We start from the raw sequence: 72,089 nt of genomic DNA, 5'->3' as shown, positions 1-72,089 counted from the left end.
ATTTTGACAGAAAGTGGGGAACTTTCCCAGGTTCAGGCTCGTTGCGGGACATGGTGTGTAGCAGGGGGCTCTTGGGAGTGTGTCCCTGGTAGGAGCTTTGCCATCCAGACTGTACAGCAAATGTAATGAACCCCCTTCCCGCTCCCCTTTCATAGGTGGAGGTGCCAGAAGCCCTTCGGTGAAAGCCTGGACGACAGGAGGAGCAGAGCGCTGCGGTGGTCGAGCGGAGACTACTCGTCTGGTCACTGCTGGTAACATAGACTGTCTAGCAAGCTGCTGCCAAAGTACATTCTTAGTTTCAAACAATTTCCCTTTTATTTCAAAGAAATAAACCAGCTAAATGCAAAAGAATGCTTTAAGGATACATTTACCTTGTAATCTGTAAATATGGAAATAATTTTCTTTTTTTATTTAATGAGATTTCTATTGAGAAATTGCTGCTTATTGAGATATTCTTTTCAATATCTGATTGCACATCACTGGACAAGTTCTTCACACTGAGATGTAATAGTTTACCAGCCTGTGGTTTCTTCTTATTTTTTTCCATGAATTTACAATAAATGTGGTTTGAAGCTTTCAAGCAGACACATAGTCCTGGGTTTCTGTGAGTAAAAACCTACCAGATTTTTGTGTCAAGTTAATGAGCATTAGGGAAGTCTCCTGGGAAAGAACCTGAGATCTTTCTCAGCTGCAGTTGTCAAGCCTGCATGGAGGATAGTACCTGAGCCCGTATGTTAGTGAAGTTTCATACTAACAAAGGAAAAAATGGTTCATAAGGCTATGTACAACTAAAATTAAGCTGTGGGCTGTGTCAGGTCACTGGTGTTGCATATCAGGTCCTAAACCTTGATCTAACAGAAGGGGACGTGGGTGATGAACAGAGCTGCAGTTCATGTTGACTTAAAGGTTAAAAATTAATGTGGATATTTTGAGGATGCAGCAGAATTATTCAACCGAGATCCATTCAGCACAAGTGCACACTGCTGTATCTAGGCAGAGCTAGCCCCAGTGCAGACATTCAGTCAGACAGAGAAACCCGAAGAGCAGTTTGGCATTCAGGTGGAAAAAGACTTTCATATGATATCAGTTGAACAACAAGCAGGGTGTGAACTGTCGATATGATATGGTGGAAGCAGAACCAATACCATTTGGAGCTGCGTGGCTGGAGGTATCACATCACAGGCGATGGCATGAATAGCCCTTCTTCGTGTAGTACCAGACATCTCCCTCTCGTCACAACAGCTGTGGTTCTGGGTGCTTCAGCTAGTGTGAAGGCAGTGACAACGTGAAGAAAACTGATCAGTGGCCAAAATGTTGAAAGGCAAGAGGAGACACATGTTTTGAAGCACTACTAAAAATGTTAGTTTGCTCATTCCAACAATAAAGAACAGAATTATTATTTCTTTTCCATAAAACACATCAAAGAGCAGTAATTACTTAAGGTTACCCAACGCTGCAGCGGTACTGAAAAAATACAGGTAAGCGTGTAGCTAGAAATGTTAATGAGACATATTTCCCTAGAAAGGGGAATGAATTACTAGAGGGAACTGAAGCGTGATGGAGAGGGGATCCATTAGTGAATTGTCAGGAATGTTACTGTTATGGCAAGTGAGTGGCGAAGATACTGTTTTTGCTTTTGTATTTTTTGACTAGAACTTACCAAAAGCAATTTATAACTAATGGAAACACTTTCCAACTTTTTTTCCTCTTGCCTCAGGATCCCAACAACTCACGAGTATTTCTAGGCCCAGTATCACAGGAAATGTGGTATGTACAATTAGTCTTTAGCTGATTTTATAATTGCATAGGCTCCCATAGCAGAAAAATCAATCTATGGTCAGTCTCCCATGACCAAATGGAAGCTGGAGCTTGGGATCTTCTGAGGATGGAAGTAATGCTGGAATGCAGACCACAGTCAAGAGACCTGTGACCTTTTCCCCAATAGCTTTGTGAAGGATGAGAAACAGCAAAATGTTTAATCAAATGCCAGAAGCAGCTGAGCAGTTACAAGGGAAAATGAAAGATACGGAGGGAACTCAAGGAAAGCACAATGGAGAGGATTTGGAGGAAGATAAGCAGATGTTTAAAAATACCAAAAGCAAGCCTTTAAGGAAAGAGAGAGAGTGAGAAATGAGGAAACTATCTGTATGGGAGGTGAAAAATTGATGTAGAAAGAGATGATACAGAAGAAAATGAATACTGAAAAGTGGCAGATGAGAGAAGAGGAGAATGTGGAAGAAGAAAACCTAGAAAAAGGAAAAAAGGAAGGTAAGATTCGTATTTCAGGTCAGTAGGAGTTTCTGGAGTTACTTTTTGCAGAAGGAGCAATGGGCACAGCCTTTGTGAAGGCTCTGCCTGAGCTGCTGACTGTGGTCGCTGACAAGTGGCTGATGGGTCCTTTCTGGTGCTGGCGCCCGCTCTGATGGTGGAGATTAGTATTTCAGCTAAAATGTAAGCCATGGAAGCAGTGGTCCTGTGTGGTTATTTAAGGTCCCGCGGCACACACGAAACGTCAGTCCTGCACCTTAGCCAAAGTCTAATCTGGGTAATTACCTTCTGCCTACATAAATTTCACAGCGGTTTCACTTGGAGACATTTCAAGGCCTGTCTCCTATTTGCTGAGCCACGAGGAAGAGTCCTAGGAAACACCTTGTCAAGGTTTTGATGCCGTGCTGAAGGGAAAGGCAGCCCCTTCCCTCCTCAGGTGGGGATCAGCCCTGCTGCCGACAGCACTGAGCTCCCTCCAGGATGCTTCTGAGGACCAATTCCTTTCCTCTCGAATAGGCAAGAAACCTCTGTATGACAACAATATGAAACCCCTCTGGGAGGTACTGTGCCACCTTCCCGAACTGGAGGATGGTTTAGCAGGAGCCAGGAGGTGCCCCAGGTTCCTAGCTGGGGAACGAAGACCAGCAACTGTGCATTTTCCCGGGGGCCCAGGGCCTGCCTGTAAGCTCAGTTCACTTTCCGTGCCCTTCCCTTGAGTCACAGGGAGGCAAAACACCTCTTTGGAAGGCCTGACTGCCTCTTGTTTGACCTGTAGGGAAGGTGGCCCCTGGCTCAGCTCCTGCACATCCAGTGCTATGCCCCCATCAGCGCCCGATGCGGAGTCTGGACAAGGGAGCCCGGGATGCAAGTGTGCACCTTGTTTGGACTCACCGGGCTCCCTGCAGTGGGTGGCCATCCACCTTCTCCCAAACACCAGTCAGAGAAACAAGCACACCAAAATCTGTCACAATGAATTGGTCAGCAACAAAAGAGCTGCTAAGGATAAGCCAGTGCTTGCTGTCACTGAAGAAGAAAATGGACAGGAGAGAGCAACAGGTTATAAGGTCTTTAGGAACAGCCTGTATGTCCTTAGAACATTATTTATTTCCTCACAAGTTGCAGAAATGACAAACCCATTGAAGAGCAGAAATACTGTATCTTCTCAAGGAAGAAAAACAGCAAAGCCTGCCTCCCTGTTTACACTCAGTCAACTCTCTCCCATGAGTGTTCCCCCAAATTCGGGCTGGGTGGGACAGAAAGCGGGGGCTACGTACTGTGCAGACCACACGAGCTTCACACCATGGTTGAGACTGACAGGGGGTCGTCCTGCCGCCCCCCAGCTGCCCTGCCCCGTGTACTGCTGCAGCCCTTCCCCATAACACGTATCCATGTGAACATCCATGCTGGATAACACAGCGTGGAAGAGCTGACCTACTGAAGCACCAGAAATATCGGAGTTTGTTACCTATAATTCCAGTATTTGGCCATTTAGTTTGTGCTTTGTCACCTACGGAAGTGTCTGAGCTTATAGAAAGAACAGGAGCTCATAAAAGCCCAATAGATTTTTATTTCCATGTGTTCTAGAAGTTTCCTACCACATGTTGAGCCCCCTGTTGGATGTTCTGGAGAGTGACCCACATTGCTCTGCAACTGGGGACTTAGCTGGCGCAGAGGTGCTGGTCTGGCAGCCCTGCAGTGGTGCTTCCTTCCCACCGAACAGGGCGGGTGGCCAACTTGGCTTCTTCCAGGTGAAGCCACATCCATTTCTGGAGGTCAGGTGTCCTGCACGCAGCCAGGAAGCCAGAGGAGCTGGTGCAGCTCGGTCCCAGCATGACGTGGTGGGATGAGGGATGTCCTGGGCCCTGGGAGGCTGTGACGCAAAGGGGAGCAGGAGGTTGTGGCCAAGGCCTCTCCTTGCCCACACACCAGCACAATACAGGCACAACCCTCCCAGCACAGAGGAGAAGCTGTGAGTTTTTAAGACTTCCACACCACTAGTCATTGTTTCCTCGGAAGTTCATCAGATATATGGAAGTAATGATTAAGCTCCGCAGCCAAAACAGAACTTGTCTGTAGGTTGTTTAGAGAGTAGCAGATAAAATTTAATGAAATATAACAAGAGAAAGTGTAGAGTCTTACATCTGGGCAGGAACAACCCCAGGTTCCAGTACAGGTTGGGGAATGACCTATTAGAGAGCAGTGTAGGGGAAAGGGACCTGGGGGTCCTGGTGGACAGCAGGATGACCATGAGCCAGCACTGTGCCCTTGTGGCCAAGAAGGCCAATGGCATCCTGGGGTGTATTAGAAGGGGGGTGGTTAGTAGGTCGAGAGAGGTTCTCCTCCCTCTCTACTCTGTCCTGGTGAGACCTCATCTGGAATATTGTATCCAGTTCTGGGCCCCTCAGTTCCAGAAGGACAGGGAACTGCCACAAAGATGATTAAGGGAGTGGAGCATCTCCCTTATGAGGAAAGGCTGAGGGAGCTGGGTCTCTTTAGCTTGGAGAAGAGGAGACTGAGGGGTGACCTCATTCATGTTTATAAATATATAAAGGGTGGGTGTCATGAGGATGGAGCCAGGCTCTTCTCGGTGACAACCAACAGTAAGACAGGGGCTAATGGGTTCAAGCTGGAACACAAGAGGTTCCACTTAAATTTGAGAAGAAACTTCTTCTCAGTGAGGGTGACGGAACACTGGAACAGGCTGCCCAGGGAGGTTGTGGAGTTTTCTTCTCTGGAGACATTCAAAACCCGCCTGGATGCCTTCCTGTGTAACCTCACCTAGGTGTTCCTGCTCCGGCAGGGGGATTGGACTAGATGATCTTTTGAGGTCCCTTCCAATCCCTAACATTCTGTGATTCTGTGTAACTACCATGAGGTAGCTATGAAAGGGGGTACCTGCAACGCTTGGATCCAAGGGAAGAGGTAGCACCGAGAACTGTTCCCAGGTGCAGGCCCAAGAGAAAGCATCTGGAAGAGTGTGTACAATTCTGGTAACTAACAGCCAGGAAAATTGTTTTGAGTTGGAAGAGGGGCAAAAAATGATGGAGATAACTGGACGACTGGAGAGGCTGCTCTAGGAGAGAGACAAGAGCAAGTGGTGGGATCAACCTAGCCAAACAAAATCACAAAAGGATTTCAGCTCGTGTCTATAAATACTTAAAAAAGGAAAGGGCCATTCAGCTACAGGACACTGTTAGCAGTAGTAAAAAAGAAAGGACAGAAACCATCCATTACCGCATTTGGATCAGAAATTAGAATAAATTTCCTAACTCATAGAACAAGAAGGTCCCCATTAAAAAGGAATGAGCAAGTTCACCAACTTACTGTTAAAAGAATGCAAGAATCTTATGAAAAGGATTGTATGGTGTAGAGCTTTCAGCAGCAGAAGTCTGAAACTGGTAACGCAGAAGCTCCTGCCATTGTTATGTTAATGGTCTTAGATGTGATAACTCCACAGGATCTGCAAGCCAGAATAGTATTGAAAGTTGTAAAAATCTCCTACAATTTGTAGTAAGATGCTTTATTTTCAAATCCATGCAAGTCAGATATAACTTTAGAAAAAGATTTGCATGGAAGCCAAAGTCTTCTACTAGATGATGGCTTAATACCATCTATGCTTGATACCAGCAGGAACCAAATACTTAAAAGAGTGAGCAGAATTTGGTTCACATCTTGATAAGCCCAGCATCTTACTACAAATTGTAGGAGATTTTTACAACTTCCAATACTATTCTGGCTTGCAGTTTCTAGTAAAAGCCAGAACATGTATCCCAGAGCCAAAACTGGAGGTTATGTCCTAAGCTGTGCTTCTGCTATTTGTGTACTTTCGGGTGAATGGCTTAATTTCTTGTGCCTCTGCTTTGCCTTGGAGATATCAGGACTGATCTGCCTCACAATACTGCAGGGCTACCTTCACATAGACTCAAATGTACTCTGAGATCCTCAGATAACAAGAGCTATTAGATGCACTTTTTTTTTTTTTTTTTTTTTTTTTTTTTAAGTTAAGCTAGCGGGAATGTTTTGCCTGGCTGAATAGCTGAGTGAATATGATGAGTGTCAGTGTATTTCTAAGTGGTAAGAGAAGCATAGCTCATGACCCAGTGCAGGAAATTTTGTAAATGCAGAAGCAGCAAGCCATGAGGGCAGGAACCCCAAGGCTGACTTGGCTGTGCAACGATGCCATCGAAAGGAAGACATGCCATTTCTGTCATGTAGTCACCTAAGAAACAAGCATTTAAGGAACTGAAAGGACACCTCATGCACACGGAGGAGGATAAATTTGGGCTGTTTCCCAGGAGAGGCCTAGGAGACAATTTCACAAGACTAACCAAGTACGACCTGTATCCATCAGACTGTTTTTCTTGTGTGGGAGATATCTGAAGTTTGAATTCCATAGTTAAGAAACTTGTCCCTTCTGCACCCTGTTATGCCTTTCTGCTGAGAGCCTTAGGTCAATTCACCCTTAAAGGGCTAAATATTACCTGAGCTTTTCTTTATAGGGCTTTTTCTGAGAAACATTCAGAGCCACAGCTTTATTTTTTTATTAACATACTCATGAATGTTCTCCAGGGCTGTCAATGAGCCTCAGTGGGAGCAGTGAATTTCACAGGCACCTGGAGGAAGTGTTTATGTGTACACAGAGGGGCCACTCCTTTCACTGGGTCTTAGCTTACTGCTCTTTCAACCAGCAACGCGTGAACGTGTTGCTGTGTTCCACAAACAAGCTGCAAGGCAACAGTGATCATGTTTCATGTGCTCTTGAACACTTAGGATGAATTCCAGCTCTTCACCACGACTGCCCTGTCTCCATTGTGTAGGGTGGGCAGGCACAGGCAAACTCTGCTGGTGTTGAGAGCTGGTGAGACGGGCACCAACGCTGGTCCCAGTGGTGTGTTGATGTCCAGGCAGCGCTCAAACAGGGCAAATATTCCTGCCTTTCATCCCAGTTTAGCACACAGATTTGGGTGCATCACTAGCCCCTGTTACATGACTTTTGACATCTCATGCCAGGCTTATCTTCTGTCTAGCCAGTTATGAGCTAAACTTTTCAGCCTCTGCTATAGTTTAGGGTGACCAAAACTAGTCAAAGTGAGATCCTATCGCTCCAAACATGCCAATAGCTAGATTTCAGGTGCAACACCAGCCAGAGCAGCTCCAGGATGATTTTGCAGCTCTGGAAGAGCACTGCTGTGGTCCCTATAGCCCCCTTCATACCTGCCTGTCTGCATGTTGCTGACCCCTCCCTTGCACCAAACCTGCAATCAGTCAGTTCAGGTTGGGGTAAACTAGCACCAAAAAAGAGAAAATAAAAATAAACCCAGCCAAACAAAAAGGAAGAGTGTTCTTGTTTGGTTCCCCAGATCTCTCACGGGAGCTGGGGAGGTGGTAGGAACCTCTGGCCAGGGGCAGAGGGAAGACAGCATCGAGCAGCATGGGTTTACCTTGGCTTAAATGGTTCTGTATCTGTACCCTAAGCTCTTCGTGACGACAGAACCGTGGATGTTGATAGCCTAGAACAGCTGAGCAGGCTGCATCACCCCTCCATGCCACTGGCTCCGGCTCTCACATTCCCACTGAGATGAATCCCACAGGTCACAAGGAGAACTGAGCTCACAGCTGGATGTCAGACAATCCTGAGCTCTAATCCTGCTCTGCCAGCTCTGTGCTATGAGACGTGGTGTGCCTCAAGGGCATTGAGTGAGTTTTCTTAGCTTCCTATCTCTGTAGAGCATAACAATTAATTATAGAAAACACTTCCAGAGTGGCCTTTGCTCCAAGAGAAGTTCAAACATAATTAAACCGGTCCTTAAAAATACATCATAGATGGAGCTCCTAGTCTCTCTAAACATCCATCCTCTGGAAAGTCTACCTTAGTGCTTTGTTGTCTCCTCAGGTGGAAAGTAAGCCGATTACTTTTTGTATCAACCACTCTGGACATGCAGGACCATTCACACTGGGTACTTTTCCCTTGGCTACCTCACAGTGGCGATGTGTAGCCTCATCTGTGAGCATGTTAATACTACAAAACGCTGTATCTCATTCTACCACTTAATTAAACACAGGGTGACCAGACCCGTTCGGTGCTAAGGGTACTGTGTCCTCTAATGGTCATCCATTTGAAAGCTAAGAGGACCCATAGCTCATTGCGCGTTATCTGTGATCCCACCAAAAGCATGGTAAATTCTGAAACAGTCACCTATTCCCCCTGCAGTGTACTGCTCTGCAGCTCCTCAGCTGTGTTCCCACCAGAAGAGACATGGAGGTGAGTAACTGGGAATATGGGGTTGTTATCACATTGGGGATCTGCATGACCCAATGTTGCTCTCACATCACTTGCTTTGCCTGTCGGTTTTCTGATGCTGTTTCATCATTGTGTTGACACTAGTAGTGCCACCTGGGAGAAACTGGCAATGGGGTGACAGAGGCAGAGGTTGTTCTTTCATCAGGGATGGGGCAATTGATCACTTCCAGGGTGGAATTGCTGATCAGAGTGAGAGAACCAGCCTGAGCCTCTGCGTCTCTAGTGCTGCTATTGTGGTGGGACTCACATGCCTGAGATCACTCAAAATGAAGACCTGAACTTCACTCCATCATATTCCAATGAATGCTTAAACACCTGCTTTCCACATCAGGCTCTTTCTGAGCTGATAAGTATTTATACCCACCTCCAAGCGGAGTGGTGGTCTCGAGAGAACTTCAGTTTGACTGTAGCTTTGTTTATAGGATATTACCATATTTGAAATTCAAAGTTAATGCATCTCTTGGGCAGATTCAGAGTGTGTGTCTCTCTCTCTCTCATTTGCTTTTCATTAAAAAGTCTGGAGAGTTCATTTCTTCCTGGGGCAAATGATGAAACCATTCAGTTCTTCAACAAGCCATGGAATGGAAAACCTCCACAGGACCACTCAGTCCTCTTGCTGGGGCTGGGAGAGTCTTTCTGCCAGCAAGAGATGCTGCCTGCTGCCCTGAGGTCACGGGAGGTCTCCAGGGGCATTGCTGACATTTGAAAGAAAGCAATGGACTTAGGTATGTTATTTCTGACACAGAACATCATACTTCAAAAGCAGCACATCTGATTTAGTTGAAACTGGCTGGGAATGACCTGAAGGTGGATCAGGAGTTACATAATTTATTACAGTCAGCTTTTAAGTGAAATTAAGGATTTAGTCTGGAAATGCTTTTGAAGCTGTAGCTCTATTCTGATTTCCTGCCTCTTAAAACAGACATTCTATAATGCTTCGGAATGCAAACACTGAGCTGACCAGCGGCAGAATGCCCTGTATGGCTGCCTGTGAGCAGGATCCACTGCAGCGCACAGGGGAAGGCTGCATAAAGATCTATGAGGAACTAAGGATGGTATATCCCTTTATGTGCCTTTCCATGGGCGGTGTGTGAGGGATCACCTTGCTGTGACATGGCGGTGGGCAATCAGACTTTTCACCCGAAGGGCTTTCTCACCAGCTTGGCCTCCACACTGCACAGCACCAAGAAAGGTTTAACTATGATCCGTTTTTCTTTTTCTTTCCATGTCTTTTCCCATTCCTCCAATTACCACTTCCAAAATTACGGATGAAGCATGCCCCATCACTTCTGTTTTCTTCTGCTCCCTTCATTTCAACGCTTTGCATAGAAGAGTCTTGCTTTTCTCCATGTTTGCTTTGGGACATTTGTCTGTCTAATAACTCCCTCAGAGATGTACTCAGTGTGACCCAAGTGTTATCAGCTTGGGGTCAGGGTGCTCCCATCAATGTCAATCCTTTCCTCACATCTTTGTGCTGGGTTCTACACTGTCATGCCAAAAGACACCTTGCAACATTTTCTTTCTCCTTTAATCGTCATCTGGCATTGCTCACGTCATGGGAGATGTAAGTACATCAGGTAAGGAAAAGCCAAGACTAAACCATGAAGACAGTATGAATCGAAGTTCCAGCAAGCTGCTTTTTCCTTCCCATTGGCTCCGAACAAGAACAACCAATGAAGAAAGTTCTTCCTAGCAGACAGCACGCAGGCTTTTAAATCTCTGAATGTGTTTCAGGTAGAGGGTCCTGTCCTGGTGGCTCTAAGTCTGATAAACATGAATCGAGAGGTTTGTCTGGTGGATAAAGAAAGATAAAACTGAAACTTACACTATGAATCTAAATTAATGTTGTTCAGCGTCAATTTTTCTAAACAAAAAAACCCAGAAAGCATTCTTAATATAGATTTGCTGCTCTTCTGTATTCTAAAAATATCTTTTACAGATTTTATTGGAAAGCAGCTACATAATCACCTGCACGACATATAAAATGTGTAATTACAACTTTGAGGAGAAAATAAGCTTGTTCTGGTATTAAAAACTCTTTATTGGAAGAATTTGCTAAATATAATGCAGTATGCAGAGTCAGCCTGATTTTTATTTTAAAAGCCTTCTCCACTACCAGAAGGGTACGTCCTTCATGTGGCTGCAGCCTCCAGACAGCCAAACAATTACCCTTGTTACAAAGGCAAGAGTTGCCAAAACTGTAATATGAACTTGTGGATCTCTTGATATATTTTTGTACAGACTGATGTCTTTCTGTGTGATGGGTCACTGCCTCAGATAGCCTAACAAATCCCATCTCGAGCCTGTAATTCCAGCCTTTGTTTCTGCCCTGTGAGTTCTGCCAAACCCTCACGTGCCCCAGAGAGAAGTCTGGGGGCTTTAATCACAAATACTGTGCAGATTGCTTCAGTTGCCCCCATCTCCAGTGTAACTTTAGATTTTCTATGTCAGCTACATTCTTCTCTGAAACAGCACATATTTAAGAGGAAGCAGCAATGCAATGCAGAGACAACCCCACACCATGTGTCCCCAGCAGGTAGCTAAGGTACAAGAGAGCAATTCAATGAACACAATAAAAACTAACCCTGTAGGGACTCACTCTCTACAAACTAATATCTCTGTTCCTCAGCACTCGTGTGGTTGAAGTATCACAACAAGTAGACACTATTCTTCTCCGAGACGGAGACTATTGGCAGTTAAGCAGTGCTGTACCCCGCGTTTGCTGTTGTAGAACTCCCAACCTGCCAATTTCCATAACATCCCAACAGCGTGACTGATTGAGTCCATACCGTGACTTCAATCCAGTTTAGTAGTTCTAAATGCAGCTTGGTGGAAAGCTTTCATGACTGGTTAAAATAAATGTAATACTGCTGGAAATAAGGAGACACTAGTAGAACATGTGCCTTTATCATGAACTTCTGCAAAAGCCTTGGTGCAATGAGCCTTCCCCATTTGCAACTTGAGCAGTAACATCTCATTGCCTGAACCCTTTACAGAACCTCTTACAGTCCAACCTGGTTAATGGTCGGGAAACGCTGAGAGGTCCTGAACAAAACACTGGCATACACATGAAGACAACAACCAATATTTAAACTGAATGAAAAAACTTTGGGGTTAGTATGTCTACGAGCTGCCATTTAGCAGGACCTTCAGTAGTTGCCCTGAGCAGAAACATTTTGCTGGTTTCAGTCCAGTTAGCAACACGAAAGACAAAGGTTTTGCTTCTTTTTTTTCCTTCTTTAATGCTGCAAAATAGATGTTGCTGAATTAGAATCCAACTGTCTTCACAGCAACAAAACAGGAGGTCAGATTTAAAGAGCTACATTTGCACACGTGTTTCTTGGAAGACCTCTCTGTCTCTAAGTTGACAGTGCAGCTGTTCACCGAAAATTATGCAGAAAAATTAATAAAATCTTAGTTGGGATCTTAAATTATATGGCAAGTCCAACAGTTTTAAGTAAGCATGGATCACATTGTTCAGCTGAAATAGGTGACACATTTTAATCCTGTGGCTGCAGTATTTATCAAGTGCAAATAGTAAAAAAAAGAAATTTAACAGAGGAAAATAAATCAATCTGACTTCATCTGTGTCCAGCCAACAATTCCTCCCCATGTCCCATGATGATCCGAGAGGCTGGGGGTTACAGAGCGTGACTGTGATCCCGCAGCAAAAATATTATCACACACTTCAAAGCTATTGGCTGCCTTTCCTCAAATAAAGTCAGAGCTTTAATGTGCACCCTGATGGACGCAGGATGGCCCCTTTCAAACCGAGATGACAGACACAGACGAGGCAGTAAGATGAAACCAGCAGCAGCCAGCCCTGACAGAGCAGCAGTAAATCCAAGCCATAAACAGAATGCCTCCTCTATGTACAATCTTCCAAGGCTCCTGAGCTTTCTGACAGTGTGGCAGCCGCACTGCTGCACCCCTTGGGCTTGCACACCTGCAGGGATTCAGAAGAGGCACCAGTTCCTGTGATCTTGTAATGATTTGCGCCCCTGAAACGCATGTTCTTTACATCTTCAGGGAGAAACGTGTGACGGTTCATGGTCAATCAGCAGGGAAGTCTGGTACGTTAAACGGGCAGAGCTGGGCGGCCATACGATAGGGCCGTACGTCGCTGCTGCCGCTCGTACAAGCGCTGCCCGCAGGAATCCCGCGCTGGGCTCGGGTGACTGCCCTGGCCAGGACTCCCTGTTCAGGATCAGCTAAGCTGCTGACACCGTCAGTCACAGTGAAGAGCTCCTGATGGGTGAGAGGGTGTGCTGCAAACCTGGCTTGTGAACCGCGAGATTAGCAACGGCTCTATAAGTCTCAAAACTCGTGTCTTTCGGATAGTTTATTAAAACTTTTTTCAGTTTATTAAAACTAAATCCATGAGGAACTGCATGATGTGGCTGGGTTTCCAGTGTTCTGGTCACACAGGAGATATTAAATTCAAAAGCACAGTCTAAGGCAACACTAGAGTATGACCCAATATTTGCATGCACAGAAAACTGAACTGCTCGGATTAACTCTGGTTTACAGACGTGATTCAGGTGGGTTTTGTTTTTCTTTCTGAGAGCTTAAAAATGGCCGCTGGTTCTGAAAACCAGGCCTAGTAGAAATAAAGAAGTCTTAATGTTTTTGTTCTGAGAATTGAGATAACAAAATTTTAACAAGTAAAATGGCATTTAAGAGTATTTTAAGTATCATGTCTGGACTGCAGTGTCACGGTCTATATGTATTTATGTGCATTACTTTTGATATGCTGTTCCCACCATTACGTAGATGGACAACTGAGGCACAAGGCAAGCTGGCATGAGAACTGGTTTCAGATAAGACACCTACATCTAAGTGTCTGAAGTATGGATACCTACCTGCCCAGTGGATGTCTACATTCTTGTGGTTTAATCCCAGCCTGCAACTAGGACCGTGGTAGCCACTCACTCACCCTCCCCACATGGGATGGGGGAGAGAATAGAAAATGAAGGGAGAAACTCATGGGTTAAGAACAGTTTAACAAGCCATAATAATCGTAATAACAAACAATCATTACTAACAGTTTTATATGTGTATATATGTATATAAAATAAGTGATACTCAATGCAATTGCTCATGAACTCCATTGGGCCAAACAGCCAGTTTTCACAGTAATAAAACAGGAGGTCAGATGTGAAGAGCTACATTTGCACATGTGTTTCTTGGAGACCTCTCTGTCTCTGACAATTCAATTGTTCACTGAAAATTATGCATGGAGGGTGTTATAGAACCATTTAGGTTGAAAAGACCTTTAAGATCATCAAGTCCAACTATTACCCAGCACGGCCAAGTCCACCGGTAAACCATGTCTCTAAGCACTACACCTATACCTTCTTCGACAAGGTGACTCGACTAGTAGTTGAGGGAAAGGCTGTGGACGTTGTGTACTTAGACTTCAGTAAAGCCTTTGACACTGTATCCCACAGCATTCTCCTGGGGAAGCTGGCAGCTCATGGCCTGGATGGGTAGACTCTGCGATGGATAAAGAACTGGCTGGATGGCTGGGCCCAAAGAGTTGTGGTGAACAGAGCCAAATCCAGTTGGTGGCCAGTCATGAGTGGTGTTCCCCAGGGCTCAGTATTGGGGCCAGTTCTGTTTAATCAATGATCTGGATGAGGGAACTGAGTGCACCTTTAGTAAGTTTGCAGATAACACCAAATTGGGTGGGAGTGTTGACCTGCTGGAGGGCAGGATGGCCATACAGAGGGATTCGGACCAGCTGGATCATTGGGCTGAGGCCAATTGTACGGGTTTTACCAAGGCCAAGTGCCAGGTCCCGCACTTGGGTCACAACAACCCCAGGCAGCGCTACAGGCTCAGGGAAGAGTGGCTGGAAAGCTGCCTGGTGGAAAAAGACCTGGCGTGTTGATTGACAGCCGGCTGAACATGAGCCAGCAGTGTGCCCAGGTGGCCAAAAAGGCCAAGAGCATCCTGGCTTGTATCAGGAATAGTGTGGCCAGCAGGACTAGAGAAGTGATTGCCCCCTGCACGCGGCACTGGTGAGGCCCCACCTTGAATACTGTGTTTGGTTTTGGGTCCCTCATCATAATGACATTGAGGTACTAGGGAGAGTGCAGAGGAGGGTGAGGGGTTGGTGAGGGGTCTGAAGCACAAGTCTGATGAGGAGCAGCTGAGGGATCTGGGGCTGTTTAGAAAGAGAAATGGAGGCTGAGGGGGGAACTTACCAGTCTCTACAACTACTTGAAAGGACATTGTAGCTAGGTGGGTGTTGGTCTCTTCTCCCAAGTAGCAAGTGACAGGACAAGAGGAAATGGCCTCAAGTTGCACCAGGAGAGGTTTAGATTGGATATTCGGAAAAAATTCTTCACCGAAAGGGTTGTCAGGCATTGGAACAGGCTGCCCAGGGAGGTGGTGGAGTCACCATCCCTGGAGATGTTTAAAAGGCATTTAGACGAGATTCTTAGGGACATGGTTTAGTGCTAGAGTTAGGTTAGGTTATGGTTGGACTCGATCCTGACCATCTCTTACAACCAACATGATTTTATGATTCTACACATTATAAATACCTATAGGGATGGTGACTCAACCACTTGCCTAAAAAGGATCCTTTAAACATTGCAGAATGATTTCATACAGTTTTTCTTTCATCTTGCTATACCGCACTCTTTTGGCCCTTCTGCAGACTTAAAATCAGGGTGTTTTAAGGTCTCTGAACACTCTTGGTATGTACTTGTCTCAATTTTGGCCACTAAAAACCCCTATTTGGGCTGTGCCCTCTCACCAGGCATCTTGCTGGCCAAGGTCTTAAATTTTGTTGGTAACTTTCCTTTTTCCTGGTCTGAGAAGAATTCTGCTTTATCTGATAGCTTGCATTAGAATCAGGGTAATTCATAAGGAGTATGCAGTAGGTTTTTAATAACTACTTTCTCCATAAGAGTAATGCACATGTGACAGGTTGCCTGGCTGAGGAGCACATTAGCAATGTAATGTGCTATATTCAAATGCTTTTCTAAGAACACAGAGTCTGCGGGGAGACCTCCTGCCAAGAAAATCAGTATTTCCCTCTCCAAACCACAGTATACCATTCAGACAGAAGTTTTGAAAAAGTCATCTAGAAATACTTCTAAAGAAGTATTATTTCTGTCTGGCAAATTGTAGACATGGTGAATAAACTAAAAGGTCTGGGTACCATCCCGCTGTGCTTTTCATCCAAAATTGCACTGACTCACAAATGAAAAGGGCAGCACAGAACTCAAGACAGAAGCCAGGTGGGATGCTGAAAACTCAGCAGCAGCATCCCCACTTCAAAAACAAACCCCCCAGTACCATGGTCTGCACCTTCCCTGTCGTGCTCTTGGCACCAACTTTGATACAAGGAGTTTTCTATTTGTTTTTGTTCCAGATAACCCACCATTGACATGGTCTAAAACATAAACCACAGGCCTGAGCACTGTTTAACACAACTGACAGCAGTGGGGCTCACCCGTTCTCCAGAGCTCTTCCTCTTACCTGTCTTGGGGACAGCAGGTAAGTTGCAGTAATGTATCCTTTAAGGATTAGGTGCTAAAGCTATTACTGGTGAAAACTTTTAATTCTTGATGTGGGACCTGGAAAGAGAATGCTACTAATACTACCTAGCAGATTTCTGCACTAGCCACTTGCTCTTCATGCTTACACACATTACCTTCAGGAGGCTAACCACAGAAACCATGTTTTAAGTTAACTGGGTCTAGACTGCTTTTTCCATTTCATTTTGAATTTAAATATAAAGACACGTTCTCTGCTAACAGTTGAAGAGTCATAACCCTGAGAAAGGACTACACGCTGAGGATCAGTTCTTCCCTTGGTCCAAAAGACTGTTTTAACCAGAAAAATGCTATAGTAGCATCTACCAAAAAACCAAACAACCGAACAAAAAAACCCCATCCAACAAAACCAAACCAAACCAAAACAACCCAACTAAACACACAAAACCAAACAAAAAACCCTACAATGGATGGAGATGCAGGTTTCTCAGCAGCTTGTCAGTCTGTGCACCCCGTATCCCGGGCATCAGGGAAAGCCCCATCTACCGACAAAGGCTTCCAGATCCAGCTCGGCTGCTCTGGCAGTTGCCTGTTTTTTGGTATCAACATCCAGAAGAGCTGATTGTTGATTTTGCATGCCTGCCAATGTCATTTAAGCAAATACTTTGTGTCTGATATATGACACAAGCATTATCATATTTCTAAAGCTTTAAACTCCGGATCGTATTGTGTCCCCTGGCTGGCACATACAAAAATATAATGCCAGTGATGGCTGTTTCCAAACTTGTTCTGTATTTTAAAGATTCTCTGAAGATTTTTTTCCCTCAGAAAACCTTGCACCCCTAATCTGATCCTCAAGTAACAAGTTTAAATTTCACACTGCTTGAGTAACAAAATTCAGAAAAGATGATTAAGCTTCAGGGAGGGAAAAAACCACACATGAAGTAACAGCTCAAGAATTTCACTCCAAAGAGACTCCAAAAACTCTTTAGAGCACTAGCAAAAAGGCCTTTTGAGTATGATTGTCAGTACTAATAGATAAAAACACAATAAATGTAAATATCAAGCTTCATAATTCCAAGTGGGTATTAAGCTGTTTCCAGATGGGTAACTCCTGGAGTTGTTACACAAAACTATGCTAGAGAAAAATTTGAATAGCTGATAAATTACTACTCTAGCTCATTTTAGCAGGTTACTCCACAAATACTGTAAAATTCAGCACGAAATAAAATCTGTCAGAAAACAACTTAATATTTTGATATTGATGCAATGATTCTACTTCTCAACATGTACCTGCATGAATTTCCAGTCTGTGATTTCAAACCACCAATGGTTTATTTTTTCAAGCAGAAAATAGCAGACATGCCATAGCGGCTCAGCGATTAGAAAGAAAAAGTCTCCTCCACAACTGTATAAACATCCTCAAACTTTCGAATGCTACCTTAGAGAGGAGTGTCAGGCTTAAACAAGGGCATCAAACCTCCACAGCTCACATTCTAGTTCATACTACCCTGCCCTTTCCTTCTCCTCGCCCACAAGAAGACTCCAGGCAGTAAACAAATCCATAGCAACAGGAGCCCCCACGGCAGTGCCAGAGGATAACACTGGTCCTTTGAGAGATAGAGCTTTAGTATCTTCTAAGCTTCCCTAAACCATTTTCACTTTTCTATAAATAACGCTGCTTATCACTGTACTTGAGCTTCAGGAACTTTAATTAGACTAGGAATTCCTCTAGTGATTAGATAAAGGCTGTTGCAATGGATTGGTAACAGCCTTAAAAATAAGAGGCTCTCTCCTGCTTTTTCCATTTTACATGCATCTTACTTGAGAAAGCAATCGTTGTTAGATAAAGACAGACAAGCCTGCTTTCAAAAGCATGTGTCAGGCTTCTGCTAAGTGGACAGGAAATAATTACATACCTCAGCACACCCTGCAAGTAACAGTTGCAACTTGCCTTGAACTTAAGGCCTAATAATCACAGGAACACTAAAATCCAAAAGAAAGTGTACACCAGATACAAATTTGAAATGCTGGACTCTTCAGCTGCTTTAGAGGAGGAAAGCGGACATCTGAAGTGTCCAGAGCTCAAACATTACAACATGCAAGACAAATATTTGCATCTGTAAAAACCTCCTAGGTTACAGCCTTCATCAACAAGAGTTAACTATTCAGGACTCCTCCTGCAGGAGCGCTGAAGAGCGAAGCCGTGTTTGTCTGACCTTGAGCTGTTTGGATCACCGCGCTGCCTGCAGCAGTAGCTGTTTCCAGAGGAGCTGCTGAGCAGCTGTGACATCTGCCAGAGGACGGGGTGTCACATTCTTACTCATTGTGTTTATTCAGCAGCACAATCCAACTTTCCAGAGACATGAAAACTACTGCGATTTGACGGCTTTGTGAACTTGGCTACGCGACCAACGTTACTTTTAAAGAGTGCAACCAATATGCAGATCTATTTGAAAAGCTGTGCCACAATTAGCACTTAAAAACCACACAGTTTTACACTAGTTGGGTCAAATTAATTTTATTATGCTCCATGATGAATTGCCACCAGTGCAACATCCTATTCACTGTACATTTCAAAAATTCACATACTAAAAATTTCAGTTCGATAAATGGAAAACTGAATGATTGAGAAGTTCTTACGGATTTCATACGTACAAGTGGCTACCTGATATTGTCTATGCACATAGAGTGTTGAGATACAAAAGCCTCGTGCTAGTTTGTTAATTGCTAAGGCTATCTGGACAGTCATTTAACCAGAATATATAAGAGAGGCCTTCATTACAATGTTTAGCAACAATGCACCAGTATCATGAAACGCTGCTATCTTCTGCTCATAGTGCATGTGGCGGAGTGCTGAAGCATGCAGTTCTGACTAACTTAACTGCCATTGCAGTCATTATGCCTGAATTTTATCAGGTACAAACACTACTTTAAAGTAAATATTAACCTGGACACCACAGAACGTGAATGTACTATTTGTATGAAGTAAAAGAAATAGAAAACCCAAAAGCTTTCTTTGGCCAGTATCTACAAATCAAAGTTTTATTCAATAAGGTAACTTCAGAGCTTCTAAAACCTGGAACAGAATTTTGAATTCTGAGCTGTGATGCTATAATTATTAACTATATTACAGAAATTCCAATTCTGGGAACATAACAGCTAAACATACCTAGTAAGTAGCTTGTTAGGAAAACCGCTAGGCCTCATCTGCTTAATTTTAAAATGCTCTATATGCAATTAAAAAATAAGGAAGCAGTGCCAGAAGTTATATGAAAGCCATACAAATATTTTCCCTATACACAAGTTCTTAACTCCACTGCCATTAGCTACCCCAGGCTGCCCTTGCACTTGATCCAACGCTCAAGCCATTCCAGCAGCAAAGCGAGCAGAAGTGTTTCCAGCAGCAGAGGGCAAGGTAAAAGTTACTGCAAGACAACGAAACCACTTGGAAATTTTTTTCCTCAAGTAATGTGCTTAAATTAGTCTTGGAAGGAAGTTAGCATCCTCTGAATAATTTAACTACAACCTTACCTCCCCCACTACTTTTCAGCAACTTTCTTCTCATATGACTAAATTAATTCACTAAAGACTAGGTTATAACTGGGTTAGAAATCCAAGCCGCATCATGCAGGTCCAGCCTGTCAAGATCAGGTCAACACTGGGTTTCAGTCAATACAACTCCGATAACTTAAATTTAGTTTGATAGCTTGACTACAGTCAAAGACCCAGGACACTATGCATTAACTACACTCCAAATATGACCGACTTAACTAAACATTCTGTGTCAGATAATGTGGTTTTTTAAAAGATTTTCTACCTGAAAGTTACAGTAAGTACAGTAATTAATGCTGCAGATATTGAATACCCACATAGCATAGATTACTATTTTGTAATAGGCAGATATGCCAATGTTTACTGCACTACAAAGTACAATTTATATAAATGCGCAAGCTGTGAAATGAGAATCCCATTTGCCATCCACTTATTCAAATAGTATTCTTGTGAATCGGGTTCTTGATCTTCATCACAACCCTTAGTCTTAAAGCCAACACATGAAGACAGAACATTGCATAAAGTTCAGTACTTATTCAAAGTGTATATTCTGAGTTAATGGCTTTCCAACTTTATGGATGTAGGACTGGCGTTTCAGCATTTCTTGTGTACCATAACGCAAAGACTGCAAAGTAATACCACTTATGTTTACTTTATTAGTACACCAATGTCCTACAAATTTAAAAAAGTAATTAAACATTATTGAAGCAAGCATTAAACGCAGCCCTTCAGCCTGAAAACCACATAAAATTGATTTTAAAAATAAATCAAACTGTAGCAATTTGCAGCCTCCAGCATAGCCCCCAGTAATTTACACTTCTTCATTCTGCAAGTAAGAGCTGGGAAGGAAGAAAGACAACTTATCTGCATCAAAGATGCCTTTGCCGCTATTACAAAGTAAAGCCACCCTGTTTAACTTCAGATAGAGAGCTCCCTAATGGAAGGATTTAATTACTACTGCTGTTCAATAGCAGTCAGTAGAGCTACAGCTCTTCACAACTAGCTGTGCATTTCTGTCATGATTTTGTACTATGCAAAGCATACTGCTAAGATTTGAACTGCAACGTTGTGATGTATTTGAAACCATGCAATAGTATAAACCAGCTGGAACATTCACGTAGCATTGCATTTGAAATGAAGGGGCTAAATAAACTAAGAGCTGCATCACTTAAAGAACATACTGCTATACTAGGTTTTAATAAGAAAATTTAGATACAGAAAAAGTAGGGTATGAAAATAGTGTTTTCCTTCTTGCATTATAACTAAATTACATTAAGGTTTTTGTCAGTCTCGCATATTACATTTAAACTCCCTTATTGATGGAATGGAAAGTATTCACATGTACATGATCATCCAGGTGTAAACTTGCACACATTAACAGGGAGTAGCTTTGTAGAGGATTATGACAAACCTTTACAGATTAAATGAGGTATTGCACAGATTAATAAAAAAGCAAAAGGCAACAAAAATATACAGCAAATTGATAGAACATTTACATGATAATTTTACAGATTCCATAGACAGAAAGTAGTGTTTAGTATATCATTCACCTTAAAAAATATATATATATAATAATATATGATCAATCATCCCATTCATCATCATCCTCAAAGTCTTCTTCATCCTCTTCATCCTCATCTTCATCTGTAAGACAAAAAAAGCAAGTCACTTGCATGCACCCAACTAACACGGCAAAAGTGTTACTGATTTCTCCCGCAACTTTCTGAAAACAGCACAATCAATTCAAGGAGGACACGACAATACATTTAGGAATACTCTATTTTAAGACTCTTAGACATGACATTTAGTTTAGATTGATACTGGCTGAAAGTCAAATCTAATTTTTTTCCATTCTCATTCCTTTCCTCAGGTGCCTTGTTTTCTGTTATGAGAAAAAGAATCAGAAGTTCTCATTTAACACTTACTACTTATTACTCTTTCTTAGAGAATGTCAGAGTGGCCAGCTTGTTCCAGATCGGGTTTTAAACTTCAAGGACAGATTTCTGAAATGTAAGAACTACTTCTCCAGCTTTACTACATAACAAGAATTCTGTTTACTGTACAAGCAGATTAAAAAAAAAAAAAAAAGGAGCTGAAGTCCATTGTGGTTACTGGAATATTCTGAGCTGTGTAATGCACATCAACACTAATGCTTGTTGTTAACCTTTTTCAGCCTTCCACTATTTTTATATGTATCTTAATTTAAAAATTGTAGCCTGTTAAAATTAAACTACTTATTTGTTAGGCAAGAGCATTTCCTTCTCTGCGAAAATGCTGTATTCAGCACCCTTCTGGTATTCAATTTATGTAAAGTACCAAAATTGGAAATCACTACACAGGGCAGCAAATCAACAAACTATATTGCACTTAGTCAAATGGTCTGCAGACTGCAAGTGAGTTTTGGTATGGAGGCAAGCTCTGGAACAAAAATATATCAAAGCCTAAACAGAAGAGATGTAACCAAACAGCTGCGCTGCAGCTTCTAACTGCTTTAATTACAAGCTGGTATTTGAGAAACGCAAATCCTCTTACAACCTTATTTTTTCCAAGCACTGAAGTGTGAAACGTTGATTCAGTACTCGTACAGGACTAGTCAAGTAACTTTAGTTATCTGGTTATTATCCAGCAGGTGGCATCCAAAGCACGCTGGAAGCCACAGTTTTAAGAGCATGAATCTTTGCAAGAGCTTTGGCTTCTAGGAACAAAAAAAGCATTAAAAACCTTCCTTCCAAAATATTTTGACAACTTATTTCATCACAGATCTAGTGGCTAAAAATAAGGCAGTTAAAAAAAAAATCTTTATAAGGATATAAACCTTGATTAGTAATTTTTAATTCAGTATTACTGCAAACTACTATACACCAGTAATTCAAAGTAGTGTGAACCAGCCATTCAGTCTATCGCTAGGGGTCTGCCTAGACTCTAAATGCCTAGATCATTTTGTATGGGTCTATACGCCAAAATCCATGCTTTTTTCCAACAATATTTTATGTTGAATAGAAGTGTTAACTCTTGAAAACCTGACACCGGGCAGTCAGAAGAGTTCCACCAGACTCACCTGAAGAATGAATGGCTTTGCTCCTTTTCTGCATAACTTCCATTAATGCACCCACAATTCCTGAGGTGGGTGCAGGTGTAGGTGGTGCACTCTCCTGACCATCGGATACCTTGAAAAAAAGGATACATTAGAAATAAATGAGATTGGCAAAACACAACCTGTGTATTTTGAAGACAAGCTTCCTTATAAGATTAATGAGTTTATTTTCAGCCAGAGGGAAGAAAAAAACTGCAGTTTGTTTCTTTAGCTCAAGCTAAGTTTTTATTTATAAAAAAGTCAACCCCTTTTCTTTTGCCATAACACAACTGTAGTTAGTCCATACTCAAGATTAAATATTTTAGCTCTGACTATCATGAAGTGAGCGCTCAGCTAAAGGAAAGCTTCTTAATATGGTTGTGCAGGCATGACTTGTGTGGCTGCATAATCATTATTTATTCTATTCTTGGTATATATACAAAATAATTTTTCCTGTTTGGGTTTGTTAACCAGGTCTGTTTTGGGCTGATAATCCCTTCTGAAAGTAATAGACTTTGATAGTGCACATCTGTAATGGCAAATAAATATTAACATGTCCTCACACTTCTAATACCAGAAGCTTCAAGTGCAGAGTAGCAAAAAAACCCCAAACAACAAAAAAAACCCAAACAAACAAAAAAAACCAACTATAGGCAAAATTATTTAGAAGATATTCAGTGACATCAAGAAGAAATAGTAATGGTAATAGCCTGAGCTGCAGCAGGAACAGCAGAAGCATCCCTCATGGGTGGCACTTTTCCAGACACAGGCAGACACCTTCTTACAAGCCTCAATATTTGCAGAGCACAGCTCCATTTTAAGATGGAGAAAAATACTACTACTACTACTACTAAATAATAATATAGTGTTTGCCTTCCACTACCATTACTGCTGAACTTATCCCCTGCAGTTGTTCAGACGATTTTACTACAGTATTCAGGAAACCAGCAATCTTTCATAGTTCTTGCAAAAATTCTTTACAGCCACGATACTGTGGTATCATCATTGTAGGATTAATGCTTAAAGCTTTACTGAAAAGTGAGAAGTGAGTTGAAACAAGGATAATTTCATGCACCAGTTCTCATCTATAGCAAATATGTGTCCTAGGCATTTTCTCAGTACTACCGTTTCAAGCATCCCTTCAAAAACTCTAAAAGTTATGATCCAGCCCAAAACTGAGCCGCAAGTTACTGTTCACACTGCAATACTGCAGCCATTTCCAAGTCCCAAGGGGACACAGATGAGAACCAGCTTTTACTCACAGATTTCAGCTGAATACCCTGTCGTATCTGGTCTAACAGTGCATCTCTTCCTGAGCAGGACACTGGTCGACTGTTCTGTTCTACTTTCTTTAACTGAGCTCCTTCTCTGATTTGATCCAAGAGTGCTGCTTTGTTTCCTGCAGGAACTGGAAGCTGGTGATCAACCTCTGAAGGAAGGCCTGGTGGTGGAGGAGGACCAGGAGGGGGTGGAGGAGGAGGAGGTGGTGGAGGAACAGATGATCCACTTGCTGGTGGTGGTGGCGGTGGAGGAGGGCCAGATGGTGCAGATGACGAGTGCACTGGTGGCGGTGGAGGGTACATCCTGTTGGGAGGAGGTGGGGGCACCGCGGCACCAGGGCGAGATGGAGGTGGGGGTGGAGGTGCTGCTGTGGGAGCTCTGGAAGGAGGAGGTGGCGGTGCCCCTCGGCCCCTGGCAGGGGGAGGAGGGGGCCCCGAGCTGTGGGGAGGTGGTGGTGGAGGTGGAGGGGGTCCTCCTCTGCATGGTGGTGGTGGAGGCGGGGCTGAAATGAAAAAAAACAATTTACAATTACGTACTACTCAATACCCGTAAGCCTTTCAAAGACTCGCAGAAAAAGAAAAGAGGCTTCGCCTTGCCTTTTGCAAGGATCTCTGTGCCTGCGCAAATGTTACCAGTTCTGAATTAAGTTGAATATAGCTAAATATAAGCTATGCTTCTAGGAACGCAAATCAAACCGAATATAGCCCCCAAGTCTGCTGTGTATTTTGTAACAGAACCAACACTGCAGGGAGCAAGTGCAATGCATAAAAAGACAATTAAAAGTCACAAAGCAAGCTTGGTCATTAATTTTGGTTTTGTCCTATGGTAGTAATTTTCTACATAATCCAAGTGTATCTTAAGTAATGTGTTTTAATTTCTCAAGACAAAATGCAGAAAAATTCCAAAAAAAATCCCCTAAACTTTTGTTGAGCTAGGACAGAAGGCAAGAGAAAAGAGGTTTTAGAAAATACACTTGAAGTAAAATACAGAATTACCACTGTATAATCTATCCATTATTTTATTAGGGAATTATACAGGCAAATATTTCTGAAGCATCATCTTCTAGTAATAAAAAACCTTACCAAAGCATTACGATGCAGCATAAACTGACTCTTAGTCCCTTTTACAGAAAATTAGTTCCAACAATACCTTTATGGAAGGGAAGAGACTGTAGAAAGGAAACCACTTCAGGGCTACCTCAATGCACAGGATCATTTCTATACGAAGTGGCCTTGAAATGGACCTGCTCTGCTAATGGCATTTTAAATAGTACCGTTTCATTTCCTCTGCCATTAAGCATCTAATGGCTTATGCTACTTTAAGTTGTGCAGTTGCTGCACGTTAACTACTTAATAATCTTGGTGCTGTCACACAACTGAGAAAAATCACATTTGATTTCATGCGCTTTGATAATGAAAATTGTATTACACTCCAGAAGATACTTCTTTACCTCTTTCCTATTATCTCCTTCCTATTACATACTGAGAAAGCAGTCTGTCTGCACTGGAACAGAGAAGAGACATCCTGAAAAAAAGGATTTTGAGGAAGTAGGAGACACTAGTGCCTCAGTACCTCCTTCCCTGCTCCCTCCTAAAATTATGTGTTATGTTCTTAAGTTCCAGAAACTGTTCTGGTTTTTTTTTCCATCCCTTCAAAAGAACGACATGGGAGAATCTCCTCTCAAACTTCATATATTTCGCAAGAGACATACTGCCACTGTTGCTGATTTAAAAAAAAAAAAACAACCCACCACCCATCACTTTTTGGCTGACAAGACTGTAGTTTCCCTTTTGGCCATTGGAGGCCAGCATTTTCAAATATAACTCACTCTGCACGCACTACCGACAGCTCTTCTGTATTACTGAAAAGATACATAACATGGTCATGCTCCAGAAGCTGTAGATTTTGAACATAAGGTTTCAGTTTTCATGTGGGGAAAGGTTTTATTTGCATGGTATATAGAGAGGTATGCCACAGCCAATCTGTGGCAATAGTTCAGGAGTTTTTATAAGGCTTGTCTGCACTCAGCTGGAGTGAAATGGGGGAGGAGGAATACAGAGGGAGTACCATCACCTCATCCTTTCTCCCTCCCCAAACAGATGGTACAAGCAAAACAAGAAAATAACTTCGTTGTTTTGTTGTGGGGTTTTTTGTTTTGTTTGTTTTTTGTTTGTTTGTTGTTTTTTTGGTGTGTGTGGGGTTTTTTTTTTAATAAATGCACATTAAGCTGAACATGGCTATTAACAAAAAAGTATGTAAAATCTTTTACTGGTGGTACTGTCACTAAAAAACAAACAACCAAACAAACCCCACGACAAACCAAAAAACAACCAGCAGTACCAAAACTAGGGAAAGAGCAGGAAAAACAAGAAAGTAAGTTCTATCTGAGCAGAACAATGTGTCTGCAACTCTCTAGTCAGCATCCTAGCAGTGTGAATACATAAGCACAGAAATTCTTGCAATAAAACCCAGGAAAACATGTTTCAGTTGAGAAAGAACACTTCAAACAGCAATCAAGCCAACACATCAAATAACATAATTGCAGATAAACCCACTGAAATACAGGAATATTTTATCTACCCCTATCAAAAAGCACAGAGGTAGATTTTTATCATGCATGTTAAAGATGAGGCAGCTTTTCTTTCAATTGCATACATGCAAGTGGCTGTAACTTGAAGTTAACACATACGTAATAAAAGATAGGCATTTTTAAAGTATTTTAAACTAGTCATAAGACTCCAAGACAAGTCTTCTCAATCCAATTTTATGGTCAGCAGTCAGGGATCAACAACTCTGCAAGCATTTAAATAGAGTTAAGACTGACAGATTTCTTACTGATGAAAAAATTGATAACTGAAATTTTGCTTGCAATTTAACTAAGAAGTTTGACCATATTTTTTATTATTGCAGTAAAACAGATGTGGACTAGGTTTTCTCTTCTAGGAAAGAAATCACACAGCAGCATGAATACTTTGAAGCATATGCTTAGACACCAGCTCACATACATACCGCTCCACCGGGGGGGACCTGAGGAACAAATGTAACAAGTCATTCTACCCTGAATCTGTATCTCTTCAGTCACTCCAACAATTACTCACTAGTTTCAAACTGCTATAATTTCAATGGCATTTATATCCTATTCCTCTTACAAAGTATTCTAAACAAATTTTTTGAAAGTTTGACATTGGCACTGTAATTTTCAGACCTACTTGCTATATTCCACTAGGTAATGCATCAGCTGAGATCACATTTCAAGGTTGGGCAGGAAATGGCTTATTTGACAATTTCCTTGCAGCAGAAGCCTGCTCAAAACTAGTACTTTTCACTTTAAATTAGAAAAGAGGTTTCTTCTTGTTTTTAAGTATTCGTATAAAATTTGCAGGCCTCTAGCTGTTGCAAGGTTCATTACACAGTGCTGCCAGGGTAAACGGGCACCACACATACACCTGTCAGACATGCTACTACTGTAACTGAAAACAGCAATATTGCTTCTAAGATTTTAATTTATTTATAAGGTTGAGATTATAAAATAAATATGCAAAATAAACAGTCTGAAAAAATCTATATGGAAGATACTGCATAGCTTTATAGTCAGACTGTTACAGTAAATTAACTGACATACATAAGATCCTTAGTCGCTAGGGAGCTCTCGTGGGTCATGCATGAACATTTCACATTCTGTATGGTATACAGAAACATTGTGAAATCCAATGCAACTGCAGTAACAAGAAGTTCAGAGACTAGAATAAAAAATTGCTCATCATCAACAGCTTCTACTCTAATCCTTAAGGCTAAAAACGCCCTGCTAACTTTTACATGGAAATAAAAGGAACCCCACCTTGTCTGCGCAGTTCATTTTTAACGGCTTCCACACCTCCTGTTTTTTCAATGAAATCGTATATGACCTTTGAAGTTTCTTTGTCTTTCAGTTGAGCCTCTGAAATTCCACACATATCAAACAGGTTTTTCAGTTCTGGGTCCAAGTTGTTCACCTACAAGTCAGATACATTAGCTTTAAGTAGCTTGAAATAAAAGAATTTTTTAAAATATCATTTGTTTTGGGAGAAAAAAAAACCAAACACACACAAACTGTGTAGTTAAAAGGAACAGCAAAGCCAAGGACACATCTCTGGGTTGAATCTTCAGTCACAAAGGACTATTTTAGGAGAGAGAAGTACCTTTCACAAAAACTCAAGTTTTGCATGTTTTCCCCTCAATCCTGGATCTCTCCTATTTCCTCTACTCCAACACCTCTCTAGGTTTGAATTATATTATAAAATCACAATTTATAATTATTTTGATGTACAGTTAAGTTTATTTAATGCAAATCTTCACGAGTTAAATTAAAAAACCTCTAAAACTTTTAATTATTCAGTATCTTGAATAACTTATAAAATTACTTACATCAAAACCCGTGTTTGGATCCCAACCAACATGTCCAATGTGTCTAAAAAAAAGCAGAAAAGTCCATTTAATCAGCATAAAAAGGACCTTGTTAACTAAAATAACAAGACACCAAGATAACTAGAGATTACTTCCAGCTTCTACCTCCAGGCTTATAACACACTAAGCAATTCTTACTTCTCCATGCCCCACTTGAGAATAGAATAGTAAAAAACTTTCTTTACTCCCACTTGTTGTCAAAAAGACCAAGTGGAGAAGTTATTTTTCCCCCTTAGGTTATGGTCCATGGCAAAACATGAAGGCTCCCTGTCACCCTGTAGTGCACATGGATGGTGATGGAAGGACTGTATGGAGATCAGGGAAGGAGTTTGGCCTTTATATAGTAACTGGACTTCAAGCTACTGCCAAAGCCTTGAGCGTCATGCAGCTGGAAAACCTCCTCCCACCACCACTGTTTGTTCTCTCATCGCCGTTCTCCCGTTCACTCCCTTCTTTCAAAGGAAAGTCAGGACTGTTTTCAGTTGCCATCTTCCTAGGCTTCTAGTAGCCATTTCACATGGCTACTCAAGTATTATTTTATGTGATGCTATAAATCAGCTAAAAAGGCAAAGAGTTTGAGCCCCCACCAAGCTACTTCATGCAACTACTGTTGCCTCTAGGAGACAGAACCATCGTGTCACCAAAACTGCATGTTTTGGGTTTCTTTTTGCCAATGACCAGTTCTAGAAACACAATGCAGTCTTCTGGAAGTCCAATTCAGAGTTTTAAAAATACCAGGTGAACCATTAGTAGCCAACACAGTCTAGGCTCTGCTTGTCAAATTACACAGTGCAACAGACCTTGCACTCCTGCTTGGGTCTGTTAGTACCACCAACAGCATAAGTTTTCTTAATGCGATTACTGAAGTTCAATGATCAATTTTGGTCTTGGTGTAAGTATGATTTGCTAACTACTTAGTTTGAAGGGCAAGAAGTAAAAATTCTGGTTTAAAAGTGACATTATGCTACAGAAAAGGCAAAAAAAAGGAAGACCTCTGTTTTGCCTAAACATTTAAATGCCCTTTATTACCAAACTATAGGATGTTTTATTGGTTACAGAATTCTGGGTGTTAAGCTACAGCTTGCTTCACATAAATTAGACATGCATTTCCTAAAACATACCCTCATATGCCATCATAATGTATTAACTGGTGTACGGAAGCTGATAGAAATTTACCACCCAACGCAATCTTACCCGTGTATCTCTGCACATCTGTGCAATTCCAGATGCTCTTTTAACAGGCTGTGAGCATACGATTCAGAGCTTAGTGTACCCAACTGATACTAAAGTTTCTGTGGAGTAGCGTTAGCATTATTTGTCATTTATTTTTCATCCTTCAGAATAAAACAAGTTATTTGTACACATCGACTGTATAACGCACTGTTTTCAGAGGTCTTTTCAATTAAAATGCATATTTACCAGGTAAACTGCAACTCTCATGTGATTTAAAAGAACTCAAACAGCAGTACGTTATACCAATGTTAAGTATAGTTTGATTTTATTTCTCAGAACACTGAAAAGTCCACACCTGTCTAACAGAAGGCATTTAAAAGTTGTATCTACTGATTGCAAAGTTGATCCAGCATAAACAAACAGCAACAAAGTTTGTCGTCCCCAGTATCACAGTTCAAGTTACATACCAGTTACACTACTGCCATATTTCCCTAACACCACCAAACACCAATTCCCACACTTTTGTACAAACCCAGCAATTAAAGTATCTTACACAGTAAGATGACACTTTGCTGCACTCTACAGGAAACTTAACTAGACCTTAAGCTGAACAAAACAGGCTTTCAATCTTCTTTTGCAAAGGTTCAACATTTAAAATTTAATGTTACATTTAATGATTTGGGAACACATTTTTTTGTTTGAACTCCATTCAATATTTTATCATCTTATTCTCAGCTTGTCTAGGTCTCCTTCAATATTTTATGAGTCCACATAGTGTTTTGTAACGTTCAGAACCTGACAGACTTTATAAACAAAGTCTCAAATTCATTTTATATCTGTGCTACTTCTACAAATTCTGATCAGAGGTGAGACACACTAAGGCAAATAATTATTTGCAATTTAGCCTGCATATGCTGAAGTCTGCATCAGTAGAGTTACAACAGTGACCAGCTACCAATCACTATTTGATTTTCTTTCTTTCCTTCTTTTCTGCATTTTTCAGTTTGAGTGACATTAACAAATGCAGGACTTCACTGATACTCAGATCAGAAAGAACGTGGTTGATGTCTGAATTGTCTAAGCACAGTCTGGTTAGGGAATTGTTTTAGCCCATTTCTCCTTTTGCTTTCTGCCCACTATCCCATTGTACAGAGCACTCTCTCAAAACACTGTCCAGTAACATTACTGTAACTGGTAATACCAGCATTACTTTTATGGAGATTTTTTTCTGGGGAGGCACATCAGTGGAAGTAATGCAAAATAATGGTTCAAAAGAACAAGACATTCTCTTGGCATGTAAACCTGACACTAGTTTTCTAGTACTTGACAGAAACTGAGCTTTCCAGTAACTAACTCAAGGTCTTTAAATTCCTGTTGCTTTAACAAGTAAAGTACAGCTATTTTAAAAGGCAGAAGATTAAAATACCAAATTACAGTTCAGGAAAATGACAGTTAATTCAGTAAACTGACCAAACCCAAGTTTCATGAAAGTGAAGCTTGAAATTATACATCATAACTATTCTAAAAGATTGAAGATACATAAGAAATGGTATTAGGAAAAAACCCAACCCATTCCTAAGAGGTGTATTCATGCACACTGTACTTTCATCACAAGATATGGGTACTAGCCCATATACCAGAATAAGTAAGTTTGTAAACAGAAAGCTAGAGATAAAAATATGGCTACATCATTTCTGTTGTTATGACAAGTCAGGACCCACATGCATTTTGTATGAGGAAGCACAGCTAAGCAGGCACAGCTGTAAGAATAACAGTGTGAAAGAGCTGACCATTGGGGCTAAATATGAGTCTGCACTGAGCTGATCACTTCAATGAGACATTTTAAAATAAAACAAAAAAATGAAAAACCCCACAAACAACACCACCCCAAAACCAAACAACAACAAAAAACTCCTCCCCCCCCAAAAAACCCCAAACAAACAACAACAAAAAAAATCAAAATCAAAAAACCAAACCACAACAACCAACAAAACAAATCCAAACTCAAGAAGAAAGTCCTTACTGGAAATTAGATGGCGTTCCAATATCTGCCTTTGTCAATCTTCTCTTTTTAGTTTTTCCTTTCTTCTTTTCTTTGGTATATGAAATATTGTTGACTTGTGGAGTATAAAATCTGTTAGTTGTAATTTCTGGGTTTTTGATATCAACAGTTGCCATTGGTAGATTTGGGCCTGTGAAGGTAAAGTACAGGGGTTTTACTACTGTGTTTCAACAAAGCCATATTTAACCTACAAACATTTTTTTTGAGTGGCAAAATAATTGTGCCGTAGCCATAGCTCTACATGCCACACACACCTGTCTAGGTTCTGGATGTTCAGAAACACAAATTAAGTGATTTGCTGAAGAAAAAAACACCCAACTAACCAAGAAACCCCAAAACATATTGCTAAAGCAAAGCAATGGCAGAAAAATTTTCTACACTAGAATTTGATTTTTGCAAACTTGGCAGAGACAGTAATTCTAAACTAACAAGCTTTCATGTGCACAGAACACACGGAAACAGACACATTAAGGTACAGCTCAGCTACAATTCTGGACAAGATGAAAGATGTGAGTGCCATCAAAGGTAACACCCAGGACACCATCACCTTGGCAGCACAGCAAACTGATCTTAAAGGAGAAGGAACCTTTGCTGAAGAGCCCCCAGACAGGAATGTTTTCTGCCAACGCACACAGAACCAGGACAGCACAGAACTTGAGAAGGCTGCTCTGGACACACTAGTGTCTTCAAGTACATTGCAATAACTCTGGAGCTATTCAGGATTTCTTATTTCTTACTCTTTGGCAGGTTTGCAAAATTAAGTCCCCCATAAAAACAAAGCTTGAAGAGCAGTGACAGTGAAAACAGCACCAGGAATAGAAATTAAACGCTCAAATTATTAATTATGTTCTCAAACCTTTTCATTCATTAAACAATTCTGAATTACTACTGTTGTTATTTAAAATGCATCTGAATTATACTCCTGCCAATTTTCACATTTTAGTATTATATTACTTGCATAATACTAACAAATAAATATGTAACACCTGGCATGTTTTCCACTCTTTTTTAAAAAATTTTAACAGAAAATAACTCTTGACCCAAGTAACTAAAAGTAGTATTTAAATACTAAGAGGCAGTTTATGCATTTTTCATATATATATATATACACACACACACACATATATTAAAAAAAAACAACGCAAAAATGATATGTGATCTCACAGTGCAAAGTCCAAATCAGAAAGAAGGAAACAATCGATAACATGGCTGGCATTTGGAGTTTAACACCTCAGTGGGAAGGACCTAGTACTGGCCAGAACAAGAAACAAGAACAGAAACACGACACTGGGATATGGCAAAACTCATCTGAAACTACATGTCAACCCTTATGCTACTGTAGGAGTCTTGAAGGACAAGATTTAAAACTTGGTTGAAACTGCAGGAAGACTTTCTTAAGTGCTTTCCACTAAGCAGAAATGCTTTGATCTAAAAGTGTTAATTTCATTAGATTCAAAAACAAACCCAAAAATACTGTAGGAGTTAATTTTTGTTTCAATCACCTACTGTATTTTCTCACCATTACAGTGATATTTGTCGTTTCAAAAGATACACTGAGGTTCAAAAAGAAAGATATACCTTAGCACTTCTAGGAAGTCCTTGATACTCTTCTGACAATTCCTAAAAGTCTATTAAATTACACCTTTTTGCATGTAAAATCCTAAAATAACCATACATTGTACCACAAAGCAGCAGTCGTTTGCAAATACGAGTTTTATTCAGCTAAGCTGAAACTAAGGACTGATAGCCTGATACTAATTCCTTGATACTAATAATATTCATACCAGAGATCACAGTAAACTCTTAAAGAAGAAATTTTTTCTTACCATCAGGTTTAGACCTTAGATGTCCACGAGGGATAAAAGAACCTTGGAAAGAATTGTACTCTTCTAGAACCGCCATATTTATATCCAGTAAAATTTTTCCCATCATAAGACATGCACCTTCCCCATCAGGTGTAGACAGCTCAATAAACAAAGATGAGAGAGGCATATAGAGCTCATCGTTAGGAAGCACCTGACAGTACAGTGGCCTTAAGCATCCACTGTTACCAGAATCTGCGACATCTTCAGAAGGGGCTCCAGAAAATGTAGTACAGAACATTTTGAAATGTTAAGAAATTCTTTGTATTCTATTTAGAACCTCTCTAGGCATCTGTCCCAGACTACAGACAGCCCTACAATAAATGCAAACTGTTCTAGTTAACATCTAAAACAAAATTCTGCCACATGGTTCTTAAAGATCCCCTCAAAACCTAATTCTCTGACAAATCCTTATTTCATCCAGAACTGCACTAAGAGGTCAGTTCAACCACAATAACTCTTCTTTATTTGCATAAAGAGACCTAGCTGTTACAAATGCGTATAACACAAATCCCAGGAAATTACAGACTAATACATTTTACATAACTGTTAATGCCAATTTGATTTTAATCCTGCAATTCTACAAAAAAACCCCACAAAAACAAAAAAACCCACTTAAATCTGTAACATTGAAAATGTCATATGAAAAGACAGAGGGCTTTTTCCATGCAGCTTCAATGTATGCAGAAAATCCAAGCAAACAAGCCCCACTAAACCAAAATTCCCCATAGCATTTCAAGCACGGATCATGTGACTACAGAAGTGTGACTGTTGTTGTTTTTCAGTTTTAAAGGTAATTATGCATTGATAGCCACTAAAATAAGGTGTTTTTTTTTTTTCCCCAATAGAATTTCACTGCATATGAAGAGTAGAACAAAAACCCGCTGATCCTACAACATGTTTTTTTCTAGTTATATGCTGATAGTATGTATCTGCCCTAGTCTGAATTCCAAATACTGAAATGCAGAGTCTGTACAGAGTATAACCCCTGAGACTATAACCCATACCCTGACCATGTCTCACCTGTGACTACAGAGGGCATGACCACACTTAACTCTTTGCCAGCAGAGAAGCCAGGCATTATAGAATTTGACAGAATCAGACAAGGAAAATGGACCTGCTGCGAAAGAGTACAGGGATGTCCCAGAGAAACAGCTCACTAAAGAGCAGAGATGCTCAGAGGTTTGACCAGTGATTATAAACCTGAAACCTTGGGCATAAACCTATGTCTTCCACAGATTCAGGATTAAGGCACGAGGCCAATGAATGCAAATTCAGTATGTGACTATTCTTCTGAAAAAACAAAACAAAACAAGTTGTTGCCTGAGGTCTTAGAGGATGAATTATGGAGACTATTTTGAGCACAAAAGTTTTTGCAGGCTTACTTTTCTTAAATCTATTCCAATCACAGATAGCAATCTAGACAAACATACTGTTTGTGTTACTGTTGGCAACATTTGAAGTAGAGACAAAGGCTACATTTTTTTGTGGTAGGTGGCAATACAGAGTCACCACTGCTGTTTTCCTTCTGGGCTGCTCTGCAGATGTTGCCATCAGAGATGCACTGTTTAGGTGAGCAGAAGCAAACGTCACTCAAGATGCAAAACAGTTAAAACCTTCTGAAAGCTCAGAAAAGCTGGTAAGATGATCATGGATGGTATTACTATGAATGTTTCAGAACTAAACAACCCAGTCCCAGTTGAAGGAATCTATACTAAAAATGCCTGGTCTAAACTGATGATTGCTCAAACTTCCTCCAAAAAAGTTTATGAAAAAGAGTAACTTTTTTTGAGAAGTATTCCACATGGGGACGGCGGCGGGTGAGGGGGGGCTTTATTTGGATATAAAAAGATATCAGTAGTTCCCATAATTAAGGATTAGCTAAGGATTACCTGTTTTGGTCACTGACCAAGATGCTTGGATGTCTTGGTTAGTATAAATTTAAGACTACCTCCTCAGGCTCTAAGAGGACCTCAGATGATCAGTTGACTGTACCCTTGCTCAAGCAGCAAACTAACAGGTACAGTGTTACGACCCACTATCCACATCACCAACAGAAATATCACAGGAGAAATCACTTTTTAATGTCAGTGTGAATTCAGAACTACAAAGACTCCAAACGTGATGTTCACTGATGGGCATTTTTCACTTGATTTTAGAATAGATGGTAAATTTTTTAAAATCAAATTGGTATCTAGTTTTGACTTCTTCCATTAATTCACTGAGAGGATCTCCAGAGAAATCCATATCTTCATGCCAGTAAAATGTATTTCTGAGAGGCAAATAGATTCAAATAAGCCTTCATGAAAAAAAGTTTTATACTGACAAACATATGACCAAAAGTCTATGTTACACAGTTAGCTGGATACATTGAAATAGAGATTTTATGGATGTTTTATGACATCAGTCATCATTATGGCCGCCTTTAGACAAATAAGCTAACTTTCAATTTCAGCATTTGTTTCTGTGTAGTGATCCTATGCACGAGTATTCTGAAGACCAAGCTGCAAATGCAAGATACAAAGTTTTCTTCTCAGTTGAAGCTCAAGGGCCTCTGTCCTATTTGCAACAAAACATGCTCCTCCGAAACCATTCTTTACAAATGCCAGCTAAGCCACAAATCTTTCAAGCTACAAACTAAACAAATGCCATAGAACAGAAACCAAACAAATGTATTAGCCTCAAGGATAAGTTTACTGCTTTTGCCACCTCATGACTATCCTGAACAATTCCAAACCAAAGGTATACATAAACAGTAAGTAACAGTAGTAGAAAAAAATAAAATGCAGTGATTCATGCAAGAAGCTTACCATTTGGTGGGTCTCGTCTTTTTTCTGTTGAAAAAAAAAAAAAAAAAGTCATATTTATTCAAAGGTATCACAGGAAATAATAAATCTAAATTTTAGTTTCCAGTGACCTCAAACTCAAGAATCTACTAATACCCTTAAAGCCTACTTGTTGTGCAATTGAAACAAAGCATTACAGAACAATAAAAACTCAATCTTAGATAATAAGCACAGGTTTCAAGTGAGCAAACTGAGTAGTAGCATAACAAGATAGCTACCGAGTTGGTTTCAGACACTTTGTCTCCAAATTAAGGTGAAATATTCAAAATGCAGCTGTTTTGGTACAACCTATCAAAGCAAGATTTTTGAAGCGTTATGCTTTTTGATTTCCACTGAATGAGACTGTTCATTCATTTTTATTTGAAATATAATTAGCACTTTTATACAGTATTGTTCTCCCTTTGTTTTATGCGAAGAAAATAGGACACAGAGGGCAAGACACTTCACCTGTTATCCAACAACTAACTGAATAATGTGGAACAGAACTAGAAGTTCCTTAGTACTAATCTGATATTCTCTTCACAATGGCAAACTGTTTCACAGACCACAAAGAATTTGGCTTGATAGTTAAAAATGCAGGTGTGAACATTTCACACCTCAGTACTCTCAGCCTACAACAGTAAATTCTCCTTTAAAGGAGATTTCCTTCACTATTAATTCCTATCCACCAGTTTTACCTGCCCTGCAAGTGTCCTTCGGAACCCCCAATACACAGTTACACTATTTGTGTACCCACACACACATGCTTGAGAATTTCTAATTTAGCAGTACCCACATGGGCAAGCACATCAAAAACATGGCTCTATACTCAAGGCCGTACATCCCTCCCTTTAAGATCTGAAGTATCTGAAACCTAACAAACTCAAGAGTTTTGCAATAAGAATTTCTAAGAGACATTTCACTTTTTAGCAAGGTATTCATAGAAGCGCTAAGTGGCACTGGGCCAAATCACGGGAATCCATTACAATTTCCATTAGAAGAAAGAGTTCAAGCGAAAAGGTAGTGGAAAACAAAGCAAGATGTTTTAAATACTTCCTGTAATTTTGCTAGGTATATAAAAGGTTAATTTGTGGCCCAAAGATACTAGATCTGTTTTTCTGTGGTTCCCACTGCTGCCTAGAAAATAGGAACTCCTGTTCTGAACTGCAGCTGACCTGACTGGATAATGGTGGATTTCTCCATTTTTGAAAATGGAGGTGCCTACTGATCCAACACAGATCAACTTCACCAGCTGCCTATGTCCAGAAAACACAGCTCCCTTTGGTAAGTATTCCTGGAAACAAGAATGATCTCTGCTGAGACTTGAATCCAATGCAAGCTGAGCACTTCAGAGATGCCCCTGTCTCCCAGGCAGCAAAAACAAAAGCTGTGACCAAAGATGCAGAAAAAAAGTTCTCTATACGAAGTATCCAGCTTGAAGCTTATGAAGTGTGTTAGGAAGGGCATCAGGAGCTAAAAGCTTGTGGAGGGAAAAGGCAGCTTCAGAGAGGGCTAACAGAGCTCCCCTCCATGAGCGATCCATAAAAATTAGTCAAGAAACTGTGTGCTCAGTATGTGGAAAGGACACTTGTGTGTGTGTACACACTAACATTTCTGAGGCAAGATAATAAAGTAAAAACTAATGGTACCTACATGCAAGAATACCCAAAGTGAGAATGTACTACACTGATAAATACTGAAAAGAGAAACACTGTGTTTACCCTGTTTACCCAGGGAACTATTTGGCAGAGGTTTAAGGAGAGATTATTTAAGTAAACCTACCAAAGAAATTAACTAATTATAGTAATTTTTCCCTAACCTAAGGTTAAGAATTTAATTGACTTAAAAAGTAAATTATTAAATGAGAATTTAGCTAGATGAAAACCAGCCTGATATTAAAAAGATTAAGACAACACATTAATAATTATTTCTCTGCCTTTCTCCCTTATTCTGTTCTATTGGATATCTTGTACGTTTAGAAGCTTTTGTACATTCCCCATTTAGAGTCAAACTTTCACCTCTCTGGAACTCCAGATGCACTCACTCAGGAGCTGTCTGTATACTGGAGTGCATTTCATGCTGAGTGAGGAAGAGCAGAATACCATTGCCTCCTCTTGCAGCTGTCAGACAATATTTTGTGTACTAGTCTTGGCACCACAACATAGTTTTGAGAGCCAGAACTGCTGTTCTTGCTACCTTCCAACAACATAAGCTTTCCATAAGACTCCTGGAGAAGTCTCCTAGCAAGTCCTGAACAGTATAACAGGCTGCTAAGTGATCACGTGGAATACTCCTTCAGTTGAAAGCATGTCAGTTGGCATTGCTAGGAAATGACATGTATTTTGGAAGCCATGGGAGTAAAAATCCCATTAAAACAGAGAAGCATCAAAACTACCAGACTATTTCCTCTGTTTTGAGAGGTTAAGATGCATTAGAATACACACACACAATTTATATATACATTATAAATAACAACTTTCATCTATCATTTATATTAACTATAAATTTATGCATAAATCAATATATGCTTTATATAAGCATTTATAAATAAATAAACACCACCAGCAAATCAGCTTTGACCTAGGCAAGCACAAAGCCCATTATTTTAAAAGCACAATTAGATATAGTCACATCGATGACAAATACAGAACTCCATCTGGTGGCTTGACTAAGGAATCTCATTACTGTTTCCAATTCTTGTTCTGTAGCTCTTAACAAGCAAAAAAAAAAAACCTTGTCGGTTTTTTGTTTTGTTTTTAATTCAAGTGGTCTTCAAGTTGTAAGCATTTAGGGAAGGGGAGCTGTTTGTGAGAATACAATGTATGGACTAAGCTTATCCTACAACATGAATTTGGGCACACAAACCAAGATATTAGCCTATGTGGAAGGACAGAGGTCAAGCTCTGTCCTATGAACAGGAGGTTTGGCTGAACTGCTATTTTCAAAGTTTGGTATGGCCAGAAATGCAAATGTATTTCCTCCCAAGTCAAGTCTGTGCACTGTAGCACTGTGTTTTAGACACATAATAGAGTGAAACTTCAGGAACAGAAGATGCAAGCTGATGCAAGACTACTTTTATACAAGTATGAGAAACATTACTAATGCTACTTCTTAATGACCCCACTTCTCATGAAACCCTATGAACTTATTCTACTTCTGAGCAGAAGGAATCTTAAAGAAGCCATTTAAGCGTCTGGAACAAATGCTCTGCACCTGAGCCACCATACCTGAACGAAATCCAAGTGAATACATACAGATCATGTAGGTTCCCAAGAATACCTGCAAGGATGGCACTCCAAGATGAAAGCTACCTCCCCTTACATCGGTCTACACTGCATTGCTAGTGCACTTCAGTTCCAGAATGGACCACAAAAATGCATCCTGTAACTTGAACACAAGTCCATGCTACAGCTTACAGCAAGCCTGAGCACATCCATGTGTTCCCAGCCTATGTTTTATACCACCTTATTCTTCACAGACACATGGCTGTCAGACAGGCAAGTTGTTTACGGACTCCTTGGAAAAGGACCAACACGAGATCTGTAGGAACCCTGAGCTCCCTTTAAAACATGGACCATGTTCCTAAGGCATCTTGCAGCTGGCAAAAAGCGGGGTGTCCTTCAGGCTGTTTGTGCTGCTAAGGATGGTATAGGCACATCGTATCTTCTATTCACTAGTTTTGAATAAAAGGTATTTCTCTACTAAATGCTGGACCAATGCCAAAAGCTCATTCACATAAACTACTGAATATACCATATGGTAAAATCTGTTACAACCCACTTGGGCTGAATTTAAACAAACCAGTTATAAACAGCCCAGAGCTAAAAGAGGGTTTAATCAAATGCAAAAACAGCTTACAGAAAGATTTCTAGTTTTCCTGCTGACAGCTTACCATTTTTGCTTCTTCCTGATCTATACTTTCAAACACCACAACCCTGAAGTCTCAGCTTACAAGTAAACTTAGAGCAAGAAGCACCAAATTAAATTATTTCAGAAAAATATTATTTTTGCACAATAAAAAAGCAAGCTTTAATAACACAATTACTCCTAAACATAGATATGGCAGTTGTGCCACCAGCAGCTTTCAGACACAGAAGTAGCTTCCTACCTCCCCCCAAAACAACATAAACAAGCCTGAATTTAAGATTAATTTGAATATTTACCAGATTTTCTCTGTCGTCGTCCAAGTAAATCTGTTACTGTTTTGCGGAATAGTTTAGCTTCTTCTTCATTAGCAAAATTAAGACCAACTTGACATGTCTGAAAAACATTAATATTCCCCCACCCATGACTAAGAAAATGTTTCAAAGCCTTTCTTAAATGTCTTCTTACACCTTCTGAAGGTGTTATCAGAAAAAATAATGACTGCAAATTCAGAACCAAGTCATAGTGAAACTTTCTATCTTAGAAATGTCTGTCTACTAATCAAGTTTCTAGAGCTCATGGCTAACAAATTTGGGCAAAATCTTGTAGCTTGGAATCAAAGTGGGGAGAGGAAAATTTCTGCTTTAAGAATATGTGACAGTTCACAAGCATCATCTGCAAGTCAAAATGCAATTTCATTAAAGGGAATTGAAAATAAAGAACTGCATTTTATGCTTCTGTCCTGTGGATTAAGTTTTCTAGTTGAGATACAAGAAAAATCCTTTTATAAATAAGCTTTAAAAGCTTAAAGGAAGACAGGTAATATTTTACTTTTATAAATAATTTACAGAACGAAATAAAAACCTCAGTGATATTAAAAGAAACTATTGTTCAAATAAAAGGTATTTTAAAATAGGTATTCAAAAGACATTGAGACTCACATCTCCAGCAAAGGTATGAAAATATCCTCTAGGACTATTATATACAAAGTTATTGTACAGCTCCTGCTCCCACAGTAATTTTCCATCCTGAAAAAAAGAAAACAAAAAAATCGAAAAACTTAAGAGAAATTGCAGAGTTTAACTTCTTTCACAATAGAATCTATTAAGAGTTGGAAGATGCATGGCATTAAGCATCTACCTTGCTATTAAGCCAACAAATGAGCTCAATCAAAATCAAAATACACTGGAACTTGTGGAAGTGCTGTGGGAGACTATTCTATTAGGTCACTGTTCTGTTCAAATTCCTGAATATTTTCAAAAAACATCCTTCAAGTTCTACAATCCTGCAATAGCGATACCGAGAGTACTAACAGCGACCAGTGATAGGAATACAGCCATAACAGCAATAGCAATAAAGAAGAATTCCAGTCTCCTGTTATTATCTCAGGCTTGAAAACAGTTAACTTAAAGAGAACAAAAATCTCATCTTTTTAAGAATTTTTGTATCTTTAAATGGCATTACAGTCCAGCGCTGAAGGAACAGGTTTGTCATTAAGTCGAATATTCAAGTGACCAAATCACAAAGTCAAATGCAAGCACCAACTGGCAACCCTGAACAAATCTGAGAGATTTCAAGCACTGGATGCTGACAGATAACAAGCTGTTCCTGGCTACAGAGATAATGGGAAGCTTTCCAAAGTCTCAAAGTCAGTAGGACTTATGCTTCTTGGTATCATTTTTGTTATGAAAACACATGTTGGACACTTCATCTTTTAGCTTCCACTGGCTTGAGTGAAATATTATAATAGGACAAAGATTTTCAATATGAATGTGTATATTGTGGTGGGAAAAAAAACCAAACACCTTGTTTATCCTGTAGCTTTTACATGCACCAACACACTAATAAAAAATATTGTTTCCACCTGTATAGAAGATAGCACCTGTTTTGTTAATATCACCCAAAGTAGTGACACCCACTATAATTTTGACAGCTATCCGTATCAGTGACACTACTTTCACTGGTCTGACTAATCAGAGGACAGCTTCTATGAGCTGTAAGAAAATTGTACCTGATATTTATTTCATCCATAAAACCTGACATCAATGAAATAATTTAAATTTAGAATACCTGGGAAAGTTGCACTTGCCTATTAATAAGCACTGTAATTGCACTGCTCAAAGCACAACCATTTACTTCACAATTTCAATGAGTTTGTAGCTACGACAACCAACACTAAATTCAAAATGAAGAATCAATACAACCAAGCTTAAAGAGTCTGAAAAAATGAAAAAAATGTGCTTACCTTAATATCAAATATTCTGATAAAATATGACCTCTGCGGATTGTCCTTTACAAGGCAAGCTACACCACAGCATTTCTTTGACCACATGCCATTGCGATCTGCTGCATAAATCTGAACAACTGCTGAAGACATAGTCTAAAAAGAAAAGGTAGCTATTACTTTTAAGGTAAAAATCACAAATTCTACATTTTGCCTTTTATCAAAACATCTCTTAATTTTGTTCCTTGTTCTAGGCAACAACTCTGATGATTTCCCAGGTGGTAAAGTTCAAATGACCCCAAATCACTTCTGTGCTTTAGATTTTCATTTCTATGCAAGATTTAGACGGCTTAGGAACCCAACTGAACATTTTGTTCTTGCTCAGAAAAATCAGCAAAGAGACTTTGTTTGTAAGAGGCAGACCAGTAACTATGGTGGTCACACAGAGAAGCCCCAGTGTGCAACTGTGTTTTTTTCTGTTCCGTACTTCGAAGTGGACAGATAATCAACACTCGGGCTAGAGCCGTAAATTACACAGTGCTTGGAAACACTCCTGGGTACTGGAAATCAACTGTCTATGTTGCTTAGTTGCTAAAATGGCCTCTGGCATGATTTTAGCCTATGCCAACTAGCAAACTCCTAAAATTCTTGGGCATGGTTTGAGAATTCACATGAGCTAGGCTCGTTCCCAGCTGGCAACTTGAAATCATCCTGTTTTCAAATTCAGAGTTTCTAATATGATATTAAGATTATTCCACACCAAATTGCTTCAGTCACTGGGAATGTTCCTCAGCATATTTTCTAGTATATATGTGTCCTACCTTAACAGTTCTATGAGGAAATGAAAATTGGAGCCTTTGAAGAATATTTGTTTAGCAGCCAAGTCATAAGGACATAAAGCTTAAAGGCTCTGTAATGGGACAGACCAGAGGCTACCTAACCCAAGATCTACTCTCCAACAGCACCAGACGCCTACATAAGAATACAAGAGTCCAACATCATCCCATTGTTAAACTGATAATCTTGTATAATCTTGGGAGTACAACCTCAGGAACTGGCGGGTTCAAAGCTTCCCTAAGACAGCATACGTGTTTTACAGCACACGGACTTTTCCTTTGTGGATTTATCTAATCACTCTTCAGAGCTATGTGAACACCTGGGCATCACAACACTGGGCAGGGCTGTATTTCACAGTTCCCATAGGCACTGTGTGAACAGTTAGCTCTTTACCCAAAAGTTTGCCACCTGCTAGTTTCAGTTGACTGTCCCTCCTTGTTCTTACATTGGGACATGGTGTTAATGATTTCATAGTTGTCCCTCCATGCTGCACGTGTTTTTATATATATTTATCACACTACTTTGCCCTAAAAGTTCTCTACTATTTAGGAAGTTATACTAGTTTTAAGCCAGTCTTATACTAAGAAAAAAAATAAACAACAACCACCACCAACAACAAACAAACAAAGAAACCAAACAAACCACCACAATTTAATTAGCCTTGTCACTCCTACATGAATGTTACCAAGTCCTATTACATCCTTCTTTGACTGGGGATGAGACTAATGCTGTATGAATCCAGTTTGTTAGCCCTTTGAACACAGAGTAACAATATTGTTTTCTGGTTTGTTCTCTATTTCCCTGTAAGTCAAAGAGTTTTGTTTCCCTTTTCACTATGGAACATTAAGCAGAAGTTTTCATAGATCTGTCATGGTTCCCAGATCCTTCTGGTGGGATCATACATAGTCTGAGTCATGGGCTCCATATTAAGTTTTCCCCACTTGCTCTACAAGCATTACTTGGCTTTCATCAACACTGACTACTTGCCAAAACACTTGACATCTAGAATACAGACATGTCTTGTTGCATTATAAGATTATCTACTAAATCTCAGTATCACCCATGTCACACTTTTCAACAGGTTTAAAATAACCAAAAGAAGAACCCAAGTTTCACGGGAAAAAAACTTCCAATTTTGTTAAAATAGAGTGAAAGTAATCTAGCCAGACTGACAGCTACTCCTTGGGGAAGCTTTATAACCTTTGCCCAAGAACTGTGATGCAACTTTCCCAAGTCAAGATATAATTCTGTTCCTCTTTGCAACCACCTCTTCAGAAGTTGTCAGACTGACTACTAAGCTTTCTGGCAACCTACTGAAAAAGCTAAAGCATGACTGACCGATGAAAAGAAAGCTTTGCAGTTGCCTCCTCAAATGCTCTACAGCTAAGAGTAAAGTAAAACTGCTCTCCCTGTAACCTACAGTGCAATGTGAATATTTTAACTGGACTTATCAGATGAGTAAAAAGGAGACCCTTCAATTAGCCATACTACCACAACTAAACAGCTGACACTAAGTTTCAGGTGTAAGAGATGGCATTTTTACGCTTATGTTGCAATAGGCAAAGACTTAATTTTGGGCACAACTGGTCAGATTTTGTTCAAAACTTCTGCTAACAGCCTTTTCTCTCATTTCTCCAACATCATTGCATTGTTAAACTGATAATCTTGCAGACGCAAAACAACAAAAAAGAGCATAGGCGGGCCATTCTACAATGTAACTAAGGCATCACATTCAACCACAGCAACCATCCCACTGTCCATGCAAGAAACCTCCTCAACCCTCCAAAACAAGTCCAGTTCTACTAACCTCCCTCCAACAGTACTACCCACAGAAATAGGTGGTCTTGGCAGGAATTATGCAACTTAAATTCAAGGCGCAGAAGACAGTGATCTGGGTCAAGAAAGGGCTCCCTGTGCATTGCTTCCTATCATATCTAGCAGTAAAAGCACCAACTGGATTATCTGGCTAAACAAGTAACTGTCGTAACTCGATGATGATTGTATATAAAACCTTGAGCCAGCACCCACCCCACGAGTAGTCAGAAGAATACTGCACAAAAAGACCATGTCCTCATTCTGCCCAGTCATAACAGATTTAATGTACACTTGGATTCTTTATAAGTAGAGCTTAATTTACAAGTTAGAGAACAATTTCACTGAATCTAAAGCAGGTGTTGTTTTGAGGCCTACCAAGCTTAGAGTTCAATTACATTTTAACTTATTCATTAGCATTGTGCAAATTCCTAGCGCTGACAGAGTACCATGAAGCTTTCAGATGTTAGAACATATAATTGTGAATTCCACTGTTATGCCACTGTCATTTTTTTTAGTAAAAGGACAATATAGGAAAAAATACAAGGTGTATTTTTGTGGGGAGAGGAACAATAAAATCCAACTCTTTCTACTTCAGCCACTGCTCATTTTCATCCTGCAGAGCAGTGCTTCCATGCTTTATGCTGTTCAGCTTCCGGAAGACAGGTGGCAAAAATATTTAATCATCCACAGCCTTTGGAAACTTACAAACCTACCAGCAAAATTTAAAACTTGAGAAAATATATGAACATAAACTTTATCTACTGCTATTTATTATGAATCCTAGTCACATAAATTAATAAAATAGTCAACTTTAACTGCACAGTTGCAGCATCTGAGAACGTTTATGCAAATATCATAATTTGAGTATTCTACCATATTTTCTGAATAAGCATTCATTTTGTCTATTTTGATGCCAATTAATACACTCAGTTCAGTTTCTCACAGCATTCTTGAAGAGAACATTATATTAATATTTAAAAGTATGGGTTCTTTAAAACTGTGTGTGGATATTTCTTCACACGAGGTCATGCCACCAATTTTACATACAGAATTAGACTACAATTGAGTCCTCAGCGTAACTAGTGCATTCTGAGATAGAGTAAATCGATCTGTTACTTAATGTCTAAAGTTAACACTTTTTCAGGAGGAGAATTTTGAAGCTGGCATTACTGCTTTGCTTAACAGTTTTGGCGGGGACCTTGTCCTTTTTATGTATCTATATATTTGGAAAAGGTGCATAGGGGAAAGAAAACTGATGGGCCATGGAGATGAGAACCAACCCCCCTCGGCTCCCTTTATTTTTTCCATGGTCAACCTCCGGCCAGAGGACATGCCATTGACTCCAGAAACTCATCACACCCCTCAAACTGACGAGCTATGAAGCAATGAGTCTGGTGTTGTCAGCTGTACACTGGCTGCCTCACTAGCAGAGCTGGTCTCATCCTTGGACACACATACTACAGGATATGTGGTTATCAACAAAAGGCTAATGAAAACACCTTCTGCCTGCAAAAGGTAGCCACAACTAGTCATCACACATTTGTAGAACGTGATCACAGCAGCCACCGGTGGTTTCCAACTGGGCAGCAGATAGCTGTGTACTTTGATGAGCTTCTGGTGTGAACAGTTGCTGCGGTAGCCTGTGAAGTTAATGACTTGCTGTAACTCAGTGTTTCTCGAAAACAGTAAAGCAAGCCAACACAGACAGCGGGCACATCTCATTCCAAGCAAGAGCCATCGCACTAGATTGCTTATAGCTGACATGGATTGTGAAAAGCTAAGAAATTACAGGAAACTAGACAGTAAAACGTAGTGGCCCAAAAGTCACAAAGATCAGCAGCAAGATTAAGGCTGTTAAGAGGATGTTCAGCCACCTCAGTATACACCAGAACAGAAAGCATTTCAAGACCCATGGGGATGGTTTCTGTAGCACTCATGTAGAGCTGACAACTGCTTGTGGTACAAAGATCAAAGACTCACAGAATGACTTTGGTCAGACATGGCCCCTGTAAGTCTTCCAGTCCAACCGCCTGCTCACAGCAAGGGTAAATGCCTAGAGCTCAAGTTGCTCAAGGTCCTGTCCAGTTAAGTTTAAAGGCTGCAAATCACCTCTGAGGAACCTGTTCCAGTGCTTAATCACTCCTATTTTAGTGCGTGCAAAAATACAAGTAAGTTTAATGTATTATTTTAATGGCTCAGTATTGTTACGTGCTACATGTTCACAATACTACTGAGGACACACTAGCAGCAAGTTCCAATCTTCCAATTTTAAGAGTCACATTTTTTCCAATAAACACGCAGGAACCCTGCATATGTATGTAATTTAATAACACAAGACAGGCTTGCTCTTTTCTCAGCTACCCTTCCCAGCTCCTGGAAGTATCTTACAAATAAAACTGGGGAAAAAAAGACCTTGCCCTGTAATGTAAGAATACAAATAGTAGCTGTTGTTTCCAAGCAGAATAACCTATTGAAATAAAAAACATGCTGATACAATGCCGGTAGCTTCTTGGAATCATAGAACAGTTTGGGTTGCATGGAAGGGACCTTCAAAGGTCATCTAGTCCAACCCCCTGCAATGAGCAGGGACATCTTCAACCAGATCAGGTTGCTCAGAGTTCCGTCCAGCCTGGCCTTGAATGTCACCAGGAATGGGACATCCACCACTCCCTGGGCAACTTCTGCCACTGTTTTACCACCCTCATTGTAAAAAATGTCTTCCTCATGTTCTTCACGAAGTCAGGTCTGAAGACTTTTGGTCTGAAAGTCACAGTGAACACAATTAGATACTGTAAGACTTCTGTGAATAAAAGCTGTGGTGAATAGTTGTGTGCAATCCAAACCCTGTAAGAACAGAAATCAATGTTTCTATTACCTTTTTCTTACAGCAGACACCTAGAAAAATTGGCCTGAGCAATACTACAGCTGATGAGAAGGTACCTGTGGCAAGCATTTTTTAAGACCTACTATAGTGGAAATCCTTATTATGGCTAAGCCAATATGCCAAAGCCTGACCAGGTGATGCTGGGTGCTCTTGCGTCACTCATTTCCTTTTTGATAACAGACCAGGAAGACAGCCCACAGTTTGCTTCTAGGTTGACTCTGCAATAATCAAGGGCTGTAACTACTCATTGACATTAAAGCAGTGGTAACTACATGTCTTCCTTAGACAGCAGGATTCAGGAACAGAGACGTGCTAATGTCAAGTACCACTTCACTGCGGAAATCAATTAGGTGTAACTCTAATCTTGATCTCAACAAGGACAGGAAGCCTCAGTACCACAGCAATCCCTAACAGCCTCGCATTATCTGAGTCACGGCAGAAGATATGGAAACTCATCAAAACTCATGAATGAGAAAGACAAGAAGCAGAAGTGAGAATACGTGGCAGCTAACACTATGAGAAATCAAGACTAATCCACAGAAAATGAGGCAACTAAGACTCAGTAGTTGATATTGGTTTCTGTAGATCACAAGTATTCTGAAGATAAAACTCCAGAATGTAGCACTGACCAATCAGGCAGAAATATTGCTTGAAATCTTAGTTTATCTCAAAAAAAGTTTATGTTTAAGGAATTACGCACTCAAATGTCGATACTTTAATAAATTTATGTTACTCAAAGCAAACAAAACTGAAGTTCAACAGCAACAGTATCTTCCTGTTGTTCTGCAATCATCTTCAGTGTCATAAATATATGGAGCTTCCAAAATTGTTTCTGTACTCACCACACCTATGCATTTCATCTCATCACTCTTAACACAGAAACATAAACAAAACCTGCTGCAGGGACCAGGTGCTGGAACCTCCCCCCCTTCTCAAGGGAAGGCCTTTGGTGGCCTACACAACCAAGCTCTGCTCGCTCTTTCTGGCAGTTTCATTTTCCTTCTGCACAGTGAAGCTATTTTCTTGGCATTGAGGACATCGCCTGCCATGTGGGAACAGTGCGTTCCCTTCCTGCTAGGAAAGGCTGATAACCCACTTCCAGGGTGAATGTTCTCACCACCACGCAATCCTACGGAAGGCACGCGCTGCAATCTCCTCCAACAGTGCTTTTAAGTGAACTGAATAAGCCTGCCACTATTCAGATGATCCCTAAACTAATTAGGCCACATAAACAACATGCAAGTGTGCTTCCCTAACAATTTCCACCCAAGTAGCAGAGGCATTTCATAGAGTAGACAAAAATATTTCCTCACACTTTCACAGCAACTAAGAAAACTTGAGTTTAATTAGGTTCAGAATTCTACAATATTTATTAGCCCTGGATAACAGGTAATCCAGGTGTCTAGTATGATGATTTAGGTGCAATTCAGGCATAACAGCAAGAAATACAAACACAAATAAACACCACCAGCAAATTTTAAAGATCTCAATAAGTATGCACAAGTATCAACTAGTAATTACTTGCTTTTGCCATTCTAGATGGGAAGGGATGGAGATAGGAAGCAGCAGCAGCAGGAGAGAGAAAAGACTACAGACACTAAAGGCAGACTGCTTTGGCTTCCTGCCGACACCTTCATCTGAACGGCCACAAGAATTATGGCCCCAGATGACAGAAGAACGAGTTCAATAGATGCATTTGACAGTCTTTTTAGCCCTTTTCCCCTTAACAACAGTGGAACGGGCTACTTATGGTTACTACATCTTGTACAAAAAAAAAAAAAAAAAAGCGTGATGATACTGTCTTGAGAGTACACACATACTTTTCTGTAGATAAAAATACTTTCAAGGACTCCACAATATTTTGACTATGAAATTGGTTATTAGTAAGTTAGATTTTGCAACACTCAGACTGGCCTATCATTTATGTCTTCACAACCAGTTGCCTCCAGAATCTTCATAAATTAGTCTGACATGAGACAGTGTTTGCCCACTGGGGATTTGGATACTTCTTTATTTGCAATTTGGGTAAACTGTAATTACTTCAGTTTTTAAACCTATCATAACTGTTAAAGATATATTTAACAAATCACTAATAATCTTATCTTTAAAGACAAATCTGTATTGCAAAAAAGTTATCTTCAGATGCTACAGACAGGATTTTAAATTAGTTTCCCACAGAAAGAAGAGATACAGAACCTCAGAAGTTTGTTGGCAGATTTCAATAAGTTCAACAGCTGGAAACAATCTTCTAACTTTAATTCCATTTACAGGACATTTTCAGAAGACAGACTGATTGCTTCACAAACAGGAAAACTAAAGCAAGATTTCCCTTTATTTGACAGAACTGACATAAGAGAGTCTTTTGTAAATACCCAATAATCACATGAGAAAAGCTTTATTTAGTGTAAGTTGAAAAATTACTCAACTGAGGACACTGAGGCCTCACCAGTTCTGTTTGTGAAATTATGTGCTACAATCACCAAGTGTTCAATTTTAAGCTTAAAGCTTGCATTTCGCTTCTTAATTTCCTATGATTGCCTACTGATTTAAAAAATGCACTATGCACAGATGCTAAGAAATTAGGTTTTTTTTCCAATACACAAAGTTAGGCTATGTTAAAAATAAAGCCACTGCCCAAGAGATGCTTCCATTTTTCTTATTTGAAGGGAGAAGGAAGAGAGGAAGTTTTTCTGAAATAGCAAAAAGCCATGTCAAGTATTTCCTATCATTTCTGAAACATGAGGATCTTAATCTAAGTTAAAAGACAGCTCCACACAACACATAGCCCAAAACACTTAAAGGATCAAGAGACCAAAACCAAAAATGTTAATACCCTGGAATAGATTCCCTGGCTTGTTCTGATCAGCACACGTCAGCTGCAATTTCCTCACTGAAAATCTGTTACTGATGCAAAAAAGGTACTTGTGATCACTGAGTGATGTTACAACAAGAAAGGAATGGAACATGGGGCTGCTCTTTAACAAATCTAAACTGTAAGAGTGCTTGTCCAGACTTAAGTCCGCAGTTGTCTAGCAAAGTGATCCTTCTCTCCTAATCCTCAGTCGGCCAGTTACAGACAGCTCACATTTTTCTGTGTGTCTTCAGATGCAATTTCACTTACACTTCCAGTACCTTCCAGAGCCCCCCAGTTCAGCTAGAACTGGCCAGCTCATTTTCAAACACTTGTTGCACAACTGTGGATCACAGAAGACCAACAATTAAGATGTGGGTAAACAGCATAGCATGTAAAACCAAATCAAACAGCACATGATTAATTAAAAGAGACATGCTTTTATCGGACACAGAATAAAGTTATTTTTGAATCCTACAACCTCAGTTCAGACAACACGTGCAAGACTTCGGCCTTCCAGAGATGTGACACAACCATAACCACAGGCATGCTCCCGATTACACTATTCCAAGCTATCTCAGCAGAGCAGATCATTTGCCAGATGACACACACAACCTGGGGTTTCGTTGAGGAGCAGCTGAGCATGGTCACATCCTGCTGACCTACAGAGCATCCCCACAGCTTCCGCAGCTGCCTGTCCCTGCCCAATGCTGCTCAAACCCCAGATGGCCAGGAACCAGAAGACACGTGATAAAACACAGTTATTTCTGTTCTGTTGGTAAAGTTGTATGTTTAGTTACTTTCAGAACAACAGGCTGTCCACAAATTTGTCACTGTCCTACTGCCATGGAGCAAAAATTCTCACTACAGAAGACATTTTGTCTTGGAGTCCCACTCCCACCTCTAGCCTCCCAAGACACTCAGAATCAAGGCACATGAGATTGTTTCTTTTCAAAGCTCAGGGAGTTTTTAGATGAAATGTTAAAGTCTACCTTTTGATTTTGAGCCATTTTAAAGTAATCAAGACTCCCAAGACTAGAATAATTCTTACAGAAATAGAGAACTGTACAGATACGTAGATTAACTGGTTCTCAAAACTATGTTTCATGGTCATATACAAAAAACCCCACGTATTGGTGTTTCAAGCCATACAGATTCAAGGCAAGAATCGTGAGTTTCATGCAACTCACATGATAAAATTTGAGCTCAAATCTGTTTTGTCTTGTTCCACTGCCTATGCAGCTAAAAGAGAAACCAGCTCCTTTAAGTCAACATTCTCCCCTCTCCTACCAGCAACGCATTGCCTTCATGCGCTACGGTCCTCCTTCTTCAGCCTTCATCAATTTTCTACATAACCACCTTTTTCCAGATGCTACATACAAGTTTCATATCTAATGCAGGTTCTTATAAGCAGATCCTCACATCTACCTCGAACATACATGAGTGCTTTGAGAAAATGTTAGAATTCAGACGCTTATCACCATAAAAACTAAAACGGGTCTGGTTTAGTTTTGTTGTTGTTGCTTTTTTAAAGAATTAGACCCACTGTAGTTCTTTATAGATCCACTTAATGGTATATCTATCACCATGTTTACAAGTAAAAATCTTCAGAACAACAGTTACATTTATTAAAGAAAGGATGTGAAGCATAAGGAATTCCCAAATTATCCCAGTTCTGGAACACTCATTAATGAGCCCCCAAAAATGCTATTTAGCATATACTGGTACTTCTAGGCCCAGATTTAAAAAAAAAAATAAAAAATGAATATTTGCTTTGCATAGGTGATGCTTAGGTGAATTTCTCTTATGATCTTTACACTTGAGGACAGAAAAACAGAAAGAATTTTGACTTCAGATACTTAGAGAACACTGAAATAAAACAGCTTAAGTTGTTTTAAAAGAAAAAAACTTCTTTTATAAGAAAACATTAACTTCATGCCAACATAAAACAAAGAACCCCTTCAAAACATTAACAAATTTCAGAAAAGGCTATTAAAAATAAAACCTCTTTGACTAATAGCCAGTACTGGTCTCACAATCGTGTATATAACTTGTGTCCCATCCCCTAAAGCAGCCCCAATCCACTTACATAAAGGTACTTAGAGATGCAACCCCCCCCCCTTCCACTGTGCCATGACTCTACAGGTTTTAATTCCTTCTTCAGCAGTTCATGTTTGAACAGAACAGTTAGGAAAATTCAAGTCAGTTATAAGGAAACTCATAACTGTACATAAGTTTTTTTATATCAATAATCGAGTCTTCTATGAATAAAGTTATTTGCAGCTCCAAGTCCTACTACAGGAAAAAACAGCATGAAGATGTAGTAGTTATATGATCCCTGGTCAAATTCAAAGCTCATTCCAGGTATACAACACTAAAAGCTCTTTCACAGTAGAAGATGTACGTAATAGTGAAAGCATTACCTGAATGCTTGCAAGACTGTTATTTTTCATTTAGTTCTGGCAATAGCCTGTTGCATGAGGTTTATTCCTCCCCCATGCCTCTGTTTCCTTATCTGTAATATGGAAACACAGACCTCTACCTCTGTAAAGTGCCTTCAGAACTACTGACGAAAAAAAGAAAAAGTATTATGCTGCCACAGACAGAAATCCATTATTTTGCAGGTGCATGGATGGGATGTGTGTGCCTACATTACGTTCTCTGCTACATGGCAAAGGTTAAACCATTTTAATTTCCACATCATTACTGTTAGTTTTCTTCCCAGTGCACAAACATTAATACTTGATAGCCTGGTCACTGTTCCCTATTTTAGAATGTCCTTGACATGCTATAAGCATAAAGATAAGGAAAAGGAGATATTCTTTTACCGTAAGGGATGCCACTTGTGTTACATCTAACAGCTACAATTGTCACTGCCTGTATAGCCTCCTCCTTCATAGGCCCAAAGCAGTGCATTTACTGATGTACTGTGGAGGTCGAAAGCCACTTAAATTCACCCATATATAAACAAACTTTAGTAGTTTGGAAGCCGTGTTGCAGAATGGCGGTCTTATGTGGCCAATTCTATGCAAATCTCAGGCTTAAGGTAAGTCACTTATTTCCAATTTAGACAAACCACAGCTGTAAATTCTTTGTAACAAATTTACTAATGCTTTTATAAGTCATCACTGAGTTTTTACACAGCATATTAACACTTGATTCTTAAGATGGAAGAATAAAGAGCACAAGGCAAATGACTCAAAACTTAATGGCAAAAAGAAAGTTATTTTTATGAAATAAAAGTAATTTCCCACCTACCTGGCATTTCTCAGTTGTCTCTCCCATGATAACCTTGACCAACAAAAACCCTTCAATCAGAGAATCATAGAATCGTTTCAGTTGGAAAAGCCCTTTGAGATCAAGTCCAACTGTTAAGCTAAACCTGCCACACCCACTACTAAACCATTTCCCTAAGAACCTCATCTACACATCTTTTAATCACCTCCAGGGGTGGTGACTCAATCACTTCCCTGGGCAGCCTCTTCTAATACTTGACAACCTTTTTGGTGAAAAAACACAACTTGAGGCTGTTTTCTCTCATCCTATCGCTTGTTACTTGGGAGAAAAGATTGACACCCAACTTGCTACAACCCCCTTTCAGGTAGCTGTAGAGAACAATAAGGTCTCCTCTCAGCCCCACAAACCAAAAGCCACTGATGTTGGCAATACCAGAGGAACTAGATAATCACCTGGCAAAAGTAGTTTTGAAAACTATGCACTCTATCCTTGTTCCCACACAGCCCTTCAATAAGGGCAATCATCAACCCAACATCTAAGTTTTTTTAATGAGGAATTAAGGCTACATAATAAAAAATGCTAGAGATAGCTTACTTTAGCTTTTGGCATTACTACTTAGGTCTCTTAGGAACTGCATTAAGAGATTGCCCTCAGCAATATTCTGTGGCATGGGATCTGCAGCTCAAGATTTTTGTTTGCATTTTGAACCAGGTATTACAAACTCCCAAATCTCTACCATGTAAGAAAAGCTCCCCATACTCAATTTTCAAGGTGAAAAAAAAAAAATGGATACAACTGACCTCTGCCAAGCTAGAACTTGAAAAAAAGTTCAGATGAAGAACAATTGTGCAGCCCAGATATTAACAACAGAGTTTACAATTTCCTTTCTAAACTTTCTACCTACTATGCAAAAATAAATGCACAGAGGGATGTTGAATGGGAACACTCTTTCCCTGAAGCCAAGATTCTTCCTTTGTAACTCTGTAAGGTGCCAGAACGTTTCTTATCACAAGGTTCCTTGTTCTGGTGGGCACAACTAGAACAGCACAAATTACAAAGAACGTGTTCATTTACAGCTAATGATAAAGTGTTTATTTATACAACAAAGATGGCAGAAATATGGCAGCAGGATTTATTTTTCCTCTGTACTCAACACTTTGGTGTTTGTGTCCACTCACCAGTTTCCAGTTTAATACTGATTTTTTCCTTCAGTGCACAGCTGGTGGTACAACTTCATGTAGTGGTTCTAATGAGCAACCATAGGCAGAACTGAGGAACAGAGCCAGTCGTATTGCTCTCAATCTTTTATTCTTAAATATTCCTATGTTTGGATGGGTCAGAACAAAAGTGTCCCCACAAAAAAACTGAAGATAATTAGTTCTCCAGTACTGCTCTGTTCCTGTTCATAACTTGTGAGCACTGTTCCACAGCAATTACAAATATGCTACATGAAAAGTTAAAAGTATGTACCAGCCTGAATTTACAGATCATACAAAAATTATTTCACTCTACTTACAACTGTACTGAAGTAGCACTATATTTTGTGAGAAACAAAGCTAACAAAGAAAATCAATATTTATTAGATCACTAAAAGAGTTTAGAATCCACAAAGTGACACCAATATCATTTTGACATGAACACAGTTGTTTAAGATTTTTTTTAAAACTCTTAGGACAGAAAATTTTTGTTTCAAAGAACATTTAGAGGAAATATTAGGTCTGAAACTGTCCTTTACTCTTTTTGGTGAGCGCTGTCTGAATTAATGTAATAGTGCAAGCTGAGCCAAAATAACAACTTTAATGAAAAAGATCTTAATACAGCTTTGCTTTTGATCCCAGTGAAAACAAAATACTGAAAACAATCAATCTGTATTGCACTGGCAGTGCAATCAGCCAGTATCACTACCCTAATCAAGCATCAGATTTGATTGCTATTCTGCAAGTCTCTGTGCCCGCTCTGGAGCTGCCAGTGAGGCTAAAACGCCCAGTGTCGCTGGTTCCTGCTGCGTGGGAGAGCTGGCAACAGCCTTACTGCCAGGCCAAGTGTTTGCCACTTTTCTGAAAACCTCCACTTGTGCAATGATAAGTTGCAATGCTTTTATGACACTATAAAGACAGCACGTATATTGTTACACCACACTAACAGAATAAAAATGCTCATTAATACTTGTTGTAACCATTAAATAATTTTTAAAAGGTTATTAGTGACATGCTGATTACTTTTTTCAGATGTGTAACACCTTTGGAAATTAGATATTCCCCCATAATGGTACTGATATAACTTAAACCCCAATGACTGAAAGAAGGTCCCTCTTGTCAAAGCAGACACTGGGTTTCCAGTTTTTCCTGTGGATATGCCTTTCCTTTGTGATCAACTAACTACACCAATAGCTCTGAGCACCTGAACGGCCTGAATCTGTTAGCATAAAAACAGGAAGGTCTTGATGTTGAGTATACAAAAGATACTATCAGTCCCAGGAGTACAGAGTTTGGAGAAAACAAGCTGATCGCTCAAGACAGCATTCAAGAAAAATGACACCCTATTCAAAAGACTTTTTATGATATAGAAACAGGATCTCTCTTCCAGTCTCCTGGAAGAAATAAGGAGTGGGAGTTACATAACAGCAATGCATAACGTGTTGCTACAGGTTCCATATAGCAAATTTTACAAACATCCAATTAAAGTCTGTATAACTGGGTTCTCAAAAGATCTAGGAATTATATTGTTTGCCAGAAACTTCAATACTGTGGTACAAACAGCAATGTTCTCCCTACATCACAGAGGTATGCCAGTAACACAGCTACACCTTGACGAGACCTGGGAAAAAAAAAGGAAAGCCTGATTTCCTGGTAGTCCAGAATCTACTCCCAGGCACATGGACTTATTTACAAAAGATGAAGCAGATTTACAGACAAATTGCAAGGCTAGCTTTAGTGATGAAAGTATCCCATAGAACATTTGTTATTCAAAAGTGCATCCTTCAGAAGACAGCCTCTGCCATCCACCATGTGACGTACAATATGATACAGGATTTGAGAGTTTTATATTAGCTGATACGGAACTAAGGTCTCTAAATCTGCCAACCACCATGCAAATGCTTCAGTTCTGCGACAAACATTACAGTCCTGTGACAAACGCTACAGTCCTCTGAAGAATCCCAAAGAAATGACATGTCACCTCACTTCAGGACTAGGTTTACTCCAACAAACCAGGGCACCATGCTGCACTTCAACAAGTGCCAAAAGCACCTGAAGTGAAAAAACAGCCTTGATGATGCATGGCAGGCATCTTTATTTATGGCTGGCTTGTTTATTCGGAATAAGCCAACTACATAACGCCCTTTGCTAATTCAGACTTGCATCATAGCGATATTGTCTGTATGTGGTTCCCTTGGAGAAGAAGTTATTTCCAGTGACACAGATATAGGTACTGTGTCATTTCACTGCTAGAGCAATTACCGCAGCCAGAATAGACATGCAAGTCACCATCCTGAAATTAAGACTAAAAGCACTCAGCTTCTAAATCCATGACGGATTGTTGTCTTCTTTCTGCTCTGAAGCAATGACTACCTGCTGTGGAAGAACTGCTTCTACAGTGTCAAGCATCATCGGGGTCCAGTTCCTCCCAGTGCCGACTTACAAAACCAGACACTGGAAAAAGTATGGCTTGAGTGGGAAGAAGAGATCACACTAGAGGGAAAAAAAATTAAAAACTTCAGGTAATTGTCTACAGAACTGAGGCATCTAAACACTGTCTAACAGAACTAATGGATGTAGAAGACAGAACTGAAAAGGTTCCAGAGCTCACACCTTTACATCCCAGACAGAATGAAATTATTAAGGCGAGATGCCAGAACAGACGGAGTATGTGATGTTTAAACTACCATTAATTACACTACAATATCCCCTTGAACTGTCTCTAGAGCTTAAGTGGGAAACAAATTGTTGTGTCTCAACTGACATAAACCTGCTAAAATGCTCCACAATGCAGCTGCAGGGAAGGTTCCAAGAGACCTCAGCACATCCCTGGAGTCTCTGAAGATGAGCAGAAGTTCTCTTAAATTACTTACAAACTACTCATCAGAAAAGAAAGCTCTAGACAGGAATTCATTTTCTTGGTAGGCCAGTGCTCCGTAATCAAGAAGTATAGTAAGCAAAATGCAGCAGCCTCTAAGGTCGCCCCTGTTGTACCTAATGCAATCCGTAGAAACACAGCTACAGGTTAGCCTGATCTACTTAGCAGATTTTTTTTTCTCCTGAAATTGAAGAAGAGGACCAGGAGCCCTACAAGCTTGTGTTCACAGCATGTCAGGTGCAATTATTCATTTGTCTACTGCACTAGGTTGCTACCCGCACAGGCACATTTTTGTCTGCTGGAAACTTCTAGTCACCTGCATTTTCTCAGGTTTCCAAAAGCAATTTCTGACAGCAGAGAGACAAGACTGAATTTCATTACTGGCATGAAAACCAGGTTTGACTCTGGCTTGATGTCAGAGAGGACTGTTATGAGAAGAGCAGCAGAACTGATTCTTATTCTGTGACGTACATACTACTAAAACACTAGAACAGATGGCTGACTTTGTCTCTCTGTCCCCAGCACTACATTTGCTTTGTCTCCTGGTACCTTTGACTGGTTGTGCAAATATTAGTAACCAGGACCAGGGGCACTTTCTGGATCTGATGGCAATAGCAGAATGCACATCTGCACAGAGGAACTCGCTCTCCTGCCAACACAACACAAATTGGGTAAGGATGGCCCTACCCATACCATCTATGTGTTTACACCATTCTGTTCCCAAAACAATACTCATTAATTTGGGCGAGCACTAGCTAGCATTACCCAAACCTGTGCCAGGGAGTGTGCCAACAAATTAAACCCCATGGACAGTCACAGACAGTGCCTGAGTTCGTGCTACTGCCCTACTTAAGTTTGTCAGCATCAATACATTATCACAACTGGCTGACCAGAGGTGAGAGAAAGGACAAGACACATTCTTCTGCCACTAAGCTTCAATGTACCTTGGGTAGCAATCTCACATTTTGAGCCTGTCAGTTCTGGTTATCGGGAACAGAAAAGTATGGTCCAGACAGGTATGGCCAGCATGAGGGATGGACCCCTGGGATACACGATGTGAAGCTGGGAGAGCAGCAGGAACACTTGTTCAATAAGCAACCCTCATCTAAACAGCACAGAGGGCACAGGAACAGAAGGGATTTCTTGTTTAGAGGCAGAAAAAGCCAGAGGTGTTCGAAGAGACTGTTAAGGAAAAGTCTCAATGAAGAACAGAAACCCTAAAAGAGAGCCCTTCTAAATGACATGAAAAGATGAGTGCAAACCATTACATGGAATAAGTAAAATCTACACCTCCTAGAGAAATCCATCTCCATTCATGCTATGAAACAATAGCATAATGCAACTGGATGTGTTGCATCTTGTGCATGCTTGAACTAAGGCAAGGAAGGGCATACCCTGTGCAGAAATACAGATATAGCAACCGTCTCTCAAGGATATAAATATTGGCACCTGAACAGCATATGGACAAATCTCTCAAAGACAAAACTAAAACAAATTATTTTCTTAAATAGATAAGCAGTTTGTTCAATCACTACTGAGTTCTGGAGATCAAGTGCAACCAGCATCTTCTGTTGCAATGACATTTTAAAACCTTGTAGAGTTTTCAATTTAAAGTTTCAGCTACACAAACTGAGAACAGTGCTAAAAGTGCAGTATAACACTTAGAGGCCAACATCGCTTAATAAAGGTCAAAATTACAACACCTACTGTATGGCTACAAAAATACTGGTTGATATAAAATTGCAGAAAACTAAGCCCCAAACCTATTTTTTTTTAAATGGTTAATTGCCAGATTACTAAAAATATAAACGCGAACAATTCTGTGCGCCCAGTTATAAAATCTATTTCATATCTGAGATATTCTTAACTACAGAATAAAGGCAAATAAAGAAAAAACATCCCTGCGTTTTATTTATCAGAAACTACTGCTTCCTTCTTTGCAAACACGAGGGGAAGCTTTTCCCTGTGCTATTGCACAGAACATATACCACTAACAGGATACTCAGAGTTTTCTTCCTCTTTTCAGTTAACCACAAAAATTAAGCAGAGTTTTACAGAGAGAAACCTATTTGGATGCCTTCGTGTATATTCTGTCTCACAAGCCAAGTGATGTTTCTGTTTGCTTTGGCTAACTGAGGGGGAGTAAAAGAAAAAAGTCTACTTACAAAGAATGACCACATCTTAGCTGTGCTAAGAGAGAGCTGTCACATGGTTAGAGGAGCAGGAAATAACTTACAGTTCACTCAAAGCAGGACTAAGCAATTCTGTGGTTTCAAATCTGAGCCTGTAGAGTTGCTGAAGCTGTATCTTCCAGTATACAGTTTCTTAATATAGCAGCTTATGAACTGGAGAGTCTGGTCCTCCCTGGAGAAGCAGCAGTGGAGGGTGGAGCAGTGCAAGAAGTCTGAGGAATATCATACTCTGGTTTTTGCTTCCCCCTCCCCTATCTACCATTCTCTTTTCAGAAGCAACATCAACAATGACTTTGGGCCAGGGAAGATGAAATAGGAGAAAAATCTCTAATGGTCGTATCTGAGGCTGAAGTGCACTCTGTGTATGCAGCAGCAAACAGCTGGATGGCATAGAGACCATCTCCTCATTTCCTTCCTCATGCAATGCTCTGCTGAGTTAGAAGAACACAAGCCATGTCTATCCCAGCACTGGGGATAGGCAGAACTGCATGTCTGACAAGACACCAAGTTCACCACTGAGAACAAAGCACTTGTGGAGCTGAGAAGTAGCGGGGAAAGGGAGTGAGGGGAAGAATGGTGAGGAGGAGAGACAATTCTACCTGGAGACCTTTGTGTAGATTACAGTTGCAGGGGCTGGAGGGAGAAGGGAAGATCCTGGAAGCACTTGAGGTACAAGGAGGAAAGAGGAAGTAAGGAGAGGAAACCCTTTTGCTAGGACAGAAGAGAACTTGTTAAAGACTGTGTGTGATAAGAGAGTGTAAGGAGATACAAGATTCAAGGTACAGAGGTCACTGTGTAGGACTTTGAACGACTTTACAGCAAATCAGCAGGATGTGGCTTACAAGAGAAATAGTGGTTAAATTGATTCCTAAAATATCATTACCAACTTCACAGTAGTCTGCTGTACGAAAAATCTTACAGATTTATTTTCTATGTAGAAAATAAGATTCTTTTTAAGTCAATAAATGACTGCTTCTGTTATAAAATATACAAAGAAAGTTATAAAACATCTCTTAATTTTTTTATCCCCAAAGATATTAATACAATAAATTAATATTAATTTCTTTTTTTTAATCCACATATCACATACAGGTGAATAAATGTCTTGGCCATCACCTTGAGAAGGAAGAAAGCATTTATAATTTAGTGCCAAATTCCCATACTCAAATATTCTTGTTCTTCAGTCTACACAGCAAGGCAAGTATTAGGCCTTGTTACTTAATACTCAGAGAACGCTATTTAGGAATCCATATTTTAACTTAATCTTTCTTGTAAATAATCTTACCAAGTGTTGGCTAACTTTCAGGAAAACCATCATCAATAACACTTGAGGTAAATGCATTTTCAAAGTGTTTGCAATCTTAGAGACAAGAGTTATCTTTCCATAGTTTAAAATTCAAATAATGAAATACAGATTTCTTAGCTTTTCAAAGAGGAGAAAAGACACATTTTCTCTCGTTAAGTCGGCGTTTCTCAAATTGCAGGCATAGAACCCCTGCGTACAAAATACACTTGGTGAGCAGAGGCAAGTTCCTGTATAACTATACCACTCTTGATGCTGCATAGTGGCTAATTAACGAGGGGAGAAAAAGGCAAAATAACACATTCACTTTGAAGGGAAATGAGATGAATGCAGGGGAATTCTGATTTACACAAAGTTCTGAAGGGGAAAACGGTGTGTGGAACCATCTTACAGAAATGGAAACACGACCTTGATAAGCAAGCTCTAATGTGATCTTTCTGCTTTAAGCTAGACACACTGGAGAACTGGAAAATGCATTAACACTACTTCTGAGAAAACTTAAAATAAGAAAAGCTGCCTTAGAGTGAGGATTTTAATGACAGCCAAATAAACAGTACAGGAAAAACAGTTTCAACAAGGTGGGATGCATGTACGAAAGCAAGTGCCTAAGGTGAGCTGCAATCTGCAGATCTGCCAGTGTGCTGGGGAGCTCTGCAGCAACAGTTTCCTTGCCAGCAATGATCTTCTCCACAGAACATTAAGTCTACAGGAACTGAGTAATTCATTTAATGAAGTTCTTCCAGAATCATACACTCTCAACACAGGCATTCTAATCTGAGCTGCCTGAAGTGTCATTCACTGCATAAATACAATAAGGTATTAGGAAAATTGTCTACCTTTAACTCATGACTAGCTGAAAACATGCTACTGAATTTGAAGAATTAAGCAGCTTTCCAAGAAAGTGTCTCTACGATTGTTTGCATTACATTTTTTTTTTCCATTTGGCCCTCCTAGTACACTGCTCCTGTCCTGTGAAGGCCACAGAACACTTCAGGATCTTAGAATTTAACTGGAACTGTCCCAAAGGTAACTGCACACCTACTGCGCCCATTTTATTGGTTATCCAGGCATAAACGACATGTCTGGAAGCCACAGAAATTAGTGTGGCAGTGTAGCCAAGCAAATATGTTGAGAAATAAAACTATCTTGTACAGCATCTGACTGAGTCATGCCCTGGTAGAGTGGGCTGTTTAAAACCACCCATGAAGATATACTTCTAACTCCACTAAATCAATTTTGCATGATTTACTCTTACAAGGAAAACAAATTGGACAATAAAAAAATCCCTCTGTGCCCAAGTAACACATAATGCCAGCTCTTCTTGAGGAAATTGTACCCTAACGTATCAATAAGCAACTCTTTCTAGTGCCCATGACACATTTTTGTTACTTCCTGTATTTTATTATCCTGGTATTAGGTCACGAAACCATATGTCTCCTACAATATATTCCATTTTATTTCTGTACTTCGAAGATTCCTCAAGAGATGAGCCTATGAAATATGCTCAATGGAAGAAAGGACACCATAATCTTACCACACTGCTTAAGTGAACGGCCAACTTCCTTTGACGAACCAAGTGCTTTAAAGCTCACCAAGCCCCATCTCCACTGCAGAGCTGTCTATAAAAGGTCAATGAAAAGAGTCAAGCCTTCCATCATGTTGGTTAAGGAACTACTGCAAAGTTCCTACACGACACTAACTCATCATATGCAAACCACTTCAACACTTCGCTCCGTTCCAGCACTGAGCTAGGAGCTGCCAGTGGCAACTGCTGCCACTACTTACCATCATAGTAGTAAACAAGTTCTTAATTCCAGCACTACTAGAGACAGTAATGGTAGAGCAATAAGAGTCACAAGAAGCCCTACAGAAAAGACAGGGAAGTTTTTTCAGGCAGAAGTACCAGAACTCCACTGAAGGAAGAGATTCAAAATCTACAGTTAGAACATTCTCCATTATCACCTTTTTACCCTGAAATTGCATGGTGTAAGATGGATCTTATACACTCTACTTGCTACAAATTTGGCTTACACTAAACCCTTTCAGAATCCCAGAAAAAAATAATCATAGAGGAAACATTCTAGTGATAACATTCAAATAGATATTTATGAGCAGATAACGCAGAGAAATCACATCAATTATCTATTAAAGGAGAAACAGAGTCTTTCCATTTACATAGTTGCATGAAATAGTAAACTCAATCTTTATCTCCTAACAAGAAACTACATCTTCCTTAAGTGTTCTCCTAAACAAATGATATCCAGACATCTTGGTGGAAATCTTGTAGTCAAAACATGGCTGTTTGTCTGAATCCTACATTAAAACTTGCAGTCTTTCAAATTCCTTCACCTGACTCTCCTGTGAAGAGCTGGTAAATTATGACACAACAGCTTGTGACTACAAATTGTTTACATCCTGTTGCGCCTGTACACTATATGATTCCAGGGCATGTTATCAGGAGCACGAGTGGTGTACTTCACCAGCAGATTAACTACAGAGATGCTAAGAGACTTCAGACACTTGACTACCTCCAAACCAGAGGGAAGATCTACAAAGTAGCTCGGAAGAGAACGCACAAACGCTGAAGCCTTAATAGATTGACGTACTTACTCCAGTCCTATATTATTAGATCGCCTTTGGTTTAACAACATATAACACTTCATAGCAGAGATAAAGAGTGACTGAAATTTGTAGTAGGTCTCACCTTCCCTGTAAAGACAAAAATTTCTGTGTCTAGCACGTGAGCTACAAGCATGGTCAGAAGAGATGTAACCGCTACAGTCACTGAAGCAAAGACAGAAATTCAGCTGATAATTTTAAGTTTCTAACTTAGGTTGAACAGGAGATTTGGATAACAGCCCATAATGTTGACTGACAATGATGGGATTTTAATATCTAAATTTATGTTTCTTACTCCTGAACGGAAACCCACACTTTGTGAATTGATGCTTTGCCTCAAATATATAGCTATGAGATGCAATGCCTTGTGGAGTGTTTACATGTGGTCTCAAAACATCTCATCCATGAGTAAATAATGTTTACAGCACAGTTCATCACCTTAGTTTAATAGCAAACTGTGAGGAAGATAAGCATGAGAAACACTTTATGGTAAGTAACCATAATCTAGATACACAGAGGCAGTTTGAGGATGATGGCAAAACCACCTGCTCTGAAGAGCAGGTGGTTTTGCCATCACCTGCCCTGTGAAATTCCACCTGCCCTGTGAAAATCAGTTTTGTAGGCACAGGTTTAGTTAAGAGAACTCTCAAAAGCCAATATAATTCCCTCTAGAAGGGCAGATCATTGCTGACAAGTTGTTTAGGGAAGTGACTCCAGTGGATATTAGTGAGGCATCTGAAGAAGTTACATGTCTTTCAGTAGAACAGGACAGACCTCAAAAGAAATCCAGGCATAACTCTCAATATTCTGTTGTTCCACAAGACCCTATCATATACACTCTGTCTTCTACCTCTGCATCTCATTTAAAACCACATGCGAAGACAACCAGCACTGAACTGGTGACTCAGCTCTTCCTATCTGTTCAAGAGAGGACTCTTCAAACTACAATCTCAACCTTTTTTGGATGTACGGCCTGCAGCGTAAACTCAAACTGAAGAGTCCCAACACTTCTCGGGCACATGAAGTTGCCCATTACTCAGACTTGTAGCCCACATTCAAGTCTTACTTCATGCTGTTTTCATGTACACAAGTAATCTTGCAAGTCCTTTCTTGATAAAACCTTCTAATTCTTATCAATTAAGAGCTACATCTGCCATTCTGGATTTTATTTTTGTTTTATGTCAACCATTACTGTAATTTGTCCTTTGGCTCTGACATACAATCTTATTCTGGTCACATGCACTTTAAAAGCAGCCAAAACAGTTTTCTTAGTTTACTGCTGTGTCACTTCTCTTTTTGCATTTTTTTTACCAGTTCCTGTTTACCATATGAACCATAGCAAGATCTTACAAATAATAACCTATTCCTAGCCTTACTCGTTAGACATTATCCAAGTGCTGAGTCTCACTTCTAAGCAGTATACAATATCCATACTCCATTACCTGCTTCCAATGTTATCAAGTACACATTTCTCATATTTCCTTTCCTAAGGCGTCTCCCAGATAGAAAATTATCTCTACAGAGTAAACTAGTTTTTCAGTGACATTACTGACCAATATGAAAATTATAAAAGTACTTTCCTTATTAAAAGTCATTAATGGGACACCTAGATTTGCTTTTCCTCACAAATCTCATTCATTAGGACAAAATTTAAGTGACTGATCTATAACTAAGTAGACTTAAGCAGAAACTTCCAAGTTTGGCATAACCATGAAAATACTTCATTAACATACACAAAACTAATCTCATAGTTCACCTTAGCAGAAGTTGACATAGACTTTTATTTCTTCATTACATTAAAAATATTTATTGAAAAACTTCTACAGATAGTAAATTTTACACCTGACCTAGATAACAAATGTCATGTACCTGAATGAAAAATAGTTGCATGCCTAAGCAAGAACTGAAGTCCTAAAGGGCTACCTTATACTGGACAACTACTGCAAGTAGTTCTATATTTGGATTCATATTTCAATCGAATTAACCACAGCTGCAGCTTTGACTATTAGCCAGTGGCTTGGTCTTGAAAACCTGATCTGTTATGGGTGAAGGTTATTTTAATTGCTTATAGATTTAGATAACCATTTTACAGCTCAGCAAGCAGGGAAAGAAAAAAAAAAAAAAATAATCAGTAACCTGTGTGTACATTTGCCTACTAGTTGACGAGATTCCCAAAATATCAGTAGTAGTCCAGAAAGTGGTATCAGCCTCAGCAACACACACAGCGATGGCTCTTTACCACTTCCCCCACTCCTGGGTAATTTTTGTGCTTATCAGTCATCATTACTTAGGATGCCATTGAAATTATGTCAGTATTGGAGTTCATAGGTTGCGAGTACTCAATCGAAATTAAGCTACTTGATACATTCCTTTGCTTTTCCATAGAACAAAAATCAAGCAGTTAAATCCTCAATGTTATTTCAAAGTAACTGCCTTGTTATCAGTCAAAAACAGAGTCAAAGGAAAGACAGTTGAAATAAATCAGGTCCAGAGAGCCACATGCTTTCTTGCCCAAGCCCCTCAGGACTGATATCAGCACTATGCTCTCCATAAGAACACCATAAATTTTTACTACAAAAAAGGGTTCTAGGATCATAGTTTAATGTCTCAACTGTTCCTCTGTCATTCATTTCACTAGTAACGTAAACGCAAGGTCAAGTCAAACATAACCTAAAATTGTGCCAATATGGCAAGTGTACGTCATATCCAATAGCATCCATGTACCACACAGAAACACCACTTGTAGCAGCCGTGTAGCACAGTCAGTCCAGCTGATGGGAAAGCAAGCTTGTGCCATCCTTCAAAACTCTCAAGATTTTCCTTTCTTAAAAAGTAGCATTTACAGTCTGAAGTTTCACTAATGAATAATTCAAGCACAGTTATTAAGAGATCAAATATCATGTACATTACAGTAAAAAGGCATTTATCAGCAAAGCATGCCAACACTGAGTCAGGCTAGAAGGTCGAGAGTACCAAGAGTACCATCAGGCTCTGACAGACAGGCATTACGGATTCCAGTTAGACAGTCAAAGCTGTTACCATCTCAAGGTGGCCATTCCACGTCTCTGATAGACACTGCCCTCCAAGAGACAGAGATGTTCAATCTGTTCATTAATTAGTTTCTGGATTGCCACCTTTTTTGGCGACAATAAACCAAAAAAGCCTGGTTAAATATCTCTAGAGCTTCAATACTTAAGTCCTCAAAATTGAGCAGAGGCCCTGAACTACAGTAAGATGAGCCTAGGCTTAACCTAAAGAGCATATAGGGCTGGGGGAAAAGGGAAAGAGAACAGGCCACAATTAGAAGTATCTCAACTGAAAAGTCATCCAAGATTCTATGTAAACTGCAAGAACATGTAGTTTCAAGAAAAATATAAAGTCATGTCTATGAAACTATCAACTCATCAGATTGCATGACTACCAGATACTGTGAAGATATTTACCTCCAAAGTCTGCTTTCAACATGCCATTTATACAGAAAAGCTGAGAACTTGAGTCGGTGAGTAAAGTGTGTTCACTTGACAAGAAAATCTGAGTTGTAGAAAAACAAACTGGAAATCAACTTACACAAATTCATGCACTGTTTTTGAATTTAGAGAAAAGTTTCAGGGTTTTTTGCAAATGAGCTAAACATATGAAAAGTGTGCCCGAAAGTAGCTCAGTTAATTGAGGGTGGGTTTTTTTAATCAATATATTGGCTTTCAAAAAGCAGTCTCTTTCTCTTTACATACTTTATGGTCACACCTTCTGACCCATTTAACTTAGTTACTGTGACAGCATCTTATTTAACCCACCTCAGTGTAAATATCAACTACTTCCTGTTCAGCTACTGCATCTTATGCTTTCCTTACAACAGCCAGTTTGATCAACAATACCATTTCAAAGTCCAAAGAGTTGTGCGGATCCATTATGACTGCACGGATATCCTGTTTTAAATCATAATTTTGAGTTCATGAAACATCAGTCATAACGTTACAGCAAGATGCACAGTGCCCAAGTATGCTAGGTGCTGGACAGAAAGCATCAGAAGGCAGCTAGGTAATGGTTACCAAATGGTATATTTTTTTTTTTAAAAAAAGCAGCTTTATTTTCTTCATTTTTTCCAAAATACAATTTTTCTAAAAGCTGTTTATTTTCTAAAGAAAGTGGTTAACTTTTGAAGCCTTCAAGTAGTTATTTAATACAGATAAATGCAGTTTTAATATAGTTCTATATTAAACATGCAAGAAGGTATTCTGAAAACAAAGAACTTACTGATATATTGGGCAAGACATCTACTACAAGGCTTTTTATTTTAACTATTATGTTACCATATTTATATAAAACAGGAAAAAAATGTATTTGGGTCGCGTTTAGGTACACGAACCTGTTGTTTAGGTTAGAAAAGCACAGACTAAACACAAGGCAGGCCTAGCACTGCTACGAGCCTTTCTATAACTTCGCCAACATTGCTTTGTTGTACCGCAGGTGCACCTGGGGCTCGTCCCAGCTTGGTCAAGCAGCTGAACTTTTGCCATCGAGCCCCACGGCTGCTCCCTCGCTGTTGAGTCCCCTGCAGAGCACGGGCGGGCTGCGGGGCAGGGTGAGCCCCACCGGCTGCCCCCCAGGAGCTCGATGCTGATGCACAAGGGAGCGCGGAAGGACGGAGCCCGTCCGGAGCCGCCCCGGTGCGCACGGCTCCAGCCAGAGCCCGCACGGCGCAGGGGGCGAGGCCGGGCCCGGCGCTCGGGGCAGGCAGCCGGGCTAGGTTGGCCGAGGGGCACCCGGCGCCATCCATTGCCCCCGGCACCCCGCGCTCCGCTCCCACCGCCCGGAGCGCTGCGGGGGAGGCGGGCGGGGAGCGAGGCCTGCGGAGGCCGCCCCCGTCCCGGGCGCCGGGACGGGGCAGCGGAGCGGGCCGGGCCGGCTGAAACTTCCGCAGCCCACAACTTGGCGGCGCCCCGGCCGGCCTGTCCTCACACGCCCCCTGCCTGCCCCGGCCCCCGGTCCTCGGCGCCCGGGTTGGGGACGGGCTCGGGCTCCACGGCCCGGAGCGCCGCGGGCCGCCCCCTCCGCTCCGCTCCCCGCCGCCGCGGGCCGGGACTCACCACGCATTTCTTGCCGAGGAAGCTGAAGAGGCTCTCGTTCTCCTGCGGGGTGAGCAGCAGGGACCCCACATTGCTGACCCGCCGCGGCTGCGGGGGCTGCTGCTGCGGGTTGCTGCTCATGGCCGGGGCCGGCCCGGCGCTGCCCTCGCCGCCCTGCGACCGTTGGCGCCCGCGGCCCCCTCCTCCTCCGCTGCCGCCGCGGCCTCACAGCAGCCGCATCGCGGAGCCTCCCTCTCGGGGCCGGGGAAGGAGGGAGGTGGAGAGGGGTGGCGGGGCCTCGGACAGCTGCCGGCCGCCCGCGAAGGGAGCGCGGGGAGGGGGAGCAGCCGCGCTGGCACCGCTCCGCGCCGGCAGCCGATCGCACCCGCCGCTCCGAGCGGCGCTAAACTTCCAACTCCGGCCCGGCTCCGGCGGCCGCACGATCCAACATGGCAGCGGGGGCGGGCGAGACCACAGCGCGCGGCAGCCGGAGGGGAGGCCGGCGAGCGCGCTGCCGCCGCGACCATGCGCCGTGCGGGGAGGGGGGTGCGCGCCGCCTTCCGCTCCCGCCCCGCCGGGCCGCGCCCCGGCAGCCGCTGGCGAACGCAGCCGGCCGCGCCCTCCCCCTCGCTACCTGCCAGGCCGGCCCGGCGGCTGCGGAGGCGGGGAGCAGCGGGGAGATGAAGAGGCAGAAGAAGAGGAAGGAGCGGTCGCCGCTGTCCCCGCCGCCTGCCCCGGATGGGGGCCGGCGGGATGGGGCCGGCGCGGCGCTGCCCCGGAGGACGCGGGAGGGGAGCGCGGCTGGGGGCGCTGCGGGCGAGGGGCCGTGCGGCCGTGCTGCCCGGCGCGGGGGGAGTCCCGAAACCCCGCGAACGGCACCGCTGGCTCGGCTGGAGCCCGTAACCGAGCGAGTGCGCGGGGCCGCCGCGCCTCACGCAGAGGTCGGGAACGAGGGTGTGCCAGAAGCCCTTGATCAGGTGTCACCAAAGACTGGAATTTGCAGCTCTAAAGGCTTTTCACAGAAAGGGCAGCGTTTCCGCACCTGCGGGGTGTACCGCTCCCGCGGCGCGGGTGTTCGGGGCGGTCCCGGCCGTGGCCCCGCGCAGGTGAGCGGCTCTCAGCCCTCCCCGCCCCACCAGCCGGCTGCAGCCTCGGGTGAAAGACCGAAAAACAGTGGCAGGTGCTTCAGGCTCTCCGGGGGGTCAGCTGCTGAGGAGAAATCCCATACGCAGTCAGCAGCCTTTGTCAGCTGGATTTCTATTCCCCCTGCTTCTCCCCGTGTGACAGCAACTAGCTGGGATGGAAGTGGGAGACCTTTCGATGCCTGAAGACCCAGAGCACTGCTGCCTTATGCCCAGCCTAGCTTTTGGTTGCATGAAATATATGCTCATGCTTCTCGCATGCAAAAGTGAAAACCAGATGTCAAAGTGAGCTCCTGTTTTTAGGTGAGGAATGTACTGGGTTCACATCACCTGGTAAATTAATTGTCCATCTGCAAGATGCTACAGCCATACTCCCGTGATTATTTACTTTGTATTATAGGAAAGAACTGAGGAAGTACAGAAGGAGAGGAACTAGAGAAGCACAGGAGGAAAACCTGTGAGCACGTCTTTGTACAAAGCTGTTCTGACTTCATATGTTCCAAAAGATTGGGCAGGAACAGATGGCAAACCCTTCTGCTCTGCTTATAGGCTCTTCTCCCTGTACTTGAGAGCCTGTAACTGTGTCCAAAAGTGTAAGGAAGGGACAATATGGTGGAAGATCCTGAGCTTCCAGCATAAAAATAATTTAAAATATATGCGTATAGAGGCCTCCTCAATCTGCAGATCTTGCAGAAGTGGTTTGGACCTTTGCTGTAAAGGAAAAACAAACAGTAGGAACCAATGCTTCCAAAGTACTTTTCAGCAATCCTAGGTTCTTCAGTTTTCATTCCTTTCTTGTATAAGTATGTGTATATTTTAGTGGAAGGGGAAATATTTTAGCTAAAGAATATTGGCAGCATTTTGCTTGTTGAAAGTATACATAAAAAGATAAAACACATAGAAGAACTTTACAAGACACTTGGGTTTGTTTTTGTTTTTTGTTTCATAAAACAATCATTTTATAGCCAAAGCCATTTCAAGGAAATTTACATGCCTCTGTTGATGGTCACAGTGTAAAAAGTTAAAAATATAGTGCACTTTTGATGAGTACATACTGGTACTGTCCTGACCTTTCTGACCACTTATGTTCCTTGATTTTTTTTCTCGTTTCTGTTAATTTTTTCTTCCTTATGGTGTAGATCGTGCCATTCAAAGAGAGTTCTGTGTGTTAAGGGTGATACATTTTGCTTCATACTGTTCTTCTCAGACCAGGTGGCTGGTAGCTATTCATAAGGGCCCTTTAACCTTCAGGCTCTATTGTTAGGATTTTGTTTGCTTTTTTAATAGGGGTAGGCAGGAAAGGGAAGAAAAAAAAGGACTATTTTCAGACTCTGTGTTTCATCAATTATGCAAAAGCTGTTTCTGTTTTTGTGTCATAGCAAAGCAGCGAGTCTTGAAGGGAAATGGAAATATATCAGTATTAGGTGTCGAGTCCAAGGGACCCACTGAAAAATAGATTTTTGCCTTTGATACTTACATTTGCAGTAATACCAGCAATGAGCTGCTATTCCTGCATAAAACGTCCAGTTTCAGGCAAAGTTATCTCAAGGAAGACCACCAGCTAGAATTACGTGTCTATATTTTGAAGAAATTGTGGTCCTCTTTCTGACCTGTGTCAGGGAAACTG

The 72,089-nt window shown here is 40.8% G+C and overlaps 2 protein-coding genes and 1 long non-coding RNA gene across 4 annotated transcripts in view; 2 read left to right on the top strand and 1 right to left on the bottom strand.

Annotated features, from left to right (window-relative positions):
* The window catches only part of LMOD2 (leiomodin 2), a 6,385-nt gene extending 5,800 nt beyond the window's left edge, over positions 1-585 (top strand). The window contains exon 3 of the mRNA XM_065654609.1: positions 156-585. Coding sequence (XP_065510681.1) covers positions 156-182 — 27 coding nt within the window. The 3' untranslated portion in view covers positions 183-585. The remainder of the gene's footprint in view (positions 1-155) is intronic.
* An 11,415-nt stretch (positions 586-12,000) lies between these two features.
* Positions 12,001-21,690, top strand: LOC135987424 (uncharacterized). Its single transcript, XR_010606008.1, has 3 exons — positions 12,001-13,110; positions 15,957-16,081; positions 21,581-21,690. It is a non-coding gene; the product is annotated as an uncharacterized LOC135987424 (long non-coding RNA).
* On the bottom strand, positions 18,586-69,782 carry WASL (WASP like actin nucleation promoting factor). Of its 2 annotated transcripts, XM_065632300.1 has the most exons (12): positions 69,342-69,782; positions 42,464-42,598; positions 41,160-41,246; positions 40,518-40,614; positions 36,340-36,363; positions 31,629-31,797; positions 28,394-28,436; positions 27,828-27,981; positions 26,999-27,016; positions 23,971-24,491; positions 22,694-22,802; positions 18,586-21,279 (listed from the first exon to the last, which is right to left on the bottom strand). In XM_065632300.1, exons 1-12 carry the CDS (start codon positions 69,459-69,461, stop codon positions 21,218-21,220), a joined length of 1,539 nt encoding a protein of 512 aa, XP_065488372.1. In that variant the 5' UTR covers positions 69,462-69,782; the 3' UTR covers positions 18,586-21,217. The 2 variants fall into 2 exon arrangements, with proteins under 2 accessions (XP_065488372.1, XP_065488381.1); XM_065632309.1 differs by lacking the exon at positions 26,999-27,016.
* Between the last annotated feature and the right edge of the window lie 2,307 nt (positions 69,783-72,089).

This window comes from Caloenas nicobarica, chromosome 1 (genome assembly GCF_036013445.1).
Source record: "Caloenas nicobarica isolate bCalNic1 chromosome 1, bCalNic1.hap1, whole genome shotgun sequence".
NCBI classification, from domain to species: domain Eukaryota; kingdom Metazoa; phylum Chordata; class Aves; order Columbiformes; family Columbidae; genus Caloenas; species Caloenas nicobarica.
This window is presented reverse-complemented; position numbering and strand designations above follow the sequence as displayed.

Excerpts from the sequence above, each read along its gene's own strand:
- WASL (XM_065632300.1), bottom strand. The coding sequence starts at position 69,461 with ATGAGCAGCAACCCGCAGCAGCAGCCCCCGCAGCCGCGGCGGGTCAGC. Across the intron at positions 42,599-69,341 it reads TCCTCGGCAAGAAATGCGTG|ACTATGTCTTCAGCAGTTGT; the intron begins GTGAGTCCCGGC and ends TTTTCTTTTTAG. Across the intron at positions 40,615-41,159 it reads TTCATACCTTTGCTGGAGAT|ACATGTCAAGTTGGTCTTAA; the intron begins GTGAGTCTCAAT and ends AATGTTTTTCAG.